The 69800-nt window shown below is 45.0% G+C and overlaps 4 protein-coding genes across 6 annotated transcripts in view; 2 read left to right on the top strand and 2 right to left on the bottom strand.

Annotated features, from left to right (window-relative positions):
• Positions 1-9385: 9385 nt before the first annotated feature.
• LOC136044308 (ras-like protein family member 11A-like) lies at positions 9386-18599 on the bottom strand. Its single transcript, XM_065729553.1, has 4 exons — positions 18298-18599; positions 16889-16945; positions 14435-14517; positions 9386-10732 (listed from the first exon to the last, which is right to left on the bottom strand). The coding sequence occupies exons 1-4, from the start codon at positions 18440-18442 to the stop codon at positions 10265-10267; spliced, it is 753 nt and encodes a 250-aa protein (XP_065585625.1). The 5' UTR covers positions 18443-18599; the 3' UTR covers positions 9386-10264.
• A 5707-nt stretch (positions 18600-24306) lies between these two features.
• On the top strand, positions 24307-50907 carry LOC136044333 (ubiquitin carboxyl-terminal hydrolase 12-like). 2 transcript variants are annotated; one of them, XM_065729602.1, is made up of 9 exons: positions 24307-24451; positions 34238-34318; positions 38593-38806; positions 39810-40036; positions 41067-41143; positions 42004-42087; positions 42737-42934; positions 44846-44924; positions 49679-50907. In XM_065729602.1, exons 1-9 carry the CDS (start codon positions 24404-24406, stop codon positions 49778-49780), a joined length of 1110 nt encoding a protein of 369 aa, XP_065585674.1. In that variant the 5' UTR covers positions 24307-24403; the 3' UTR covers positions 49781-50907. The 2 variants fall into 2 exon arrangements, with proteins under 2 accessions (XP_065585674.1, XP_065585675.1); XM_065729603.1 differs by having other exon boundaries at positions 24367-24451; positions 38733-38806.
• A 6356-nt stretch (positions 50908-57263) lies between these two features.
• Positions 57264-59059, top strand: LOC136044460 (G-protein coupled receptor 12-like). Its single transcript, XM_065729787.1, has 2 exons — positions 57264-57544; positions 57916-59059. Exon 2 carries the CDS (start codon positions 57918-57920, stop codon positions 58968-58970), a length of 1053 nt encoding a protein of 350 aa, XP_065585859.1. The 5' UTR covers positions 57264-57544; positions 57916-57917; the 3' UTR covers positions 58971-59059.
• Positions 59060-67602: 8543 nt separating this feature from the next.
• The window catches only part of LOC136044328 (actin-binding protein WASF3-like), an 11110-nt gene continuing 8912 nt past the window's right edge, over positions 67603-69800 (bottom strand). For both annotated transcript variants that reach the window (XM_065729590.1, XM_065729591.1), the window contains exon 9: positions 67603-69500. In XM_065729590.1, the coding sequence (XP_065585662.1) occupies positions 69343-69500 (158 nt within the window). In that variant the 3' untranslated portion in view covers positions 67603-69342. The remainder of the gene's footprint in view (positions 69501-69800) is intronic.

Genomic DNA, 69800 nt, shown 5'->3' on the forward strand with positions numbered 1-69800 from the left:
TCAGGTGCTCAGAGCCCTGTCCAGCCTGACCTTGACTGTCTCCAGGACACCACCACCTCTCTGGGCAACCTGTGCCAGTGCCTCACTGCCCTTATTGTAAAAAAACTTCTTCCTTGTATCCAATCTAAAACTCTACTTTTTTCAGTTTAGTTTTTTTTTTTTTTTTAGTTTTTAGTTTGAAATCATTTCCTCTTGTCCTATCACAGCAGACTCTGCTAAAGAGTTTGTCCCCTTCTTTCTCAGATACTGAAAATCCACTCTCAGGTCTCCAGGAGCCTTCCCTTCTCCAGGCTGCACAGCCCCAGCTCTCAGTCTGTCCTCATAGGGCCATATTCCATCCCTCAGATCATTTTTGTGTCCCTCCTCTGGACGCACTCCATCAGCTCCATGTCTCTCCTGTACTGAGGGACTCCACATGTGGATGCAGCACTCCAGGTGAAATCTCACAGCACAGAGCAAGGGGCAGGATCCCCTCCCTCACTCTGCTGGCTGCACTTCTGTTGGTGCAGCCTAGGATACAGTTGACTCTCTGGACTGTGAGGGCATGTTGCTGGTTCATGGCACACATAATCTATTTGCTGTGATATTGTACCTGTTTTATGCTGGGAGTCCCCTACACCACCAGACTGCCTCTGTGCCATAGAAGTCTGATGCTGCCCAGTAGGATAATTGATACCAAGGACATCAATCACTGTTGCCAGGAGCTTTTGCGTGAGGAAGAATCTCACTGGGCTATTCCTGGAAAATATGCACAAGGACTTTAAAGCAAATCAGAGGGACACCAAACATTCAGAGCTTTTATTTCAGTGTTTACCCAGCTCTCAACAATTTTTCTAAGGGACTTAATGGAGATAACAAGTAGGCACAAAGACTACTTCTGCAAACTCTCCCTGTGGTTGCAGAGGTAACCTGGGCTTTGTCTGCAGATGTGAAACTGCCCTTCTAGCCTTGAGAACATTTTCTTGCTGTGGGCGATTTTCAGGCTGGACTGGATCCTTAACTCATAAAAACCAGCAGCTTAATTTCTGTTGCTCTGCTGGGCTCCGTGGTGCTAAGGCAATTTACACCACTTGCAAATGTGGCTGAGGCACGTAAAAAAAAAATCCAGCTGCTTGATGCGGAGCCTGCACAGAGCATTTGCAACAGGAAACCTTGTGTCAATGCCAGCCCAGTCCCATGGAGAGTATCCACAAGGTGAAGAGGAGGCAGGCGGCCAAGCCTGACCTTGTTCTCATTCAGTTCCCTGTGAGACATCAATCTGGGTTTCTCCTTCTGGGATTTTCTTTCCTTAGGAACAGTTGTTCATTCCTAGGTTTACTCAGAAGCTGCAGAGCTCTTGTAGCTTTTTGTTCACGATTAGAGAGCAAAGTTTAATCCCCACTTCCTGCTCTATTAATAATGAACTATCAGCTCTTCTCCACGCAATATTATGTTTTGAACAGCATGACACCTGTCTTACACACGAGAGTTTCAATCAATACATCTCAAAAAACCTTGTGAAGGAAAGGAATATTGTTTTAATAGCATGGGAGCCAATGTATGGGGGTGGGACAAACTGAACAGCACCCAGCAGTGTTCTTGGTCCCTTAGGTTGCAGTGCAACTCGCATCAGCAGGAAAACTGCCCTGCAGACAGGGGGTTTGGGGAATGGGGCTGGAGGAATGCTCAGCATCCCACCAAGGAGACCCCAAAGTAAATAATGGGGCTATAAAGAGTCTTACATTTGGATCTGTGAATTCAGTTTGAAGACTGAATTGGATGCTGGAATTTGACTGGGCTGATGGAGGGAATTTTTCCCTGAATCTTTATCCCAAAAGCACTACAACCCACATGTGCCCAATAGCAATGGGTGGGTACGTCAGCCACCTGACTGGTACCTATCAGAAAAGCACACTTACTGCTTCTCTGGGTGTAACATTCAGTCAAAATCTAATGTCAGTAGCTCTGTTACTGAAATGTTTCTAAATCCTGATGACAAACTGGCCTGAGGATTTCCTGCCATGAAAGGAGTTTGTTTTTCTCATGCTGCTTAGGGGTGAGTGATGTTGAGCAAGAGGACTTGTCAGATGATTCCCTTCAGACATTTGCTATCATTTGGTGGGAAGATGGAGAATTTAATATTCTCAGCAGCAGGCACATCTCCCAAATCTCTCTGTGTTTTGGTCTCTGTTTGCATAGGGGGCAGCTCCCATTTTTGTCGTGCAGGAGGATGGCTCTGGGTGTAACCTGCAGGGTTTGATGCAGCCCTGTGATGGCAGGTCTGGGAGCCAGGAGCTGCAGGAGGCAGAGGATGGCCATGACATGTCACAGCAGCTCTAGAAAACCATGCAGTGTCCCCACACCAGCACCCCACATGTGGAAGCCCCACTCAGATATAAGAGCAGCAAGAAATGGGACGGCATGGGGGTAACATGGAGTAAGAGCAGGGAGGTCACAGCTGCTGTGTTTGGCTGAAAGGGAAGAGGGCAGAAAGGTGACTGCTGAAGTGTTTGTGTAATGGTTTGTTTTCTTTCTTTCTTTTTTTTTCTTTTTTCCTTAGGCCTTGAATCAGTGATAAGCTATTTAAGCTAATTGGTAAGAAATTAAATCAGTAAGAATTCCCCACATAGAAACTGTTTTGCCTGCAACAGAGGAGGTGGAAACCGCAGGGAAAATAGTCCAATGTGAAATGCACTGGTCTGTAGGAATGGTTTTTGACAGAGGGAGGGACAGCCATGAGCTGCTGACTGCCTTGTGCTCGTAGGGGTGCGCAGGTGATGCACAGATGGCTGGCATGCCATCTGAGATCTGGCTGCTCTGCTCCATTTAGGGTAGTCTGAAATTTGGCAAGTTTTTAAATCTAAGTTTGCTGCCTTGGATGAAGCCCTTTGGTGTACAGACCAGATCTGGTCACATAGGAAAAGACCGCCATCGGCAGGAAATGTAAGTACAGCAGGCATTGCCCCGGAGGGGAGCCACCTCCGGGCGCAGGAAGGGCCGAAGCTGCAGTTTGTGTCTGGGCAGAGATACTGTGAGAAACTCAAGGCGTATTTTGCAATGTAGCGTGGGAACTGTGCCCAGAGCAGAAGCACGCACACATGGGAGAAGCAGAGGCAGCCGGAGCAGGAAGTCCCTGACGTCCCACACTTTGCCTATGGCTGCACCACTGCCTGTCCAGCTTGGCTGATTCTACTCGAGAGCCCACCCCGCTCATTGCTGGGTGTGTGTGCTTCCCTGGCTCCCCACACCATGCACCCCTTTTTCTCTTTCTGTCTCCCCCACACTTTGACCTCCCACCATGACACTGCCAGAGCGAGGAAACATTTTGAGCTGAAACATTCATTCTGCATTACGTGATTCCAGATTAAAGGCAGGAAACGTTTAACCCTTCATCAGCCCTCCGCTCTCATCCTGATTCAAAGCTCATTGCAAACTGTGTAGATGCTGGTAGATGCTGAGTACTGCTGCTTTTTGGACATGTGCCTGCCTGGCCTGTGTCTCTCATTGGCTGCTGTGGGATTAGGGCTGCAGGGTACCTGGGCTTTGCGTGGTCCTTATCCTCAGCCCTATCTGTGGTTCTTGGTTCTTCCAGCATTGAAACACATTCACTGTGTGGGGGAGATGTGCACTGTCAAGTGTATAAAGGAAGAAACCTTTGGCTCCATTTCCTTTGGCTCATTCCCTAGTGTGAGTTTCACAAGTGCAAATGGATAAAATTAAGTATATGAAAATAGATAAAAAATGAATAATCTTAATGATTATAACTCAGGATTTAGAAACAAAACTTCTTGCTTTCCTCAAAGCAGCCCAATAAATAGTGCTAGCAGAATGGAGCTTGCATATAGAATGTATCACCTCACAGTTCTGACACAAATATGTATTGGGGTTTTAAAAGCTGCTCCTTTGGCAGATGATGGCTCTCCTGAGAGCCAGTTACTGAGCTCCAGCACAGACTGTTGAACACTGGTCAGATATATGGAGTTCAGTCTTAGCTCTTCGACAGCTACAAGGTGGTCTTGGTAGTTAAAGGGAGAGAAGAGTGGCAGCTCAAACCCTCTGTTCACTGCTGGAGCTGTCCCAGGCCTACACTCAGACCAGCAATACTGCTGTAGTCCTTTAGAAGTGACTTTGACACAGGCCCTAAGTAACCATGGGGGGCTGGAATGTGATGGAGACATGGGATTTTCAACACTACTCTGAAATGATGTGGATAGGAAATGGCTAACAGCTCTCCAAGGCCTGGGTCCTGGTTCTCTGTTTCAGCTGAGCACCTCAAGATGTGTAGTTCACAGAGACATTTTGGTTCCTTCTCAGAGATCCAGTGGATTCCTAGTGAACCTTTTCTGTAGGAAGGTTAGGAAGTCTCTCAGTAAAGCTGACCTCCTTCATTGTTCCCAAGCCAAGGGAGTAGAGTTTGGGTTGTTTAACCAGAACTGCTGTTGCTGCTTTCTTTATGTTCAGATCTACCACCAGCTCATTACTTTTCTCTGTGCTTAAGGAAAAGTCTCCCTCGCAGTTGCAGGAAATCTCAGGAGTGTAGTTTAGAGATTTTATGCCTCCCTCTCATTTCCACATCCCACTGCTCTTTACTGACAGTCACAGAATGTCTGAAGTGTGTGACAGTATACCTTGTTCTGCTAGTTAAATAACTATGAGTCTTGCTCATTTGAAATGATAAACACATTTGCCTATGGAGTATGATCTCCAGTCCCCAACAACTGTAAAACAGCTCAGACATCCTTGGTCTTCATCAAAAATAGGGAGTTGAGATAATGGGCTGTTGCACTTCAGAATGATACTCCAAAGACATTGCTCTTTTTTATCATCAGGAAAATACTGAGTTTTGAAGTGAAATACAGTGCAGAGCACAGTGTGAAAAGTGGAGGCTCCTACAAGCAAGTGGAAACCTGGATCCCCATCAAGAAATGACAGAATTCAACTCTCTGCAAGAGTTCGAAGGCTGCATCTGTAAAATCCCAACCCCCACTTATCTGCTGGGTTTTTTAACCAACAGAGGAAGTAGTTTGTCTTCCAGTTCAGCAAACACAGCTAACAGCTTTTCAAAATGACCAGTTACTCTTTGCTATCACTCTGCATTTCTGCCTGGAAGGAACAAGAAAAACATTGTCCTTAGGAACAGTCTCCACAATCATCCATAATAACAGCACAAGACATACATACTTTCAGCCATCACATTTAGAAAATGTGCAGCTTTCCCCTTGACCTGCAGGGGAGACAGTAAGTGTCTGCATGATGAGATCCAGAGGCTGAGTCTTGAAACCCATTTGGATAAAATGGAAAATCTAAAAAACGTATCTTCTAAGGAATAGAGGATTGGTATGCCAGCTCCTGAATGGATCAGATCTCAGGGTTCACAGAGCCTATCATCTCATCTATTCACTTCATATCTGGCATTTTTTCCTCTCTAGGAATCAAACTGCAACACTGCTGTTTGGGATAAACCTGGTCCATTTTGTGATGGATAGAATTATTGTCACCAAAGGAAGCTGACAGGTTGAAGCTGACAGGCGAAAAGAGACTCAAAGTTGGTTTGACGAGTCTCCCTCCCTGCTCCTGCTTATTCCACAGTCTTCAATAATGGGCAAAAATCCGACAGAGCAGAAAGTCACCAGCTGTTCTGAGCTTGTCTGCAGCTCACACAGCTGCCTAGAGAACAGAACCTGCTTGATTAAACTGGAGAGATTTCAGAGAAGATCAGCAAAACTTTACATGGATTAAACAGTTTTAAGTAAGCAGTGACTAAGCAACACAGATGAGCTTACAGGGGAGGAAGATACTGGGCGAAGTGAGAGCATCTGGGGAGAAATGGCATGAATTCAAAGGTTTGTCTAAATGCAGAGTTCTTCTGACTTGATTTAAGTGTGATTTAAAATGATTTAGGTAAATAAGTTCAAAAGGCTAAGCAGACACTCTTGTTTTGATATAAACCATGTCTGGAGTTAAAATATTTGGAAATATATCATACACTAAACACCAGAATTATTCTTTTAAGCCTAAGGAAGAGCAATTGCAGAGGTATTCCTTGCCAAACTAAACCAGCACAGAGGCGCAAATGGAGAGGGATAAGTAAGGGAGAGCCAGGGGGAGGAGGGTGAGAAAAGTATCCAAGGAGGAGTCCTGCTTTGTCTCCAGAGGTGATCGATGGGACAGCATTTTCTAGGTTCATTGTCTCTGCTTTTGAGGTTTTTAGAATGGGTCTAGAGATCTTTTAAATTTAATTGCATGCCCTTCCTGTGCTAGTCCCAAAAGAGACATCAGCTCATAAGAGGTCTTGGAAAATGCATGAACAACTTGAGAGCAGCAAATATGTCATAATGTCCTGGCACCGCGGGGTGACGCGCTGCCTCTGCAAACTTCAGGGTGATTTGACCCAAAGCCTTCCAGCTTGGCACAGGGAAATCCCATCATCACAATGAGCTGGCAGTCTTCCAGCTTTCTTTTTGAAACCATTGGACAATAGTTCTCTGGTACAACATTTCTTTCTGTGCCACGGGAAGGTGCTCCTTCACCTGGACACCTGACACAAAGCCTGTGCAAAGAGGGCACCCGGGATACCAACACTTCTGTCTGAGCTGTTTCTTGAAATTGAGATCTGAAGTTTCCGTTTTCCTCCTACTTTTCAAATGTAAAACTGGGATCAGACGAGCAGAGGAATCTGAACTCAGATGCCAGGATTTAAGCTATCTCTACTGAAAATGCAGACAATTGATGTGTAAACATCCTTCCTCAGAACACAGTAACTCTGGTGCAGAGATTCTGTGCCAATGATCAGGCAATTCAAAAGGGGGCTGGCTTTCCTTTTAAACTATCATTTAAGTTATCATTTACTAATATCAGTAAATATGAAGATATTCAGACTCACAGGCCAGTCTCATTGCTGCTGCAATGCTCAGGATGTCAGACATGCTTTGCTCAGTGTGTTCCTAGCACAGCTTGTCATTCAAGTGACTTTTTCCAACTTTTAGTTACAGTCTCATGTAGGACTACTCCCTGTGCTTTGTGCACCCCTGAGGGAGGCACTCTGACCTGGTAGCTGTTGGGAAGTGTTGGGAAGGGATGTTACAAAGGACTCCAGTTTTGAGCTCAGCAGAAGCGCCTCGGCGCAGCTGGGTAACCTTGGGGCAGATCACTCAAGTGCTTTGTGCCCAAGTGAGCCCAGCTGTAAGGCGTCTTGGAAACCAGATGGTGCACAAGATTTCAATTGCTCAGGAAAATGAAGAAGGATATAGGAAGGGAAAACAAACAAACAAACAAAAAAGTGAATTCTGTAGTACATTGCTTCCAACAGAGTTGATTTGGATTGAAGCAGAATAACTGAGAAGAGAATTCACCTTGATAACCAGTATCTTTCCAAACCCCACTCCCTGCTCCCAGTCAAAGCCACAAACCCCACCATCTCCCCTCATTGTTTTTTCCTGTTCTCCCTTGACTTTATATCAAGTGCCTTCTCTCTTGAGGCTCCATTTTAAAGCTCCAGTAGAATACCTGTTTTCTTTGTCAGCCCAAAGAGGCTGAGGATACGGCTCTATGCAGCTAATCTTTGATATTTTATGTGATCAGTTTTAGGCACTGAATTCTGTATTGTTCTCTTTTCCCTGCTTTTCAGGCTCCTGCTCTCCTTCCTCAGCCTTGCTGAGCATCAGTGGCACAGTGATGTGCTCTGGTGCCTCAGTACTGTGCTGCCAATAAAAATGCTGAGCTCTATCATCCCCTGTAGATGGTATGTACTGGCTTAAAACCATTATCAAAGCTGCTACCAGGTTTGTATTGCCAGTTAATGAACGAAGGAAATGCTATTTCAGTTTCTGTGTCAGAATAAATGCTAGCCACATGTTAGTATTTAGGAGAAGACTTAAGTATTTCAATATTTTTTGGCCTCAGCTAAAACATGGATGTTTTTTTTCCCCCACCACTGCCATGGGAATGTAGGAATATATATGTAGGAGTACAATTGTAGGAGTACTTGCATGTATTTCCAAAGTGGGGTATTAGGAAAAAAACATTTTTAGTCTGATATAAAGAAAGAATATTTAAAGATGTGGGATGTACATTTTATATACTACTCAGGGAAGGCCTTGTCTGATTTTATTAGTCACTACTGAAGAGAAAACATTGACAGTTTAGAAATGTGTTGAATTTTCTTCCCAAATAAGAAAGGATTAGAATGGAAAGAGCAAGTTACAAGCAAATTTAATAAGATAGAGGACCTAATTCCCTTAGGCTTCTGTGAAAACAGATTTCAGCAAGCTGTCTTCAGTAAATTTAGCCCTAACTATACAGTAAAATATGTAGTTTAGAAATATGCTTTTCAAAACTGGTGATCACTATTCTGGTGTAAATAATGTTCAGCTCACTTGTCTCTCACAATCTCTTGGCTCATTTTCATGTTAAAGTTTTGCTATTTGATCTATGCTGTTAGTAATTTGGAAGACTGAAATCTTGTGCTAACAAATGCCCTACCAAAATGCCAAAAGGACAGTGGCACAGCTCGAATATCAAGCTGTTAATAAACCATAAACTAAAGTACAAATCCTTTAATATTGTTTGAATCCTGTTTGGTTGATCCAACTTTCTGTTTCACTCTCTACTACCACTTGAAACTCATAAAAAAAACCAACCAAGGTGCAGTTGCTTTGTGTGAATAGAAGAGTTATAAATTAATCAGAACATCTGAGAATGCCAGCTGTGGAGAACAATAAATAAAACTGAAAGTGAGCTGTAGATAAAGCAAATCCAAACAATGAAGAAAATAATGAGTGGAGTTGTCCAGCACTGGGGCAGATAAAACCTAAGACAGAATTTCAAGCCCTGAGCTGTGTGGATACTCATCAGACTCAATTTACATTTTTACTGTTCTTGAGTAGAGCGTTGAGTTAGCTCAGCACTGGTGCAGCCAGGAGTGTTTTCGCACAACCATCAAATTAGGATTTCCCCTCTTGTGTTCCTCAGCGCAAATCATTGAGCTTTACTTCACTGCACAGTCCTGTGACTTGCTTGGATGGTGTGTTTAAAGATAAGGTCATTGCATCACAACTTTTGAATGGTCCATCCCAGTTTCTTTCCACTCCCATTAGGAACAGAATGATGGGTGCTTCGTACCGTTGTTATTGCGAGCATAAAATTGGCCAGCTCACAGGATGCAGCTTCAAACCCCCTTGCACGCGCTGAGAACCACTGCAAGTGAGATGCTGCCAGTGAAGTCTCTATTGACAGACTGGTGATTGGATTCATTACAAGGTAATGAATAAAACTTGGTTTTAAGGCAAATAAGAAAATGGTGAATTCCTGAAGCCAGGTATTTTAGATGTCATAGAACCTTTTCTGCTGAAAAATAATAATAATAAAAAAATGTAATGAATCAAATATACTTGTGTAAAGGCCTTGCTTCTTTAAAAGATCATCTTGAGCATGAAATCTAACTTATTTTAAAAAAAAGGTTAAACCATTTCAGATCCCATCCTTGCTCTTGGTTAATACATCCCATTTGCTCTCTGCAGGTTTTATAGTCACACTGCTCTATTTATTCCTCACTGCCATGTAGAAAACCTACACAAAAATGACAAGGAGACCATTGAGAAACTGACTACAAAATGCTGCTAAAAGTTGTGCCCACATGATGATTTTCAGAAATTGTATGTGTTTAAAGAAAATGAATCTGAAAAAATCTGTGATATTTTTGAGAATCTCTCTGTAGACACCATAGAAACTTGCAAATCTCTTCCCATGTTGCTAAGAACACTTTCTAAACTGCAGTTTTTGAATTACTACCCTTGTTAAATTATTACTTTTCACTATTTATCTTTAGCGTTCACTTTTATTTTCCAGTCTTGTGACTAAGCAAATCTGCTAAGTTTTGCATGCTCAGTATAGAAATATGTCACTCTCCTGGTGTCTTGCTGCAACTTATTGCCTACACTTGAGGATAGAGATGTCCCCAAGAGAAGCCACTCCTCTTACCAGTAGAATTTATTTATTTTATTAATGAAATCTACATTTTAAGCCTAAGCTATTTGACCATGTTCCTTTTGGAAAAAAAAGAGTTTGGGACAGTCTGATCCTTAAATCATTTTCTATATTCTTGCCCCAGAGAATGTTCTGTGAGTTCCTCTGATGAACGGAAATGGGATTTTTAAGGAAAATATATAGACAAAATGAAGGAACCTCTCACACAACCCAAATGCTGTATTTTGGAGGTCCCCTTTAACACCAGTTTATTTGCTTGCCTTTTGTCCAAGGGTGTGGAAAACGATTCTTGTCAGCTACATCAAAGCGTAGTGGCAGATTTCCCTTTGGAAGTCAGAGCCTGTTTCAAACGTCTCTTTAAGTCCTGCATATTTGGAGACTTGGGTCGGACAAGGTGGAGGCCTCTTCGTTTCTCTCCGTTGCAGCTGCCAATCATCCTGCTCACCTCCTGGCAAAGCTGCTGGAAGGCTTCGTGCACGCCCTCGCAGTTCTCCCTCGCTGAGACTTCGTAGTAAGTACCTCCCAGTTCACTGGCCAGCTGGAGTCCTTCTTTGGAGGACACCTGCCTGGCTCGCAGGAGGTCTCCTTTGTTTGCCATCAGAAGCAGGGGGATGTTAGCATTGGGGTGAATCTTGCGGATGTGCTGGTACAGGGGCCGGATGACGCGGTAGCTCTCGTATTCTGTGATGGAGTAAACGAAAACGAAGCCATCTGCCCAGTAGATCGAGCGGTTTATCTGCTCCTGGCAGCAGATGCTGTCGGTGTCATCCTGCCGTCAAAACCAAGAGGTGTGAGATTAGAAAACTGAGAATAGGGAGCAGATGGAGCAGTCATACAGCAGCACTGGCTGCTCGGAGCTGTGTTTAAGTGTGCGGCTGTTGCTCAGCACACAGGCAGAAATCTGTGTTTGCTGGGGATGGACTGGGGACAGGAGGAAGTTCCACTCTGTGTCAGTAGCACGATACAGATAAGCAGCACGAAAGTGGAGAGGGATCAATGCCAGTGGGTTGAAAATAAGAGAACAACCTAGCGCTGATATTGAGGAGTTCACTCTGTATTCTCAATCTAGTGAATCCTTACGACAGTGACGGTAACCTGGCCTTTCGGTTTGGATATAATGGTGATGGGCATGGTAAGCATTAAAAAGTCTCAGCAGGCTATTCACACTGCTGCAAGTGAATGGCTATTCCCCAAGGTGCTTTTTACTGCTCTTTCCGATTCTGTATTCTGTGTCTCTGTGGGCGGGTGTTCTCACTAACTCCATTAAGTGAAGCCTGACAGGTTTTACTGCCATACAGTTCTTCAAATAGTCAGAAGCAAAGTTACTTTGAAAAAGCAATTTGTTGCAAATAACCAATTACTGGAACTGAAAATGAGGTGAAATCTCATTGCTCATTTGTGCAGCTGCAGTGGGTTTATATTAGTGCATTGCTGGTCACACGTTTGTTCTGTCCAACACAGCTTCTACTCAAACAGCCACAATAGTCACCAGTGTGGAGAATATAAAACAGAATACAATACCACAATACCACAGAGCTTGAAAAGAGATCAGCTTACTTTTCAAGATGAGGCTATTTTCAGCTAACCCCCTCTTCTTTGTTATCCCTGCTGGCATATTTCCCAACTAGACAGGGAGATCAGTGCTGCAGTTATTATCAGTATGCTCAGTTTGATAAGAACGGACATTCCTGTCAATAATCCAGGCATTCTGGAACCTTGCATTTTCTTCCATACCCAACAAGGAGCTAAAACATATTCAGCCCTTGTTGAAGTTATAGGGGATTAGAGGTTCCTCTGTGTTCTTTAGTGGGAGTTCAACATCACAAATAGAGCCCAATTATTTTGTTATTATTATTGCTAAATTCTATTCAACACATCTTCATCAACTTCAGTAAGACTTAGGAAAGGCATTTTAAGTCAACATAATTAGCACGATAAAGAATTCAGTTGGTTGGCTGGGGAGGACAGATCCAGAGTAACAGGTCAGATCTTATCTTCCTAAACTAACACAGGCAACATTTCAGATACTTCAACATCATTCATAAATTGTTATGTTTGTAGTACATGTATGAGTTCATTCCAGAGGCACAGAACACCTGGAAAAGCATTCAGAGGTTTTGTGGCAGAAAACTAGTTTGTCATAGGAAAGAATAAAAAATATACGTGGTAGAAATTTTGTCATTGTTCAATATCAGTCATGGAAATTTCATGTATTAAAACGTATGCTCCAATATCTGTCTGTCTACACAGCACATATCTGCCATTCACATACGTTTTAACAGGATTTGTGTGCGCTCAGCAACCTCCCAAACCATGTTGCTTTTATTTAGACATCTAAATATGAATTAGAAAGCCTAAGTTCAGGAAGCAAAGGAGGATAAGAACGAGCAAAACTGATTCGTGCTTTATGGCACATGGGGCAACTGGAAGAACTACAGTCAAGACTCTTCTGTGGGAAGGAGGAAGCAGAATTTCTGAAGGCTCAGATTATAAATTAGGCTTACAGCTTTCAGCAGCAGTTCCTCAAACTAACTGCCCTTTTCATATTTCACTGTGGCCAATACAGGCACTGGCTCATCACACTTAGTAATTCTTTGCTCTTGCCAGCTCACAGTAATACAAACCTAATTCTTTAATGTATTTTACTAGCAGTGAAATTGCTTAGTAGATGCTCTTATCTCTCTCCTCTCCATCTGAGAAAACAAAACAAAACAGAACAAACCCAACCAGACCTGCATACAGAAGGAAGAGGGAGAAACATAGCAGCCCTGCATCAAAGGCAAATGAGAGCAAACTCAAGCCAGGACTGGGCAGACTGTGGGAAGAAGGGCAATTTGCACTGCTGGTGTCTGGGCTGTGTCCAATCTGTAGATAATTAGCCACCCTTCACGTCCTGCTTGCCTCTTTTCACCAGCAAACTCCTTTTATGGGGGGAAAAGAACTAATTGCTCTGGCAAGCTTGAAAATGTTTTTGGAGGTGTACATTTGAAGGGAACCCTAATGAGCAGAAACTCTCAGTTACTCCAGCTAGGCCCACCCAGTAGTGAGATGGATGGATAATCCCCACTGGAATGCTTTATTCGGGAAAATCAAAGGCTAATGGGCCACTTTTTAAATGGAAATCTCTGCTCCAGAGTGAATTTTGAAACACAGTGATTTGCCATGTGTAGGCCAAGCAGCAATGAATCACTTGACAAAACCAGTTATCTCTTTGCTTCTGTTTCTCTCTTAAACGGGAACATTTCTGGTGTGGGTGCAGTCCTGAGGGATTCCACATGTCTTCCTCCTGAAATGCCTGCACACCTCACACAGCAATCTTTCTTAAGGATCTTACCAACAAGTCCAACCTATTCTCACTCTTAGCGAGTTCTGGTCAGGCACAATCCTTTTAAACGCTGTCAGATACATTATTTGTTGCCAGCAGAGATCCAGAGATAAGTGTCTGTGGGAACTGTTGGAACGGGGCAGACCTTTGATTGGGACAAAGAAAATGAAATTCTTTCCTAACTAAGTTAAAACAGTTTCTGACTTGGAAACCTCAGCTGTTGGCATTACTACATTTTGCAGAGCTTTGGTTACAGTCTCTAAATTCTCTGGCAGAGTTTTAATTAAAATAGGAAAATCAGAAAATAAACATGTATCTGGTGTGAAAGAGGAAGTTAAACTGCTTCATTCCCTCCTTTCTTCAAGGGATAGAGCAGGGAGGGGATTCCCTTTGCTAAGTTTGTTGAGCATTCCCTGTTGTGTCGAACCACCACCAGGTTCTCTTCGCAATGTCTTCTCTGTGCAAACAGGCATGGGGTCTTTGTACTCTGAAGTCCAACTGGAATAGTTGGGTGACTTCCAGAATGGCTTTTCAGAAGGTTAGATTTGGTGGCAACAAGACAGTGCCTAATTTTACCATGAAATCTCAGCTTTTCTATAGGAATTATTACTGTCCTGAGATTTTCACCTTTCTTGTAAAAACAAATTTAATTCCATTCCTGTTCATCTGACATCATTTTCATCATCTTGTTCTGCAAGTAAAACAGCTCTTCAGGAAGAGACATCTTAATTCTGGATTCTGTTTGGCTCCAGGTCAAGTACTAAATCTAGAATATCTCAAATACCAATTGAAAGAGAGGAGTATGTAAATGCCAGGAGCTGAGAAATAAGAAATGACTAAAATTAAAGAACAGGCAAAGAAAAAATTGAAAAGCACTCTAGCTGAAATGGCCACTTCTGTGAGACCTGTCCCCTCCGGAAGACACAGATTTGTTTTAATTCTGACTTACTCTTAAAGGAACCTGATTTAACCTCTTCAGGGGCTCGTTTTGGTGGGGCTCAAGGTACCCCTGTTAGTCTTCAGTTGATTTTGAGCCCAGGTATATTTCTTCTGGAAAGCTGAATTATTTACAGATTAAAGTGCTGGCAACAAACAAGAGACAGTAACTGTGTTGTAAAGTACTGATGCACCAAGCAGATGTTTTACCTCCAGTGAAACAAAGGGAGTATCCTGCACCTGTAGGGAGATCTGTTCCCCATCTATGGTGAACTTTCTTGAATACAAAGCACCTGGTGGAAAAGTAAGATCATTAGAGACAGGGACTATGACAACAAAGAAATAGTACATCAGGGAAAAATGGAAGTGCCGAAAGCCAGGATTTGAGGCTTACAAATCATAGCTGTGTATAGAAAGGTTAGTGGTTGAATGTTTCCACTGTATCTCTAGGGTGGTATATGGGAAAGTCAGCACTTATTATCGAGTTAAATATTCAGTTAAAGTGGGTGCATGAATGCCAATCAGGTTTCCAGTCATACTGTTAACTGTTTAAAATGTGGGCAGCACATATTTTTAATCTCAAGCCAAGCTATCTGGGTGTTTACTGTAAACGAACTGCTTCCTATTGCATTTTTCTGGATTTATTGTTTTACTTACCATAAGAAAGGAAAGTATTCTAGGTTTGGGTGCAGAACAGGTGACTATTTACAGTAAACCCAGATGCTCTTTGGGATTTATATGACCTTAGCAGTCAGAGCTTGGTTGAAATCCCCAGAGACTGGACAATTTAAACTGGAGATCTGATTAATCTGAATGACTGATTCAAGGCCATGTCCTGGCTCAAAGAGCCTAGGGCTGACCCAGCTCTTCAGAGAGCATCCCTGTTCTGCGCTTGAGTTTTATTTTGTTACCGGAGTACAGATTAAGTGACAAAGAAATCTTTTCATCCTACAAACAATCCATGGTTGTGATAAGGACAACTTCAGACGTGGATGCCATCATCATTTTTCTTTAGAACTTAGTCCAAGTCTCATGGATGTACAAGAAATGCTATATCCACAGCTGTTGTGTATGACCTTTCAGTGCTCAGCTACAATTGTCATCGCTACATCTTAAAACAATGCACTTCATCTCAAACCTAGAGAAATCCCATCTACTGCAGAGTAAGTACTGCAGGCCAGCAGGGTGACCAGTTAGTGACAGTAATGCCATCACTTTGAAAATTGTCTGTGTAAGATTTGGTTCGGGGAAACAAGTACTTTTATCCCAGCTGTAAATATTCTGAGCTCATAGAAGTATTTACAATATAAGGAAATGCAATATAGCAAATTTTCTGCATCTGGATCCAACATCCAACATTATCATATTGTATTTTAATTCTGGCTCTGTGAGGTAATATAACCCTCCTGGGGAGCTTTTTTTTTTTTTTTTGAAAACACATCAGCTTTTAAGTTACTGGTTTATGGGAAGGAACTGCACCCCTGAAGCACGACCAGACAACATATTATCCTTACTCTGTAATACGCTGCAGAAAAAAAAGACCTGGTGCTTCCAGACACTGGCTGTGCTCTGTCTTATGCTCAGCTGAAGGAAAAGCATGCTTGAATGGTCACAAATACACTACCACCTGTTTCCTATTTCTGGAGTATTTGTTTCTTCTGCAGCATGGCTGTTGGGCTGGTAGCTTAATGAGAAAAGCATGTGGTTCTCGGCAGTGATCCATTGCAAAGCTCAGAAGTCTAACTTGATGTACAGTCTCCCAAAGAAGAGATGAAGGAAAAGAAAGAGAAATAGCGCAGGCAACCATCGAGGTTGCTTGGGGTCAGTGAGAGGGGGCTGTAAGGAGGAGCTTTCAGACTTTGTTTCATCAGACATACAGAGATCAAACGTGTCTTGTTCTGACATCTCCATTCCTAGCTCATTATTCTAAATTCAGCATGTGTCTCCAATTCAGTATGTGTCACTGCTTTGAATCCCCTCCTTTTTCACCCCCCCAAATGTTAGATAGCCTACATGTGGGATGTGCTGGTAGGTATGAGCACAGTGATCCTTTCTACAATCCTGGCTGAAAGAGTCAGTGGTTACATCCAACAAAGTCTGTGGATTAAACAGTTCATGTGAACACCTATTCTGAGGTGTCAGAACAGAACAAGAAAGTAGAAGGAAACAAGAAAGAAGGAAGAGATTGCATGGCCCCTTTGCTTAACTTATGGAAAGAAGACTTCAATTTGAAATTCTCCATTGCCACAAGAACCACCAAAAGAAAAGGAATACACTGGGAAAAAAAAGTTCTGAATTGCCTTTTGTGTGTTTGGAATTCCTCTGGCTTCCCAGGGGCTGCAGAGAGCAGCATTGGCTTTCTGCGGTTCGGTCAATATGCAAGTTGTTCCTGGAGCCTGCACTTTAGTACAGGTATATCCCCAAGCAAGCCTTTTACTCTAATCCTTTCCCATCATGTTGGAGAAAAAAAAAAAAAAAAGGCTAACAGGAACATGAATAATGAGGCTTTGATTTATTGCTTTCATAGCTTGAGGCTATTAACTGAAAATATGCACCTCATGGGCATCTAACACTGCTCGGCTTTCCTGTAATGTGCACCAGTCACAAAAGAGAGTGGATTCCTTTTCAAGCTATCTGCAGCACTGCAGTAGAAAACAGACTCACCAGCATTGGCTTCGTAGTCTCCAATAAATCTCTTAGTGAGAAAGCGCACAACCAGAGCTGTAAAACAATGGAAAAAATATGGGCCTTTAACGGGAACCAAAGTCAGAACACATGTAATATCTCAGAGTTAGTATAATATGAAACCAGCTTAATCTTGCTATTGCTCACTTATTAATCCTTCTCTCTGCACTCACAGAAAAAGACTGGGGCCAAACTGTGATAGCTAATGCAGTGTTTTTAGCAATTTGTATTGTGAATTAGCCCTCACGTTCAGCGAGGCTGAGCAGTGCAGGCTGTGGAGGACTGTTTGTTGTGATGGCAGATGCAACAATCTGACCTTTGCTTTGAAATAATTTAGGAGAAGAGTGACATGCCAAACCCTTACAGTGCTAAAACAAATCCAAATACCAACTTTAAGACCTCTGTATCAGAAATGTGGATGAGGGATCAAATGATTCATCCCAGCCTTAAAAATCCTCCTCATGAAACCCATTAGTGATATCTAATTACATCCAGCAAACAAACTGCATGTGCCATAACACACAGGTCACGCTCCAGCACTCTGGGCCTTCATGTTCATCTTAACCCGTGGTGCTTTCATGCACTACTGGATTAGAACATTTTCCTTCTTCATGATCTCTTGATAACATTTAAAGCTCCTTTATGGCCACAGTGACTTATATTCCTCTAGTGCTTTCATCTCAGCAGATTCCTATACATTTTCAAAACTGCTGCGTTTTATCCTGCAAGCAACTGTCTTGTAGATTTATTTCATTTAAAATAATATATATCTTTTACAGTAAGTACTGAGTTGCCTCCTTGGTACCTTTAAGTGAAATTGATTGTACCCTTCAACAAAGTACCTAAAAATAATAGAGAAGTATAGCTGCTTCAAATCCAAAACAACTAAACACTTTCCTGAGTGCTGTGGAACCCCAGGTGTAGTAAAATGGATCGTGAACCATCTATTCCAAAGCAATAATGCTCACTTTATCCTCCTTTCCTCTTCTCTCCTTTGCAGAATAATGCAGGCAGGCACATCCTGTACACTGTTATTTGTCCACAGAGCAGTGAGCATTTACAGCAGGAGAATAGAAATCGCTAGCCCCATTTTTGGGGGTGTGGACATGAAGATGTGGTTAAATGATTCACACAGGATCATGGAGATTCATTTGTGAGTACAGAACTCCCCACACTGTGCCCTGTCCTCACGTTGCCTGTTCACAGCCCCGCAGCAAACCTGCCTCGCATATGAGTCAGAACAAGCCAACAACAAAAACAACAACAAAGCAATTTAAAATGTTTCAGCTGCAGAGGTTATGAGAATTTCCGCAGCCATGGCTGCGAGCTGCAAAGCCACAGGTAGCACAGCAGCAAGCAAACGGTGTGAGCAACGCCTGCGGGCTTACCTGTCTTGCCAACGCTGCTGCCACCCAGCACCACCAGCTTGATGATTTTGTTGGGCACGCAGTCTAATACCGGATACTCTGGTATGGGAAGCAAGAGAAAGTTAGTAGAATACTGTGACATGGTATCCTGAGAGATGAGACGCATGCCAGAAATGAGAGCTGATCAACTCCAGTAGGAGTTGGGAGAGAAGGGAAACAGCTTCTCTGCGTCTGTTCTTGGCTGCGTGTCCCTGGGAAGAGAAGCCTTCTCATTGCATTTAAGTCGCTTTCCCGAGGAATGTTAGAGCAACCGGCCTCCTCTTCCGATGTCTCTGCTCAGACAGCGACTTTGGAAAGCAAAAGGAAACTTTTTGATCAACCCCCGTGAAAACTGACTCCTCCACTCGGCAGCCAATCACAAGTGAAGCCATGACATTCCTCCGGCCGGGCACCAGCGTGTGCCTCCGTCCACCCACCACGCTTTTGCTCCCCGCTTTATCTCCCGGCTGCCTGTTTGACATGCTTCCCCTTGGCTCCTCGCTAAAACAAGGTTCTCCTGGTTTTCAGTCGTCGCAGCCGCGTTTGCAGCGAGGTGCAGTCACCCTAGCATCCTGCTCTCATTCCGCTTCGAATAATCCCGTTCTGCCTGCCTAGTTTCTCTGCATTTTCAATTGCTTCCAACTCCACGCTCTGTTGTTCTCCCTGGCCTATTGTGCCCTGCAGGAGGGCCCCTTCGGAGTGCTGGAGCTGATGGGACGCACCTCTTCAGGAAAATAAACACGTTTTTTCCCTGCAGAATTCAGGCAGCACCGGGTTCATCAGCTTAGGTTGGAGGGGATCTTAAAGATCATCCAGTTCCAACCACTGCCATATGGGCTGGTTGCCCCTCACCTGATCAGGCTGCCCCGGGTTATTCTCATTTACTAGTTCACATAAGTATCCTCCAACATACATTTCATGTGTGTGACAGTAGCAACAGCTCATTGGAACGTGGGTCAGCACCATGTAAGGGCATTGCTGCAGCTCTAAGCATGGAAAAGTGAATTTGGGGCTGACAGTAGCTATGGGAAGGCTGAGGAAGGACTCAGAATCCATCAGCAGGGATCACCAGACAGAGGGAGTAAAGAAGGAATGACTTCTATAGGAAAACCCAGCGTAGTGTTGAGACAGCTGGCAGCTGGAAGGTCTGTAGGGATGACAGCATGTAACCATACACGAGCTACAATCAACTCTCAGTTATCAAAGATAGCGGGGAGGGAAGGGAAAGCGAAGAACAGTGGAGAGGGAATGAGCCAGATAAAGAAAAACTGCAAATAATATAAAACAGATGTAAGTTAAACTACGGAAAAGATAGTCTGAGCATTCGTCTCTGCAAAACTGGTCAAAAGAGGTCTGCAAAGGGCTTCAGACAGCGAAGGGAAGAGGCGAGCCTGGTGCCTGCAGCATACTGCTGAGACGTGCACTCTGTCACGCTGTGTGGGAAACAGATCCTGACGGAAAGTGGCACAGCAGCTCATCTTCCCACAGGCCCCAGAGACCCAAGCGGGTGGATTTCTCCTGCCCTCTGTGTGCTCCTACCAGGCAGAGGGTAGACATGATTCCTTATGGAGAAGCTGCAGCCACCGAAAGAGCTTTCTGTGCCCACATGCTTTCATGCAGCTGTTTTCAATCACAGTAGAGCTCTCCCAGCAGGTTTCAGAAGCCATGACTGTGAGCAGTAGGAAGGGAAAGTGAGCCAGTTTTCTAGTTTGACACTCCTTCTCAAAACACTGGGTGCCAGCTATTCAAATGACCTCCACTTCCATGCCAGCCCCATGGAGGACCTAAGCATGTTGCATGTGAAGTGGTGCAGAGATAAATCCAGCTTTGGTACACAGCAACCCAGCAAAATAAACGCAGGATGAAGAAGATTCAGGAATGTGTCACTTTTCCAGGGCTCAGTTTCCCCTCTAAAAACTTCTTCTGAAGCAATATTTGTGCTTGGTTGTGTAAGCACCAACGGTCATTACTTTGACCATCATGACAGTCATCTGAGGAGGAGTGGAACCAAAGGCCTAGAAAGCGCTGCAGCTCATGGTGCTGGGAGGGAGCCACCAGCTCACATGTCTTCTGGGACATGGATCCTGTGTGAATTGTGTAAGTGAGATTCCAAATTCTTGGAAACACCCAAACACTGAAAAATCTTCTCCAGGAAATATCAGCAGAAGTTTTGTAAGAATAGGCAAAATGAGATGAAAATGCTTAAAGGCTCATGGTCAATATGCAAGGCACTTTGAACTGTGTCATTGAGATGGACACATTATAAATTTAGGGATTAACTAGCAACATACCGTCTTTAAGCATGATGTTGGAACCCTTGTTAGCATTTCCTATTAAAAGCATATGCGAGTGAGTAATATAAAAGTATTCATCACTACAGCTCTCCTATAAAAACAAATGGCAGTAATCTATCAGTGTCTAGGTGGCCAGAAGAGTTTCAGTGCAGGGAAGAGGGCCAGATAAGTTAAGGAGTACCATGTAGAACATTCTATACTAGCAAAGGCATTCTTAGAACAATACAGATCTGCTGACTTACTCCAAAAGAGGAGATGCTGTTGACAGAAACAGAAGTAAATGTCCTTAGGGATAAGCAAATATTTTGTCAGTGCTGAGAAGCTCCAGAAGGTTCTCAAGAACTGAGTGCACAGAAAGCTGTCAGGGGAACTTTAGTCTAGATAAGTATAAAGCAATGCATCTAGAGAAGAATGACACAAACTATGCTTAAACGATGCTGAACTTGGATGCAGCAATCATAAATCAGGAAGGAGACCCTGGAGTCACCGCCAGCAGCTCTCTGAGATCAACAGCTCAGTGTGCAAAGGCAGCAGAAAACGTTGGAGGGGAATGGAGAACAAGACACGGGGTGGCTTTGTGCTGCTTACAGAAGAGCTCTGAGCACCCCCAGTTCCACCCTGCAGCACTCTGCATCTCACCAACACAACGGGGTGTGAGAAGGGGCAGAGCTGGGCAGCTGGAGTGGTTATGGGCATGGAGCAGCTGCTAGGAGGAGACACTGGAAAAGCTGAGTGCAGGTGGTGGGGGTGACACGCTAGAGGAGCCATGTGGGGGCAGGAATGAAATAAAGCCCAGTGGTGGGGGAAGTGTTGAACTGCTTCTTTTGGCAGCTGTGGTGGTTTCTGGTTGCCTACAACAAATGTGAAAGCAGTTTTAGAGTGCATCTTGGAAGCAGACCAATCGATTTCTAGTTCCTTCGCTCATACAGTTCAGTCTCATTTTCTCATACACAGCCCAGGCTTCTTATGCATCTAACTAAGGCCTGCTGCCACTGTGTGCAAGATGTGCAGGAATCTCTGTCCAGATTTTATAGTTGTTTGTTTTTTAAAAATGAGAATAAAAAAGCACCATATTCTCCAAAAATGTTGTAAATATATTCCCAAGCTCCTTTTTTAAACAACAACAAAGGTAACATTTAGGCTCTGATCCTGAAGAACAAACCAAGTAAGATATATAATAATAGTCAGAGGTTTTGAATCTGATCTTGATCTGAATTGGATTGTCAGAGCAGTCTTTTCCTTGAGTGAAACCATGCAGAGGATTCACACTATTTGAGATTGTATAACCCTTGGCATGTAGAATAAGAATTGTTTTTAAAAGAGATTTTAATTGTTTGTGTACAATGGACTTATATTTAGCTAAAAAAGCACATGTTTTTTATTCAAATTCTCTTGGAAAAACAATAGCTTAAATTAAACAGAGAATGTTTGCAAAACTCAGAGCAACTTTGAAAACATTTGGATGATTCCAGAGGTTTCACTGACCACTGGCTGGGCTGCTCCACACAAAGATAAGCGCCTTCGCGTGTTGTGCAGAGATCATGATGTTTCCACACAAAATTGTAAAGATTTATTGATTGGTCTATGTTGCTTTTGGCTATGATTTTTATAAGATTTTCTGGTTCCAATATTATTGGCACTTGGACATATTTTCAGGGATGAAGTATTCTAAAAATAAAGATATTTGTCATTTAACATGTGCCTTTCATATGAGGACATCAAATTGCTTTCAAAACTGGATATAATTATTCCTCATACACTTTATAAAGGGAGAAACAGATGAGCAGAGCTGGAGTGGCCTTACTAAGACCACTACACATTGAGAAAAAAGTGATTGCTATCACTCATTCCCCTTCTGCCTAGCACTGGCAAAAGTGATCTTTCCTCTAAAAGTCTGTTTGCAGAGGTTACATTCACCCCCAGTGTCTCTCTGTTGTTTTTGTACAGTATTTTGACGTTATGGCAACACTGCTGGAGAAACAGGCTCTTTTCTGAACAGAAATGCTAAGTGTGGTGCTGGGGAAATGCCACTTCTGCAGATGCTGTGATAAATCTCACTGCTGGTGGCTCATGCATGCATCCCCCACTCCTCAGCGTATTCTAAAGAAGCACAGATTGATCTTTGCAGCTTTGTCTGATTGCCTTTGTTCTTTGTGGTAAACTGGAGCCCCAAAGGCCAGCTCTCACCCTGCAGTGCTTGGGCACTAAACAAAAGCAGCATTTTTACCACCACCTTTCTCCCAGTAACCCTTTCCAGCTCCTGCTATCTGGAAGGGCAGCTGCAAAGCACCGCTGTGGAAGGTAGGATTGGAACAGTGCTGAATGTGATGCACAGGAGGAGCTAGCCCTTCTCTACATGCTTGGGACTGCACCTTGTTCAGACATTAAAAATTAGGCCACGTGGTTCAGCAGTGCCCTCAGAAAGATGTCATCTGGGGACAAGACTGTCATTTTAGCACCATATTTGTACCCAGCACAAAGCTGTTCTGATCCTGAGGCCAGAGGGGAAGGAAGTGCTCTCAGATTCTGTTGCAACATCCATGATAAATCACAGTTGATTCTATTTTGGGACATCAGGGAGTCGATCATTTAAATATATTGTTAAATGTGGTTAAACACTGTACAGATTCCTCTATTTCTGTACTTCCTGTCTCCAATTTTGTTGCAATGTGTTCATGGAAACCCTGTAAGTGAGATGTGTCACTTTTCACTTTTAGTGTATTTTTAAGGATTTTTTTAGGTTGTGGAATACTCTCCCTTGGGATCCTAGCAGATGACGTGGGAAGAACAGTGTGTATAAGAGAACATTGCTGCAGGCGAGCAACTCAAATAGAATGGAAACATCTTGGCCTCATAAAAAAGTGTGCTTTGGAAACTGAACCACCCCTTCCACTCTGATCTTCCCACAAGGTCAGGGCTGAAGCGAGGAGCACCACGTGGAAACAGTCCTGCTCATGGGGTGCTTCTCATGCAACAAAGCTGAGGGCTCCCCTCATCACAAGCACTGCTGGACAGCACTCAGTTCATAGGGAACCTGAAATATTAGTCAGGTTCCTTCCAGGTTCAACACAGAGAATTCTGAACGTCATTGGGACCACAAACACTTCCTCCCATCTGTGGGATGTTTTCCTCTGATACGTGTTTGCTTTTGGTACACGATGTGTGAGTATTGTGCAGCTGGGCAGTGCTATTTTTTCCCGCTGGGTGTACAACAGACACTGTTATCACAGTGCTGGGCTCTGAAAGGATCCGTTCAGTGTTTGTGCTGCGGAGGACACGTGGTGCAGAGCGCAGGGCGACTGCTTGCTGCAGAAACAATGCCTGACTCCTTCATCACACTGGACAGCTCTGTAAAACCCACACTTCGAATCACAGAAACACCAAGGTTGGAAAAGAGCTCCAAGATCATCTAGCTCAATTGTCTGCCTACCACTGATACTGCCCACTAACCAAGTTCCAGAGTACCACATCCCCGCGGTTCTTGCACACTTCCAGGCACGGTGACCCCGCCTCCCCCCGTGGGTGCCAGCATCACTCTTTCGGCAAAGAAACGTTTCCTAATTCCCAGCCGGAACCAGAATCTCCACAGCTCGGCCTTCCAGTGCGTCGGAACGAAAGGACGCGCAGTGCGCGGCGCAGCCCGGCCCTCTTTGAGCAGCGCACCGGCGGCGCCCGGCCCCATTTGGCGGCTGCGCCACCCCGGCCCGGCTGGCACTGTCAGTCGGGCGGCTGCGTCCCAACATGGCGGCGGCAGCGCTGCGGCCGGCGGAGGGGTACGGGGCCGCGCCGGGCGGATGGACGTACTGATGACGGTCCGGAGACTCGCTTCCATCTGTACCATGGTGAGCGGCGCGGCGGGGCCGGCCGGCGGCCTGCGGGGGCTGCGGCGGAGATGGAGCCCGAGGCCGGGCGCGCTGAGGGGCGAGGAGGCCCGAATATCGGGCAGGTGGGCGGCTGCGCTGAGTAGCTGAGGGGAGCGGGTGTGAGCTCTCTTCCTGGCTGAGTTCGCAGTGTTTCTTGCGATAAGCAGTCCAACTTCAGGTTATTATGCTGGTTAATGCGAGAGACGTATCGTTCTGCTCGTACGCACGTAGCGGGGTATCGTCTGTATTGGTGATGAAAACCCAGCGAGAGGGAGACTCGTAATTGCGTGATTATGCAGAATTTTTAACGAGGTATCTTTGCTGCCTAAGCAGAGGCCAGCGAGGGGTTCGTCTGGCAGCAGGCACGGCTGAGTCATAGCACGGAGCCACCTCTTGTTGGTGATACACCGCCCAAATGCATCACCGTCAGTGTGGGGAGCCCAGTCCGGGGGAGGTTAATCACTATGGGTAGGGGTGAATGGCCCAACTTTAGCACGGGACCGGGCTGAGGGCACACAGCTGTAAGGTCTTTGGGTTTTGCAGTCCCATGTCTCTGTTATTCCATGCAGACTTCAGTTTAATATCTTATGTGATAACGGCAGCAAACCAGGTCCTGGGCTGCAGTGTTACAAAGACTCTGGTGCAGCACTTTGCAAAGAGTGACCTCAGAGCTGTGTAAAGGCCATAGGGCTTCTCTCTAGTGGAAAAGACCACTAAAATGACCAAGTCCAGCTATCAACCTCGTGCCCACTAACCATGTCCCTCAGTGCCACATCTCTGTGGTTCTTGAACATCGCTGGGGGCAGTGATGCTGGCCCACAGCTCTGAGTAACTTGAGATGAAAGTGAACTGGCCACAGTGGTGCTGTGGCCCAATGGCTGGAGAGGCACAGTGATACTTCACACTGGTGAAATTAAGGGCATGGGAGGTAGCTGGATCATGGCTTCATGTGGAGCTCTGTACCCCAGAGGCAGGCATTGACTCAGTCCCATGCAGTATTTGGGATGCATTCCTGGGATCAGCCGACTGAGCCTTAGGTTAATATGATGATCGTAAGGCAGTGCATTTCCTATGAGTGCAGAGTTAAACCTGGATATAATCATTTAAGAGTTTATATTTGTTTTTAGGGACTTTGACTGTATGTATTCAGTTTTGTACCTCAACTCTCATTTTGGTTGGGATGCTAGATGAAAGCGAAGCAGCACTTGTAGCCTATCAAGCTCCATTTTAAAGTACTGTTTTTTCTTCTAAATAAGATGTTTAGCAGTACGTGTTTCCTTACTGTTTCTGTTTTGCCTGCAGAAGTTACTATTTCATTTCTCTACAGAAAGCCATGAGCAGAGCTACTGGCACTACGTACTCTTCTTCCTCCTGTAGAGAAATCTGCTTCCAACTTTGGTAGAACCATTTCATCAAATGTTGCCTGTGTTTCCAGTATGAGTGTTGTAGGTGCATGTACAGCTTGGATGAACTTGCTGACCATCTCACTGTACTTTTTCTTCAGCTAGCACGTGAAATGTGAGGTTCTGGGTGCTGCATTTTAAAAGCAAATCTCTTTACTTCCATATACTTAAGTTAATGTCCAGTAAGAAATGCTGTTTGCCTTGTTGTGATGTGAATATAAAAACTCAAAGCTGTCTTTATGAAACCACTTAATAACTTAACAGTCCCCCTGGGAAACTGCTTTCTTCAGGATTATGCTAATATGTACTGTTTGCACAGTACTTTACATGTGTTTAATAAAAGACACAGCTTTTTCCAACAGTCCCACTCCTTGCCTTTGCCTCATTCTGGGTCAATGTGTGGCTTTAGGACATTCCCAGATCCCTCTGTTCTACAATCTCTCTTTAAAACTTAAATTGAATGTCTGAACTCATTACTGGACAGTAACATAGTTACAGCTTTTAATTAGGTCCCCCTCCCTAAGATAACTCCAGGTTTTTGTAGTGTGGATCACCTCTCCTGTGCCTCCTGGTTGATGCATTTACTGCGTTTGAGCACAGTCCCTCTTTCAGCACTTGCATAACTTTTGTGTGGCAACTCTGGCATTGCAAAGATTGGAAAGCCATGGGAAAACATGTTAATTTGAGTATGGCTCATTGCTTGGTTAGGATGTGGGCACTGTGTGGCACAACACATCTGTGGCCAGGAGCTACCAATTGGAGCTCTGCTTCTCTGCTCTGTCCTTGTGGCTCAGTTTTGTTTCCCAGCACTAGTCTTTAGTATGGACACTAGGAATTTTTGTTGTTTTTTTGCAAGTGATTGCAAGGCAAACTGGGAGAAAGCACTGTTGAGGTTTTTTTTTGTTTACCTCCTCACCTTTTGCTCCATGGGAGATGCATAGCTCTTGTTTCAGAAGTATATTTAAACCAGTGTATTTGCAGCCTTGTGGCATATGCACAGTTACGGACTGATGCAAATCCTCTCCTGAGTAAGAGGAAGGAGAGCTGACTTCCCATGGTCTGACTGTGTCACCTGATCTGGTATGCTGCTGTGCCCCGGGGGCTGTGACAGTCAGCACACAGCTGGGCTTTTGACTCAGGGATCAGGTTGTTTTATTGTACTGACAAAACCTTTTCTTATTTTTTTTATCTGGTTAAGCAAGCCAGAACAGTAGCATGAGTCAAAGCATGAGGCATGGAGCTGATCTGTTCCTTGTTACTGCAGGCTTTTCACAAAACTAGCAGTTAAACTGTTAATGAAAGTATTGATGTTTCCTGGTAAGCTAATGAGGGATGCTTCCCCTCAATTTGTGTCTAATTGTTTGCTAAACCAGTAAAACATGCCTGATGAAGAGCTCAAACCCTGTTTACAAATTGATGGGAGTCCTATTCTGCTCCTCTGAATCAGGACAGCATGGTTATGATTATTAACTTCAGTGTTAGAGAAGAGACGAGGGAATCATTTTAAGTTATGCGTTTCCATTTGCCATCTGAATAACTTACATTATTCAACCCAAGCAGGGCTTTCATGTCACTGCTGTACAATCCTTGCTTACGGCAGTTTCACCTATAGTTTTAGAAGTCTGTTTTAGCTTTATCAGAGAAAAAGCATTTTACAGCAGGTATCACTGAAGAAGTGGAAAGAAGGGAGGATAAAAGCAGAGCTAGCAAAGCTGATTCCAGCAGTGCTTCTTTATTGACTTGTTAAACAAATGCTCGTATTTGCCCTTAGTGCTCAGCTTGAGAATAACCTGCTTTATTCTGAGGAAGAGGGGAAGAGATGTGCAGGGCAGTTAATAGGTCGCTTCATGCAAGGTTTTTTTGCCAGTGCTCTAGTTTAAGCTGTGTACCTCAGGTAGTCATGGCTGCAGTCTCTGGATCCTGGACTCACAGGGGTGTGCCAGGTGGGCACACAGCCTGCAGCTAACAGCCAGCACATGTGGGTCATGTGCTGGTTTCCTTTTGGTGACCTGCAGGGTGATGTGCAGCAATCCTGAACTACCACATGGATGAGTCTTTCTGCTGCCTGGTTGCCTGTTTTGACCTCAGATTGTTTATAAACTTAAAAGATTCCATGGCTTCGCTGTCCTTGAGAAAATAAGAGAATGTAACTCTTGCATCGTTGAGTATTAAGGAAGCTGTGGGCAGAGTATGGTTCCTTGAATCCAGTTATTATAGCCGGGGACGTGTACTGCAGGAGCTGCTAGGACTTTAAATATTAAGTGTGACCACCTTGGAAAAGATACTAAAACAGCAGTGCCAGTAGTTCAAGAAGCCAGCTGAGGAGATTCCTAGACTTGTAGCTGAAGCAAGGGGCTGTGCTGTAGGTCATCATGTTTTGGTTCTTGGGTTGCACTTTATCTTTTGAGCACTTTTGCTAGAAGTCTCTCCTCACAGGCTCTCGCACCCTGTGGTGCATGCATACACATTCAGATGGCATCTGAAAGCATGTGCACACCAATGGGCCCTGGGTCTGGGCCTATTTGGGCCCTACCTCTGTGCCTCTTTAATCTGTGCAGCCTTCTGTCAGCACCCACAACCTATCTTTTTATGGTCTGCTCTTACTTATTTTACTGAATCACCTGAGTGGAGCCTTATGGAGCTCTTTGCAGGTGGGTGTATGGCTGTGAGCACTGAGGTGAGCTTGGACACAGTGGCTGAGGGGGAAGTGGATTGCTTGCAGTGCCACATTACAAAGATCGAAGCTCTAAGCTGTTGCTTCTGTACTTCCTACCCTCAATCCAGCATCCTTTCCTTATTCTCTTTTAGCTGGTGCCTGCTTTAGCTGTTTAAATGTAATGAGCATGAAATTACAGAATTTCACAAGTGTGTGACTTGCTGTACCTTGGTGAGTGAGGCACGGATCCTGTGGACCTTGCAAGACCAGCTCCTGATCCTATAAACATATATGTAAGACAGCTCACAGAGCTCTCTAATTTATTTGAAAACACCTTAATTAGAACTGTACGTAAGGTTTGGAACGCTTGGTATTTGCAGGTCTCTTTTGAAACAGTATTTTGTAATTTCACAGTGTTCTCCACAGCCCTGTACCAGCACGCCCGGTAAGCTTTGCCCCCTTCCTGCCCCCTGCAGAGCCTTTGCTGTATGCACCGTGTGCACGTTTTTCAGAGTGGAGTTTGGTGAAGTGATGCTTACAAATGCTCCTTTCAAGATTAGCAGTTTGTTTGCCACATAATTAAGGGACCTCACTAAGACTTGTGTGCTGTCGTGTGGTTCTGGATGCTGAAATCTCCCCCTTTCCTGTTTTGCCTTTGTTGAAGAGAAATGCCTTTTGCAGGCAGGTGTGTGCTTTGCACGCAGTGGGAATCAGTGGGTTCCAGTCCAAAGGCCGAGCAAGTCTGGTGCAGAGCCCGAGCTGGTACATCACAGCAGGCTGCTCCACCAGCTGGGCCACGCAGCTGTGGGAGTTTAGATGTATCCTATGTTGCAGTGCCTTAATTACTTCATCCGAGCCAAATGATACTAATTGCAGTGCGAGAAGGATGAAAGGTTTGTATAAGAAGCATATAATGTTGGAATTAATATTCTGCACTGAGCTGAAAAAAAGTAAGAAATTTATATTAGAAGAAAGGGTGTATCTTCTATAGATTGTATGGAGCTGTGCACGGAGAGTGTTTTAAATCAGGTGATTTTCTCTGGCTCATTGAAAGTGATTAGTCTTATGGATATGCACAAGAGATTCACTTTATGGCTTTTTTTCCCTTTGTTTTATAGCTTCTTTTGCCCAAGCAGCCAGTACAGCAATGACCTGATTATTTTTGACAGGAGCTGAATAACGGCAAGGACACTGGCCCAGCACTGTGCTAATTTTGATGCTTTTCTTACCAAAGCTGTGGCAGTGGATGCTTCGTGCTCAGGAGATGTGCCAGCATGCCTGGCAGGATAGCACAGCTCTGCTTTGTCACCTGTACGTTACCTTCTGAGCTGCAGGAAGAAGGTACTTACAGGTGGAAGCATGAACCTTGGTAGTTCAGAATCAGATTTTTGACCTGTAATGTAGCTTGTTCTTCACTAATAGTCCTTGTATTTGCAGCTGGGTATGCAGAGGATTTGACTGAATTTTAGCTTAAAAAAAAATATATAATCATGGTACTGAAGAGGATAAAGCTGTAAGTTGAGGCACAAGTCGTGTGGGTGCTGGGCACGTGGATTTCCTCCTCATGCTGACCACAGCTAGTGTTCTGCCCTGAACTGCTGTATTTAATGATTCCCAGCTGTTGGGTGATGGCTTTGGAAGAGCTCCGAAGCTCCAGGCCTCCTTTCCAGCTCTGCCTAACACAGTTTGTGTCTATGGCAGCACAGGGATACAGGAGTCCATCAGGGTTCTTTCCTGTGCATAATGTGTCCGACTGGAAATAAAGGTTTCTCTGCTGATGAAAAGCACTTGACAGCTTCAAGTTGGAGGACTTGGTAGGTCTGCCCTCTTTTGAGGGGATGTTCAGTTAAAACCAGAGCTATGCTGTAGGATCTCTTCATTTCTGATAACTTGCATAGCCAGCTGTTTCAGGTTAAGTGGTTTTGAAGCTGCTGTTTCTATATCTGTTTTTGCTTTACCAAGTTCAGCAAAACCTTAGACAGCTTTTTCATGTTCTTTGGGTAAGCATGAGTTTCACTCAATCCTATCTTCTCTGAATCTCCTGAACATCTAATGCTGATGTGATGTCTTCACTGAGCTGGTATGAAAACTGAAGCAGAACTTGAATGTTAACAATTCCCCACACTGTGATGTTAAAACCTGGTTGATGGGATCTTTTTAAAGGATGTTCTTTGTCTTCTCCTGGATTTCAGCAAACAGGGTTCTTGGAAAGCTCCCCATTTATTTATTTATTTATTTATTAAGATCCAATATCCACAAAATAGAAGTACTGCAGATACAAGAGATAATGTTTTATTGTCTTTGTGCTATTGGGATTTTCTTGGCCATTGTTAGCAGTACTTGCTGTTCTGAACTCCAAAAATGGCTCCAGGGACCAGGCAGATTTCCCTTCTGCTGTTAGACAGATAGTGCCAGCACTGTGCAAGCCCACTGGGCTCAGCTTGCTCTGGATTCAGTCAGTTCTGCTGGAGGTGATGCAAATAGAATAGGGGACATAAGAAGCAAAGTGCAGCTGACCTTTGGGACAACATTTAAATAAATAGTAATTTCTAGAAAATTACAAGTCTTGATTTCACACTGCTGAAACTTCAGCTGTCACTTCCTCTGCCAGTATGGAAATGTTAACTTCCCAGGTCTCTGAGAGTCTGATTACTTCAGTAAAACAGCGTTGTCACTTTTGTTAAGCTAGAGGGATGCTCTTCCTGTAGGATAGTTATCTGCTGTCTAAACTTGTGTTTTCTTTTCCCCTTACAGAGCTAGTGTGTACCTTACAGCTTTATCATCCCTTCCTGAGCCAGAATAGCAGAACAGTTCCTTCCTCCAGAGAGTGTTTGGATGGCCCTCCTGCATGTCTGAGCATGTAAATCAGGGGGTTTTGTAGGATGCAGTTACTTGCTTTATGTTAGCAGTGAGAAGTCAATTCTAATCTCGTACATTAAACTTAACATATAGCTGTATTCTGTTGTGCATTATTTGCTTAGCTTTTATATGCCAAGGCAATTTGATTGTGATCTGTTAGGGATTTCTTTCTTGACATTTTTATTGCTCCCACAATGTCTATCATAGCTTTGCAAAACAGTATTGATTTGTCTATGGTTTAAATGCTCTAAAGGCTGTAAGATGCAGAACAGTTTCTCTGCGGCTGCCAGAAGAATTTCATCTCTCGATTCTTCAAATAACAAAATATGAAGTCTCATGCTTTGGGTGCTTACCCTTGTTTAGATTTTGTTTCTATATGAGAAATAGGTCTTTTATATTTCAAAAATTATGAAGCATGTATTGTTTCTTATGAGCAGGAATCTGTGTGATCTGTAGCACAAGTATTATCCAGATGGAATAATATTTTAGCAAGGGTGGGAAAATGTTTATAACACCTTTTGGTCTGAAAACAAAGGTTTCATGGCATGAAAGGCATGTATGTTTCCTAGACCCTCTTCAGTATGTTATATTATTTAACCTTTGAATTGACATCTTCAGAATTCTTCGTGATTACTTTATCATTTTGTGATTCCCCATGCAGTCTCATTTTGGTTTGTGTGGTTTTGGTCTGTAATGTAAAATGCTCCTTAACGAGAGATATCAGAAACATTGCAACTCAATGCTTGGTTACCTTAGATTCTGTGGCTGACTAACTGAGATATTTAATTGCTAACGGTAGATAGCAAGTCTGAAATTTGTTTTTACAAGTAGTTTGTTTTGTGGAGGGAGAAAGAGGTAGCTGGGAGCAGGGAGTGGGTAGAGGGAGACAAATAGACAAATGAGAGGAATTGCTTGATCTGGCATTGATGCCTCAAAATGTTTCTGTGTAATTGCTGCTTGTAAATCTATCGGCACCTGTCTTTTTGTGTTGTTTTTGTTGTTTGTTTGGTTTTTTGCTTTATTTGTTTTTTGTTTTGGTATATGTAGTTCCCTGTAAATCTGATGCAGGAGATCTGACTACAGGGTTTCCATTCCTCCTCTTAAAGTAAATTGCTTCTTAGTTTCTTAAATTTTTTTTTAACTTCTTAGTGTTATCTCTGATACAGAGTGTCAGTGTTGCCTTTAATTATCTCTGGTCTCTGCTTGCCTGATGCTTGTATTAATAGCAGAATGCTAGTTGAATTGATTGAAATACCAGTTAAAAAATGTTACTGACTTCAGCGATTGAATATTACTTTCCTGAGAAGTCCTACAGGTTAAACACAAACAACGTGCATGTGCAGTAGGATCTCTGTTCACAGCTTGCAGAAAGTTATGGTGGGTGTTCAGAGCAGAGGTCAAGAATCAAATGTGCTTGCATTTCTCCACTGAGTAATGGTAACTCCTTAGACAGCTGTACAATGCAGCATGAAGCAGTGGAGGACTATTGGAAGATATTCAAGGAACACTGTAGAACTGCATGGAGTGGTATGAGGGAAGGCACCAAATCCCAAGTGGGAGCTCAGCTGTATAGTATTGGTGGACTGAAAACATGGGGAAATGAGGTGAGATGTATTCACTACTGAATCTGAAGTGGACAATTTAAAATTGAAACTAGAATGTTGGCATGCTTTAGTTCCTGTTCTATTCAGTAAATAAGACTATATGGGTATGCCATGGTGTTTTTTGGTACTATATATCATAATAAGTTCTATCCTCATTATATTGATGGCAACTCAAGGATATATCCAGAAATGTCCTATAAAGCTCCAGCTTCCTTAATTGAAAGTGAGCAAAGCCAAAGTGCTGCTAAGTGAGCAGGCTCTGAGGAATGTCTCAAAATTCTTCCTTCCATTCTTTTCTCCTAATTGTGCTTCACCTGTCTGTCCGCAGTGCTTTCCACAAAAAATACTCAGAAAATGGTAGTATTTCTAGTGTAAATTGTAAGGTTCATTTCAAAAAGAATTTTTAATAGAAATGCAAATACCCAACAGCGTGCTTAGCTTCAAAAACTGCACCGACATTGAAAGATGTAGTGAATTTCTTTCAGGTGCTCAAAGTGCACTGAGTTACATACGGCAAAGGGAAGTTGGTGGAAAGTAGCTGTCTGAGTTTTTCACATACCCCAAACGTGACATGCCGTAGGTAGGGTGACAGCAGAAGTCTCAGCCACCACATGGCACCTGGTGGCTGCAGAGATTACATAGCCATGATTTACTACATACAGCTTCACAGTTGATATTACTACAGTGGAAATTACGTTTTATGCAGATATTTTCCCCCATAGATTCATTGAGGGAATTCTCCTTGTTTTGTCATGAAGGTGCAGTCCACATCACCAGAAGAGAGAGGTTTTTTTTTTTTTTCATGAGATTTGTAGCCTGCATGTTTCCTGTCCTCTAGGTAGAGAAGTTCTGTGCCTGTGTGTTACAAGTTTCTTCTAACAAGTTTCTTAATTTCTATTTCTCACTTGACTAAATGTAAATTGAAAATCTTGAATGAGAACAATTTCCCTGTGGTTAATTTCCAATTGAAATCAAACACAAGAATCCCTTCAGTTAGATAAGATAGTGCCCCACTGCAGTCCTGCCTGGTGAAGTATAATTTCTAAGTGGAAGTATGGTGCCTTTTATAAGAAATAAAAGACATTATGTTGATTTTGTTTTCAAGAACATGGGAAACACAAGATGTTATTTCTTAATGGAAGAAGCTCATTGCCCTAGCTTCATTGCTGCTGTGGTGATAGTGTGATTTCTGTTGGGTTTGGGGGGATTTTTTCCCTCCTCTAACATACTTATTTCTTTGCAGGGCGCCAATGCCTCAGCTTTGGAGAAAGAGATTGGTCCTGAACAGTTCCCTGTGAATGAGCATTACTTTGGCTTGGTCAATGTAAGTCTATGTTCTGTGTTTTTAAATGCTTTTTTCTATTTTTTTTTTTTAATTCATTTTGTAATCTTAAATTTAAAAGGATTCTGTTAGACATAAGGGAAGCCTCTGCACGGGCACCACATCTTGCAGTGTGATGCTGTGCATTGTTGTTAACTAAGGTATACATTTTGCCTTAATAAATAATATTTCTGTGTTTATAAATATGGATTGGTAAGAGAATCCTTCCTACTTGGCTGCGTTTCTAACTAAAAGACTTCAATATGTAGCTGGAAAGGATTTTGAATAGCAAAGCCTGCACACTGTTTATATTCTCTTCACCTGGAGGAGAGCTGCAATTTTACAGTGCTACACACTGTAGCTCCACGTGGGATCCTTGAGGTTTTTAAATGAAAATGTTGCTTTCCTAAAACATACTGCTGGTGTGGAATGTGTGGAAACTGTTTTGAGGATGTAGTCAGAAGATGAATGATAATAACCTGACCAATAATGTTAGTAAATGTAGCAGTGCTCTTTTTTTTTTTCCTTTTTTATTTTATTTTATTTTTTTTAATTTTGGCAGCCTTGTGTAACAAGTCCTTCTAACAAGCTGTTTTTGTACCTGTCAGCTGTCACACATCTGACTTGGTTAGGATCTGTCCGTAAATTAACTATGGAGATAATTGGTGTTGGTCTTCCTGGTACTTCCAGAGGAGAAAGGCAGCCGTTGTGCCTGCATGTCCTGTACTATGAGTATAGAAAATTAATAGAAAGCTGTTCTGTGACATCATACTTATGATGTGAAAACAGTGTTGACAGTTCTCACTAGAAACACAGGCATGCTCGTGCTTACTGCTCATGTAGGTACATCTCATTGAAAGCTGAAAGATGATCTGAATTCAGACACACCAAGTAAGGTTATGAAGTGTAATTTGTTGCAGCTCATCAGAAACTCATTTATTTGACTTCTGCGTGGGCCTCTAGCAGTTTGTTCTCAGACAACAAGCCATCTAAGCACACCGAATTATGCTCCTTAAGTATGGTGTTAATGGCCATTCCAAAGCTTCTGAGGTTTGCACCATAGTGAGAAAAATGGAAGGCATCTCCAATTGTAACATAAATAGCAGAGTGATGAATAGTGTGAGGAGGGAAAACAGCATTCTAAAAATAACCAGAGTTATTATACCCACATTCATTCTCTGTTCACAAGGACAAAATATGACTAATACTGTTGTGCTTTATTTCTTGCAGCCAGTTTCTTGGGGATCATCGTTTTTATGCTGTTGTTTTGGAGAGCTTTTTCCTATGCTATTTATAGTTCTTTTATGGCTTGAAATTAATTGCAGCACTTTAATGAGTGCAGTTTCATAACATCAACATCAGTACTAGTAAATATGCAGTTGCATTGCAAATAGAATCAGATGTTAAATTTATAGACAGTCAAGGCTTAAAGAAGAAAACTCAACTAAGGTTTCTCTTTGGATCAGTGAACAGATCCAGCTTGCCTGCGGTCAGGCAGATGCTACCACCACTGCAGTGTGTATGAGGAAAGGGTCAGACTGCTGCTTCTGACTCTGACAGCCCACTGAGATGCATTTTGTTCAGTGATGAACTGGAGCGAGTGCAGGAGGGGTAGAACAATCTCAGTTTTCATTTTAAAAAGCTTATTGTCTTAAAATGAGCGTTCATTTATTTTTTTTACATTGAAGGTGTAAAATTATGAATGTTCATACAATGCTAGGTAATGTAGACTCTAAATACAGTCAATTTTAAGAAAAAAGCCCGAAGTATGACAAAAAGATTTAAACTACTTTTGTATCTGCTTTTCCTTTGTATTTTATGTCATGTTAATTTTTTTTTCATGCAAACTGTGATTGATCTGTGCACATAACTGACTCTAGGAGTGGAAACATTCAGTAGCTCATTGAGAATTGCCATGCCAACATGGTTTTTGACTTTCTATGGAAGACAAATGGTTACAGCCCTCTTTTCTTTTAAGCACAATCGTGGAATGGTCGGACTACATTGTTCTTCTAAACACAGACCTATTTAAGTTAAAATTGTAACACCGCAGCATAACTCTGTTTATTTTTGGTAAGCTGTATCTAATACAGAAAAGAACAGATCAATAATTGTGTTCAGAAGTTTTCCAGTACTCTAAGTTGCTCAGAGGTGGAAGAATTTTGTTCTAACACTTCAGATGTCAGAATTTCTGAAATGAAATGCACCACGTGGTCTTTTTGGGAAGTACTAAGTATTCAGTGAAATGTCTAAAACACAAACATGCAAAATGGTTGGATATTCAGATTGGATAATAGGAAGAATTTCTACTCAGAAAGTGGTGTTGTGCTGGCACAGGCTGCCAGGAAGGTGGGGAGGTCGCTCCCTGGAGGTGATCAAGGAAAAGGTCAACGTGGTACTGAGGGGACGTGGTTAGTGGGCACATGGGATGGGCTGTGGTTGCACTTGGTGATCTTAAATCTTTTCCTACCTTAATGATTCTATGTGGAAAAGTGCTTCCACACTGTGTTGTTATGTAAAAGTGGTGGCAAACAAAGCAGGCTGAAATAGTATTTGCAAGGAGGTTTTTAAAACCTAAACCATGCTGTTCAGAGTTTTTCACCACGTAGCTTTGACTACTGCAACACGTTAGCACCTTACTGTCAGGACTTTTTAAAGCTGCTTGGATGGAATTTTAACTCTGTAACTCTTCCATGGAGTTAAATCTAATAATTTCTCTCTTTGTGGGCAGCAGCAAGGCAATATGTATAACAAGTTAACTTAATGTGCTTTGACAGTCCTGAAATTTCAGCAGCTATGCACTTTGTGACTGGCCATCAGTCCAACCCCCTGCAGTGAGCAGAGGCACCCACAGCTCCATCAGGTGCTCAGAGCCCCATCCAGCCTGACCTTGGGATGGGACATCACCACCTCTCTGGGCAACCTGTGCTAATACCTCACCATCCTCACTGTTTTGAATGACTTTGTCCTTATATGCAGTCTAAATATCTCTTCTCTTAATTTGAAACCATTTCCCATTGTCCTATCACAGCACACCCTGCTAAAGGGTCTGTCCCCTTCTTTCCTGTAGCTTCCCTTTAGATACTGAAAGGAGGTACTGAATTAGGTTCTATCCTAACTGATGTTTGTTCAGATTGTATATTTGTTTTTCCTTATGTCAATGAGAGTTTTAACTGCTGTTCTGTGCTGTTTGCATGTGTTATAAATTAATGTTAGTGTACGTATGATGGTGGAACCTTGTAAGTGGGATGAATTAAAGCTGTTAATTTTCTTTTTCAATCAGCAAGCTTGTAATCATTTAGGTACATTAATTACACCAAGCGCTGGTGGATACTAGCTGCCATATTTGTTCTGAAGTTGACTTTGTATGCTCATTTTGTTTATCCAAATACTTTCCTCTTGAGTTGCAGAATCTCCCTGCCAGAATATCTGGGGACTGGCAAACATAAAATATTTGCTTCACTTTTCTGAAGAGACAGCACTGTAAAATATAGTTGCATAATAAATTGCAAAGGAACAACTCAAAAAATGCTGTATCTCTTCTAGATGATATGCTACTATCTCGGTGGTTGGAGCATTTCTCCTTGTTAAGCTGTGTGGAATGCTGCCTCTGGAAGTTGTTATTGCTGTCCTCTTTTCTCTAAAGTGACACTGCCTTCAGATACGGCAGATGTAAACCAGCTGCTCTCTAGATTTGCCTGCATCATGTACTTTTCATAATAGTTTACAATGAACAGGAACTACTTAACATATACCTTGCTAACTACCTCTGAAAACTAATCTCTGTATGTGACACAGGCAAATAGAAAATAGGAATGTATGCATTGAGCTCTTGTTACTGTTGTGCAGTTCAGGTGCAGCAATGCTGTCTCATCCTTTCTCTGTTTGCTTTGTCCCTCTGTTCTCTTATATGATTGGTACCCCTTCACATCAGTGCCAGAGGAATCTCTCCTATCTACGGCTCGATAGCATGCTGTCCCTACAAGTGTTAATTTTGCAATGAGCCCACAATTGGCTTTTTTTTCAGTGTCTTTCTTCTATTAAAAAAATCTGTGCCTAGTATCACTGTGATTGTTTCTTCTCCATTTTACTGCAACTTCCAGTTATAACAAAAGGATGAGTCTTTCAGATGGCGTCTACTAGTGTTTCCCCAATAAGTGACCTCTGACAGACAACTTTTCCATTTTCAGTATGTGACATTCCTCTTGAGCAACTGTTTTATTACCTTTAAACAGACCTAATATGAAAATGTTTTCCTTTTGTTCTGTTTTAACCAGTTCGGCAATACCTGCTACTGCAACTCAGTCTTGCAGGCACTTTATTTTTGTCGTCCATTTCGGGAAAAAGTTCTGGCATACAAAGTGCAGCCTCGAAAGAAGGAAAGCCTCCTGACATGCCTCTCTGATCTCTTCAACAGTATTGCTACCCAAAAGAAGAAGGTGGGAGTCATCCCACCCAAGAAATTTATTTCCCGATTGAGGAAAGAAAATGGTAAATGAATAAATGAAGCCTTTATGTAGATTTCAGCATTGAATAGATAAGCATATAAAAACGTAAACACAGTTTCTTTTTTTAAGTGAGCCCTAACTGTCAGGTCCTAGCAGATTTCTGGAAGGCTCTTGAACTCCAGTTTGTGATATGAATTTCACCACCTCTCTAACACAGGAAGAGAGATTATATCAGAATTAGCTCTGTCATAAAGGGATTAACCTAGATATCTTTGTGTCTGTACTTGTGTAGACCAAGTGCAGAGGGTGTACGCAGGTCCTGGTGCTCCAGTTTTATACCCAATGGTGTCTGTAGAGGCCTGCCACAAGTCAGTGGTTGCTAGAATTTATCACAGCTGAACACACCTCTCAGTCTGTAGGAGCTCCCAACCTGCTTGCTTATGTTTGTGGTAGGATATATTTGTTATGGGGAGAGCTACTGATCGTTTCTCAGTTCCAGTTGGTGAGGGAAAGTTCTGTATGCTCTTTTATCATCTCTGCTTGAAAAGATAAAATTGTAAAGGATTTTTGTCCCTTAATGCTTGACTTAATGAACTAATAGCCCAAGGCAGCCCATCAATATTTCCTTATTTTATTCCTCATAGGGAAGCAAAACAGCACTGGCAAACAAACAGACTTCTATCAGTTTTAAGAAACACCCAAACAAAGTTTCTTTCATGTTATTTTTCAGCTTTCTATCAGTTTCTTGCAACCTGAGGAATAGGTGAGGGTAACCTAACATCCATTGCTAGGATAATAAAGTACTTCAAAGTTCCTTAAGAACTTTTGGAAGTGTGTGTCATGGTTTTGTGATTTTTGTTGTGTTGTTGATATTCCACATCATGTGGTGTCCACAAAACCATGACAGTGTGACCTAAAATAAATAGTGGGTTGATATAGTAAGGTAGAGAAGGATAGAGGGTACACATTGATTTCTAAAAGCATAGCTGTTTGATAGTAGGAAGTATCTGTATTGTTTTTATTCTCCTTGTTCTCTTCCTTTTCAGAATTGTTTGATAATTACATGCAGCAGGATGCACATGAGTTCCTAAACTACCTACTTAACACTATTGCTGACTTGCTACAAGAAGAGAAAAAGCAGGAGAAGCAAAATGGCAAACTCCAGAACGGCAGCATTGAGAGTGAGGAAGGAGACAAGACTGATCTGACATGGGTCCATGAAATCTTCCAAGGAACACTAACCAATGAAACCAGATGTCTTAACTGTGAGGCTGTACGTTTAAAACAAAACAACATCTCTTACATTTTTCACAAGTTCTGGATCATTTTCCCTAATACTAAGCACGCTTTTTCATTTATTAGGATAGATGAAATTGCACTCTCTCTATTAAAATATGGAACATAGCCTATTTTATGACTATCACCTCTATGTTCAAACCAATACTCGTTAAGGTATGTTTCTCAGAAAAAGTGTAGTGTTTTTTCTATTCTTCCTCCCTGTTTCCATGAAGGCAGTCTGTACCTGGCTGATATGAGCTGCCTTTTTGTCTTCATGTTATTTCTTGTGTTGGTGATTGATAGTTTTATGTTGTGTTTTTACATGAAAATTGCTCACTGTTCATTTAACTCTGGGTTCAACTGAGTGTAGTGGTTATGCTTTGTGGTGCTAGTCCATAGCCATTCTATTTGAGAGTAAAAGAAGTGCCAGGAAGTCTAGAATCAGAAGAACCTCACCACCTTCAGAGCAGGAATTTGTACTTAGCAATGTGTTGTATTTGATGTTGTATTTCAAAACAATGAAAACTCAAATGGGGAGAGAAAAAAAAAGAAGAGAAGCAATTACATCAGAAATGACTATTGGCATTTTAAATCTCAAATTATGTCTAGGTAATGAATAGAAGGTCTGAATGGCATAAATAGGATTTTGTCCTGAATTTTGAAGTGAAATTTGCATGTCCTGTGTTGTGTCATAATAGCAGATGGAAGGATGGTTTTCCTAACCACTAACCCTTCTTGGGATTTAATTGAAAATCCAGCTGACTGTTTCTGCATTTCCTATAAGTATTTACTGTTATACTTCAAATTGCTGAAGAAAGCTTTATCTCAGTACAAAGTGTACAGTTAAAGCTTCTCCAGCTCTTCAGTTTTAAGTGACTTCAAGAAAGAGCCTGAGTTTGTGTATGTATATATTTTCTCAAATTAGAGTAGTCTGTTTGCATTGAGGACGTGGCATCATTCCAGAAACGGTTAAAAGAAGTCTACAAGATCCTGAGCTGTTATTAAATACTTCTCTTTTTTTCAAGGTTAGTAGCAAAGATGAGGACTTTCTGGATCTATCGGTTGATGTGGAACAAAATACATCAATTACACACTGTCTAAGGTAAATGAAAACTGTGAATGGAAAAAAGTTATCTGCTCTTGGTCAGAAAGGAGAGCACAGTGTAATTGCTGTGATGTACAACAGCTGAAGGCTTTCAGCTTGTGGTATTGCATCTTCATCATTGGAGCTGCTGGTTTCTTAGTGGCCTTAGCAGTAAAGGAGTATACTGATGTCTAGTGGTGTGTTAAACCAGGTTTCACTTTCTTTTATGGGGATTTTAATATGTTACATTATATAGTCAGGTTTTACAAAACTAAACGTGGTATGTTTGGATTCATAGTATGTTTTCATTTATTTTAATATTGTTAATGTATTTTAGTTGCCTGGTTCTACTGTTTGTGGTCAGGGGTACTTTTTGCTGATAGAAATTTGCTCCATGTAGTTGACTGCCAAATCCATGGCTTATCAGCTGCTAGGATACAGCAAGTTGTGTATAGCAGCTGGCTTTTTATTAGCTGATAAGGGGTGTATAATTACCAGGAGCTGAAAGATAACCTGCTTTCACTAGTCAGTGACCATAGGCTTGGACATTTAATGTCTGCCACCAAATAAAACACGGAGTGGGTATCTCTGTGACCTTACTGCTGTTTGTAACCTCATAATCTCATGTGACTCCTGCCTGGAAAGTTAATACCTGGGAGCATCCTTTCTAGATCTTGCCAGCTAAGCATTGGTACTACAATCAAATTCTGGGACAAATACACCTCAGCTGTGTTTGGGAGATATGACCGATGCGAATAAGAGGAGTTTTGATTTTTGTTTGTGCTTTGTTTTTTCTGTATTGTTAGTAGTAACTTTTAACTGATTACTCTGACTGAATATCCCTGCCTGTCTGATTTTTCTTCCACTTTTATTTTCAGAGGGTTTAGTAATACTGAAACTCTATGCAGTGAATATAAGTATTACTGTGAGCAGTGCCGCAGTAAACAGGAAGCACAGAAGAGGTAAGATTAAAATATTCATGTTCATGTAAATGTTCTTTTTAAATGGGCAGCTGCTAGAAGATGCACCCTGTGAAACAGATAATAAGAAAATATAAGACTGTTTAGCTATGGTTGGTGGGGAACGGAAAAAGGAAAAATGGAGAGACCTGGTAACTTTGTGGCAACCTTATCAGAGAAATGAAGAGATTAATTCTGTGTTCCTCCCAGAAGAGCTTATATCTGGTGTTTCCAGACATTTGTGTTTTCCCCAGTTAGCATTAATCAGCTCAAAGCCACTGAAAGCTATCCAGTCTGCCTCCACTATGAATACTGTGTGCAGAAATCTTTTCTCACTTCATACTTGGTAGCAGCCAGAGCACCCAGATGGATTTATTCCATCCATTTCTTCTCACTGATATGTTGAAAAAATGATATTTTCAGCACCGACAGTTGTCCTGCATTCAGATGGCAGTTGTGTAGTTAAGCTTTTGGAGGAAATGTTGCCTGTTCTCACCAGAACATATAAAAAAGGAGCGTGTTTAAAATCTTCATCAACATTTTAGGTGTATTTTATGAGTCTTTTTGTTACTGAAACTCGTTTAGAATAAAGCTTTATTTTAGGTGATCTGCTAATACCTTGTTCTTTATTTAACTTATTTCTGTGGTTCAGAATGAGAGTAAAAAAGCTGCCCATGATTCTAGCTCTGCACTTAAAAAGGTTCAAATACATGGACCAGCTGCATCGATACACCAAACTCTCGTACCGTGTCGTCTTTCCCTTGGAGCTCCGGCTTTTTAACACATCAGGAGATGCTACAAATCCTGACAGAATGTATGACCTTGTGGCTGTAGTTGTTCACTGTGGCAGGTATGTCACTTTGGTGCCTTCTGGGCTTCAAATGTATTGTCTTGACATATAAACTGAGTCTGTCATCCAGGCACCATTTTGTAACGGTATTGAACCATGTGAAGATAATTGTCTGAAAGTATGGATATATTTGTTAAGGATGATTTGTAGGTCATCTTTTTTCTATTTTTTTTTTTTTTACTGTTTTAAATTTTGCTTTCAGAACATGTGCTGTAATCTTGTTTATTTATCAGCTCTTAGTTCTGCTGGCAATTCAGACAAACCATTTCTGTGAGCTTCAGCAAGAACCCACTAGCTTTCCAGGGAAGCTAAAGTGAAATAACAGCTACTGGAGAACACTTACTAACATAGCATTAATTTGCAGCTCCCAAGTTGCTATTCCCAGGGCTGGAAGGTTTGGGTTTTTTTAGAAGCTGGTGCCACCACGTGGAATCAACTGCATACTGCTGATTTGTTTTTTAAACCATTACATTTTTATTGTCGTGGTGTTCTCCTCCTTACTTTTAAAATAATTTAAAAAGTAACCGCTTCTAGGAAAAAAAATAAAAATCATAGAAGTGAATAAATAGAATCAAAGAATCATAGAATTGTTCATGTTGTAAAAGACCTTCAAGATCATCAAGTCCAACCACAACCAAACCATATAAACTATTACCTCCTGAAAGTGTAAGCTCTAAAGTAATGAGTTACTGTAGTATACAAATGTTTAAAATGTCTGTGAGGAGTAAAACAATATAGATTTAGTATAACTAAGCTACACTTCTAGACGATTTATGTTATGGTAGAATTGTGCTTATGTTTTCTTTTATTATTTTTTAATATTAAAAGATCTCTTTCTCATATCCTGTAGAGTTTTAATGTCTATGTTTATGACTACTGGTACTAATAGCCATTTATTTATATTGCTAAAATACATTTAGATGGCTGAAGTGAATTTGCTTTATGTCATCCTCTTGTCTTACACTGGACTTTTAAGATTTTCCATAACTCTTGAAGTTTTAATTCTCTCTAGGACTTTACTGAAGGCATGAGATAGAATGTATTTTTGAAATATCGGAATTTTAACAACTTGTTTTAAATACTTGGCCTTCATGATTTTGCTTTTCATATAAACAAAGATTATTTCTGTAACAAGTGTTGTGCTTTAAATCAACCATTTTGGAAAGACTAGAGATGTACCTTCTTTTGGCTAAAGCCAAAGCTGCTTTATGTAGATCCTAAGCAAAACATAAAGCTGGAAGAAAAAAGTATTTTTGTCCACTGTGTCCCTGAATTGTTCTCTCAGAATTTGAGTTCAGATTGATAGCAGATTCTTAGCCCAAGCTGCCATGTTTTTAGAACAGTCTGCCTTTACTCTGTAGATGCTTCTCCCTTTGATTTAGGTCATTTTGTTGCCCCATCCCTTCAAGGTAAGCATGCAGGCTGTAGGCAATAGAATTGGACTGGGTGGGAAGCTGCCCTGGAAAGCTCTGAATAGCAGTTGCAGAAAGCCCATCGTTGGTCAGCCACAGGCTAAGCCCCACTAAGAAACCAAGAAAATCTGTGTAAATTAAGCATTTCAGACAAAGGCTTATCGACTTTTTTTTTTGAGTGGTCAGAATTCACAGTGGTGGTGAATGTGATGAAGCAGTGATCTAAATAACTGCCTTTTGGTTTTCTTTAAACGTATCAATGGCTATCTGAAATATTCACAAAGTTCTGTATTTCAAATATGCTTTTATTTGGCAAGCAGCAAAGATGGAATTTTTAATTCAAACATCTTGGCAAAATCTAGGGATTAGAGAGTTATGGGCAGTATTAGACAACCTGAAAAGCTGGGAAGTCCAATTCTGCCAGGAATAGCTAGGATCATGTGGGAAAACAGGAAAAGTAGTGCTTGATCCTTCTCTTCCTTTTTTCTTTTTCTGGCAGTGGTCCAAATCGTGGCCATTATATCACCATTGTGAAGAGCCATGGCTTTTGGTTGCTGTTTGATGATGACATTGTAGAGGTGGGTATGCTTTTACGTAGTGAAAGCAAGTGCAGACAGCATCACTCTTCAGCTTTGTGAAGGGCCTGTTTTTATGTCTGGGATTATCTTTCAGACCTGTGAAATGATTTCTGCAAGACCAGTGCACAGAGTAAATCTGGACCTTTCAAAAGTAAACTTTAGTGGTCTTGAACTTCAGTGCTCATATCTTGGCCCGCTTTCTGGCTTCCTATTTGTTACTAATTTGTTTTCTGATAGTTGCATTTAATTGCTGCATATAAGTACTTACTACCACTTTTTTTTTTTTCAGTAGACTTCCCCCCCCCCCCCCCCCCCCCGACAAACATGAGTGTAGAAAGAGTGTAAAAAGATTTTTGGGAGACTGAAGTAAGGTCTGAGCTGTTTGGACTACTGGTGATAATGTTTAAAGTCTGATCAAGCAAATTTTTCCTTGTTTTTTTTTATTAACATATCTGTTAAATATTCACATCCATATGTTTCACCTAATATTAATTAAATATTGAATAGTAGTACCACCGTAGTACTGCTTTGTGTAAAGACAGAAGTGAACTGTTTGCTTCTAAGATCTCACGCTCAAGGCTGAGGCGTGATGTTAGGACTTTGAACAGATTCAGCAAGGTCCTTGTTTGTGTCGAAGTGATGATAATGTAGTGAATTCCCCACTTGTACTTTTCTTTAAGTACCTTTGAGTATCAGGGATGACTTACTTCCTGGTGATTTGTAAAGCTTCTATGACTGTGAATAGTTGTCTTTCTCCTATTAGTATATTCTGTGGGTCATTTTATTATGTCGTGGCAGAAGTATGTAACTGTCAGCTCCTTTGGAAAATAATGTTCACTTTATTATTTTTAAATGCAAATATTCACTGTCTTTTTCATCCAGGAGGTAAACTTGACATTTTAAAAGCGATGTAAAATAAATACCTAGTTATTTTATGTTTGTTTCCTATTAGTCACATCTATGTTGTATTTTAGCTTTTAGGTCATATCAGAATTTCTGTTATCAACAAACATCACTGGTGTGCCAAAGAGAGCTTTTAAGTGTATGCTGTCTGTTACTAGATAAGTTTGAGGAGCTGTCACAGGCTGGAATGTACTTCTCTGTCCTGGAAAGATTTCTTTTTGTGTTCTTCATGGTTGATTTTTCATTATGTTGATTAGGATTAGGAACGTGGCCCTGTAGCCCTCCACCTGTACCAGCTGCAGAGCTGGGAGTTTGATTCCTGTTCCTGCTGGAAGGCTGTCCCTGGCTGCTGTTTGCAGGTGCTGCTTGTTTTCTGTGAAGTTGAGGATTTGCTTTTTGTTCCCACAGAGGGCATGAATAATTGTGCATGAGTTTCACATGCAGGCTGTCGGAGCTCATTGAACCTTTCCAACGAGCAGTGCTGCTCCTTGACCTGCTTTGAACAGTGTAGCGCAGGCATTCCTTCCTACTGGGTTTGTCCCCCTTCACTGCCCATCGTGGCTGCTCCTGCCTTCTTAAAAGTGCAGTAAAAGGTGAAGCTTTCCTTTCAGCTCCCTCTGTGTACGAAGCACCACCTTTTTCTTTTTATAGAAGCCTTCAATAGAGGACACCTGAATTTCTGTAGACTTATCAACCAAGAAGAATGAGGTGGTGCAGACTGATGCTACTGGCTTCTGGAAGAATTAACTGCAGTTTTGCTCATCTGTTCTTGCTGTCCCCAATTAGTCATCAGCTCTTGAGAATTAGTTCCTTACCAGGGCTGTAGGCTATTCACTGAAAAAGCCAAGTAAAGCTGGAACTACTTTTGTAGGTTCCATCTGCTGCCTAAACAGATTTAAACATGTGCTCCAAGCTTGACCAAGTGCTGTTTTCAAGCTGCTTGTGACTGTCCTTACTCTGGGACCATAGGAAATGCATTATTCTGTATGACATTACAGAGGTTGCCTTCAAAAATGGAGTGGCAAAGTGGCCCTAGCACTCGAAACCCCAAAACATGAATCCTGAAGGGGTTTCTGTTCTCAGAGCTCACTACAGGAGCCTCCTACTCTTCAGAGACTCTCAAAACATGAGAGCAGATTTTTTTTAAGCTTTAGAGACTTAACATTTTTAGTGAGAAGTGGCTACGTAACAAGACAGGTATTAGTCAGCTGGCACCAGAAGATGTTGAAGCCAACGTCCTTTGTACCTGTGTACACATATTGCAGCTGTTAGAGAAGACAGCAGAGAGCCTTTTCCCCTTTAATATGATTTAGATTTGTTGCATTTTTGATAAGTGATAGGAATTAATAGCTCTGAAGTATCATTTGGAAGTAGTTTGTTCTTATTACCCACTAAATGTCACAAGCGGTGAAGTCACATTTATTTATCTGTTTGGGTTTGGTTGGAAGGCCAATTCAATTCAATTGGAGATAGATGAGAATCACAGATACTACAGCACATGTGGAAAGAAAGGTATGAAATCCAGGAGACAAGTCAGCCCAAATGGAATGCTGCTCCAAGCAACATGAATCGAGGAGCCTGAGTAAATGATCTCTGACTAGTTTGGTACATTGTCATTAGAGCAACTAAGTGTTACATCACAGTGATGATTTTTATTTGAAACAGAGGGAAAAGCATCCATTCATGAGTTCTCCAAATTCAGAAAAGGGCAAGAATGATTGTACATCTAAATACTTGTTCAGAGGCTTGCATGATTCAGTTCAATGCTGTGAATTGTATGCAAGGAAGATTTGGTTTGAGGAGCTAAAATAGGTGTCTGGAAATTAGCAAAGGCTATTTAAGTTAATGGGGAAAAAGATATCTTAAAGCCAGGTGAGGCTAGAGTCCCAAAAGTAGTTGTGAAACCATCAGCCAGTTGTTGCTGTAAAGCTCCAGCTGGATAAAACCTTGCTGTCCCCAACGTACATGGCCAACTAAGGATGGGAAGAATAAAGTCTATATAATCCTCTTTAATTTCCACTGCTCTCTGTCAATAGTGGAATTATATATATATAAAAATAAAGTAGATTTTGTCGTGACTAGACTAAAAATATCCATAGGATGAATTAGTCTATGTCAGTTGTTGGAGTTGCATTCAGAAGGAGTAGTAGTAGAACTAGATTTCATTGCACGACTAGCTAGTTGGGACTTAAAGCATGTTTAAGTTGTATGAATATATCACAGGGACTAAACAAATTTTCTTTTCTTTTTTTTTAAACTAAAATGTATCTAGCAGTTTGAAAGTAGGTATTATGCTAATAAATGGTATGAAATTGTGGAAGTCCTAAGCAGGATGTCAGCTTCTCTGAAGTCCTCAAACAGAGTAGAGAGATAATAACATCCTTTTTTTTTTTTTTTCACAACAATTATTTTTGTTTAACAGAACTATTCAAGGGAGAATTTTCTGCTGCTCAGTCTTTCAGTTGATGTATCCTCTGGAAACTTACTGTGTTTTTCTCATGTGCAATGCTTCAGAAAAACTGGAAAAAGGATGGCCTAAGCTCGTGGGTTGTTTGGCAGTGCCATGTAAAGAAACCAATGCTTTTCTGTTTGCTGGTGATGCAAAAGTCTGTTCAGTGAGCAGCAGTGTAGCATGCTGCCAGATGGGTTCTGGAGCTGGTGAGGCTCCTTGGTGCACTCGTGGCCTGGTCCCTGTCTCTTACAGAGTAAGTGCAGGTTGGTCTCTCTGCTGCCTTTCATGATCAAAGCAGACACGTTCAACCCAGAGGCACTCTTGATTTGTGTATGCTTCTCTGCTTTCCCAATTTTAGTCCTTGAGGAATAAGCTGGTTTCCTTGTTTGTTGGTTGGTTTTATTTTATTTCTTTAAATATTTAGACCGTTCTCCCCTTACCTCCTACAAGTTCCATCTCCTGCAGCCTCTCATCTTTGCATATGAAGTCCTAGAGGTGTCTTAAAGCACTAAAACACAATGGAGTGCTGAGCAACCCTTATTGTTGGGAGTGTTTTATTTCAGTCCTTCAGTCTGTGCACTCATTCTCCACTGTCTGCAGAACCAAGTCCAGTAATGTAAAGCCAGTCATTCTCAGAAGCTGGTTCAAGACAGTAGAAATTGCATCTTTAAAATATCACCCCAGAACTTTAAAGTGTTTCACAACTGTATTTAAATGCAGGCCATTGAATTCTATGAACATGGCAAATCAGTTCTTTCTTTTAAAGCATAAGACTTGTAATAACATTGCAGCAGGCTTTGTAACAGCAAACCCTAGGAAAGAAAAGCTCTCCTAAGACCTGAGTGTTATAAGCAGGACATGATCCACAGATTTCATGGTGTAGTCAAGCAGCAGCACTTGCAGGACTTCTGCATTTAAGAGTCACAAGACACTCTGCTAAAGCAATTGCAGATTTTGAAGTCTGCTGAAGAGAGGCCTTATGTACTCCCAGCTGCACAATGACTTTCTTTGCTGATCAGTGAGTTTTTTTTTTTCCTTTGCATCACAGGCCTATGGTGAGGAAGGTTAACTCCAGCCTAAAAGAAAAGGCAAATAAAAATGTTGTGTAACCTCTAAGAATTTGGTTTTGTTGTTCCCTTTTTTTGTAGTCCAACTTAAGAGTGTACCACTTCACAGGGGTTTCTTATGTTGATTTCCTTCTTATCAGTCACTGATAAGCTAATAAGTGGAGAGAATGTTGTGTTGCATTTATTTTGTTGTATTCAATGGTACTGCATTATCGTTGTATTAATGCCTTGTGGCATCACCCCAAAGAACTGGAAAATAATGCTTTGTTTGTGAAGGGAATACTTAAAGTGGTGTTTTCCTGAGACTAACTTCACCTCTATTTGATTTTCAGAAGATTGATGCTCAGGCCATTGAAGAGTTCTACGGGCTGACATCAGACATTTCCAAAAACTCAGAATCTGGATATATCCTCTTCTACCAGTCGAGAGACTAAGACAAAAGATGTGTGTATAAATAAAAGGGATCAAGATATGTCAAGATGGAACACATTTGTGACAGCAGAAGCAGTTCCTCATTGTTGCTGTAGGACCAGGACAGATCCAGCAGGGTGGGCAGAGCTTTCTCCCTGCTGTTTCTCAGAGGATTAGTGCTGGCTGTCGTAACAAGAGCTTTTGCTCCAGTTTTTTTTCTGGGTTTTTTTTTATGTGCTATCTTCCAAAATCTGTGTTACCTCTACTTGAAACCTGGCTGCTTATTTGTTCATGGACTGAAGAAGAGTTTTAAAAGTAGCATTGTAGAATTTTTACCATTTAACATTGGCCCAAGGCTATACCTTGGTTTCTGTCATCATCATTTTTCTGTATTTTAGCAGAATGATTTCAATATTCAGTGTCAGCTGAAGGCATATTTTAGGATATGCACAGCAGCTGGTTGCTGGATATTTTTGGTGACTCAGACTTGAGAAACAGAACAAAGCTAAGACATATTGGAAATGTCAAGTCTGTAATTTAAAAAAAAAAAAAAGAAAAAAATAGCAAACAGACAAACTGACTGCAGCAGTGTAAATTCCCCACTATGCATTATCTTGGTTTTAGGTAACACTAACAGCACTGCTTTTTTTTTTTTATTTTTATTTTTACTGCTCTGATTCTTCCTTGGAAGGTATGGGACATTATCCACATTCAGCCCAATGTTCTTTTTTGTTTCTAGCAGACGTTTTGACTCAGATCCACTCTGCTGCAGATTTAGGGGAGCAGAGAACCAGTTATATTTTGAAGAATGTGTTCAACCAGTTGCTGTAGAAAGCTTGGAGTTAAAGCATTTCTTGGAATTACTGCATAAACCAAAAGTGCCCTCTTTTTGAAACAGGGATCTGTTCAATGTTTCATTCAGTGCGTAGTAAACTGATGCAGCTAGCATTTTGAATCTAATACACTGAAACAGTGCTAATTGGGAAGGGTTAACCGAGGGACTAAGCTAATCCAGTTGTTCTTGGTCTTCAAGACATTGAACGTGTAAGAACAAACCAACCAACCCAGATGTTACCTTGCTAAGTGCTCCTCATCATCTGTTGGTATGGTTTGCACCAAGCTGGGAATCATAACCCCCCATTTCCCCTCCCCCCCAAATAAAGCTTCTGATTGTCTTACCTCTATAGGCCTTGCTTAACAGGGGAAATGGTTAGTCTTCTGAAGACTGAAATTAAATAATTATCCGTTACGTGTATATGTATTATAATCTCAAGGATAACTAGAAAGAGAAGACTTACAGGAGTTGGTGAGAAATATCTGAAAATGATGTGTAACTTTATTTTTCAAAGGTCCTGTTTCTGTGCCAAAGCTTGTTGCAGCTGGCTCTAAACCACCAGTGGAAATTAATGTTTTCCTCATCTTGTTAGATAACACGGGGCGCCCTGTGGTGCTCCCAGCAGCGCCGCTCGCAGTGTGCTGGTATTGTTGTCCCTGGGGACGTTAACTTATGCAATGTGTGGCTTGTACAGAATCTGAGATATTTACCAAAATCTTGTCCTCAGGAAGACAGCATCTCTCAGACACCTTCTTGTGTTGGCTGCATGTGTGTGTTTCCCCTTACCATGACCAGAAACATCACGTTAATTGTTAGTTTCCCTTCCAAATGCAAATTGCTCATAACCATTGTATTCCAACTGAGTTCAGGTTCCATTCTCCTGGCACATCTCCTCCTTCAGAGGATAAGTGTGGACATTCTGTGAATTATTTTTTACGATACAGAGTACGTATTCAATAACAGCAAACCTCCTTGTCATCTTGTCCTGTTGTGTGAAAATTGTTCCTGGCTAAGAGTCTTCTCCCCTTCCTCTCACACGAGCTGTGAGTCCTCTCCTGGTGGCACTACCAGAAGCCTGTCACCAGTAAGTCTTGCAAAAAAGAGTAAAACGAAACAAACAAACTGAGCACTGAGTTTAAAGTATCTAAACAGTAAATACAAAGATTGGTGTAGTACACTAGACATGTATTTTGTATATCTGGTGGTACGTTTTTACAAATACCTGAATGAGAGATAATATTGAAAGATATATACTATAGATTAAAAGCTCTTAAAAGTGCACTTTTGCTACAGATTTATAAGGAAACTAAAAGGAATTAAATTGGAAGAGAATGGTGTGATGTTGCTTCTGTATAATAAATGACCCCACCTGTCTCCAATAAAGGTCATGTATGATCAAACTCACTTGACACAAATGCTTTTCCTTGAATTGCAACCCAAGGCAGAAACAAAAGTAATTGCTTAGTCACTCTCTCCTTAGCTTCTCTCTCTGCTGGCAGGCTGGCTGATCCTTGCTGCTGTGTTTTCATGCATGAAACCTGTGTGGAAGCACTTTCAAGTAAGAGGAATAATTCAGCACTGTAGATTACAACTGGTGTGCTGGTAAACCAAAGGGAGGTTACCCAGGGCCTCCTCCCCATAGCCATCCTGCTACTGCTATTTCCTACTGTGTTTCTCATCACCTGTAACTGCTCTGCCATTGCCTTTCCCCGTGATTCCCCTTTTCCTTCTCCCTCCTCCATCCTTTGCTGTTGGACTCCATAAGACTTTGTTCCAGATCAGTCAGATAGTATTTGCAGCAGAGACATTTTCAAAGCAAAAATAGTACTGTATGCTCAGAGCTGCTCAGGTTCATCGCAGGACAGGTCTTCCTGTGTCATTCACTTCTATGTGGGGGAAGCTTGATTAAAGGCTGCTCCTCTGAGTAGGAATTGGTGAGACTAAGAGCTCAATAGAAGCAGGTAAGATTTGGAAGTGACAGCTGCTCCGTAAAAGCACATTTCACATTCCAAATTCTGACTGCTCCTTGTCCTGCTGGGTCGCACGTTAGACATAAATGAACAGGACTGTCTTTTTACTCTAGTGAACGTGAGCTTGGCTTCTGGGGACTTGAGAAAGAGCATTCCCCAGAATTAGTTTTATTCAAGGGTAACCAGACAAAATCAGAAGACCTGAGAGCAATGTGAGTTCAGCTCTGAGTAGCAAAGGCAGGATGGATAGTAAGGGATGGGCAGTGGGGGGCTGGTTCTTGCCGGTCACCAATGAACAGCTCGGGTTTGCCCTGTTGCTTCAGGCCTCCTCCAGAACATCTCCTTGGAGCACAGGCAGAGCCTTTCTGTGGCTGTTGCCCACCTCTGCTGAGCAGCAGCAGCAGAACAAAGCACTCCTGGCACTGCTGTTCTGCTTCCAGGTCAGCAGATCCAGCTGTGTGCTTGGGGAGAGGTTCTGCCCTAAAGACTTCAGAAGCAGAGGTTGTTTGTGAATTGGTGCTTGTGCTTGGCATGTTCTAGTTACCAGCAGGAGCTTTTAAAGTCACCATGCCAGCTCTGTTTAGGATATGTTTAAAACAAATCGCATTTGATTGGTACAAGAAAGAAAATAGACTAACAAAGGCCCCAAGACAAATAAAACCTTCCCATTGTAGTCCTCGGCATTCATCAAAAGGAATCAATTCCCTGAAACATAATTAATTTGCAATATGTAAAGTCCTGCTAGCATTTGCTGCTGTTGCTCTCATTAACCTTCCTGCCTCCCTCCCCCTGGTGCCATCAGGCCTCCTGCAGCCAGCCTGTGTTGCTTGTCCTTAACGCAGCCGAATCACAGAATCGTTTGGGTTGAAAGAGACCTTTAAAGGCCATTGCTCCCACTCCCTACAATGAACAGGGACAGGTGAACTCGATCAGGTGGCTCAGGGTCCAGCCCAGAAGGAGGTTAGGTGCCCGCCCACAAGCGATAAATCAGAGTGCAAAACATTAAAAATGAAGCGATGTTAGGGGGATAACACTTCAATCCTCTTGTATTTTTCTGAAGACAACGCTTGCTTTGCAAAGGGAGACAGTTCATCCTTTCTGGCACCTGGCTGTTGGTTTTCACCCAATTCACCTTTGTGTGTTTGGAGGGGATGTGTTTGAGGTCTGTCACATCTGGGAACTGCTTGATCCCACTTGGCCCGTGTCCCCTTTTGTATGAAGATTTGTCAAGGCCTTAAAATAGCAGATCCCAACAGGTACTACTCCAGATTCGTTGGCCCAAATTAATTGAGGGCAGAGTCTGTCGAGGCCACACCTCCAAGAAGTGTCTTCTATACCTGGATCCAGCTGTTGGCAGCAGGGACACTCAGTCCCCGCTGGTTTTCCTTAGGGACTCCCAAGGCTTCAAGGCCTGCAGGGGAAGGATGAGCTTTGGAGCTTCAGCCTGCAGCCAGCACACACCTCGTGGTGCTCCTGAGCACAGGAGCGTGGCCAGGATGAGAGCAAGGTCACACAGCTGGAGCCATTGCTTCTCTCTGATCCAAAGGCAAGTAGTGAGCAGTCTTCTGTAGGAGCTGAGTAACTTTATCAGTAATTAAGTGTCCTAATTACTATGCTATTAGTGCATTTGTTTCCTTCAGCACAAAGCTGCCTGCATGTGCTACAAGAAGGCGAGGAGCCAGCAGCTCTGGAAAGCAGAGGGCAGGGGCTGTGTTGTGATGAGCATCCTACAACCTGAGAACACGGGATGGGATGGGACGGGACGGGATGGGATGGGATGCCACCCCTGGAAGTTCTGCACTTGGAGACAGTTGTGCCAGAGCAGCTCAGAGCAGAGAGCTGTGCTCTTGCAATTAAAATCCCAAGGTGAAATGTGCCATTGCCCAAATGCTGCTCTGCCACCCTGCTCCTCCAGGCCCTGCAGCTTACAGCCTCGCACCACTGAACCCTCAGCACCTCCCCAGCAAAGCTGCGGGGGTGGCAGGAAGGTGTTATTCTTGGCAACACTCCCCACCCCCCTTCTCTTTTTGATGTTAAACTGTTCATTTTCAGATTTTGAGTCACAATATTTCTCCAAGCAAAAAGAGTACGAGTTTGGAAAAAATCCAGCTTAGTCCTTCAAACTTCTTTGTGGTCGCTCCAGTTTGCAGCGGAAGCTCTGAGCTCTGCTGGAGCACAGTGACAACGGTCCCTGGGGTGCACCCAGGGTGCAGTGGGGTGGGTCCACAGAGCACGTGTGTGGGCAGAGGGGGGAAGGTGTTGTGAGAAGTGAGCAGGGGGAGCAGAGCAGAAATGTTCTCAAATAGCCATCCCTATGGTGTGGTTATGTGGAGTTCATGGAGTTGCTAAGGTTGGAAATGACCTCTAAAGTCATTGAGTCCAACCATTGAGCCCTGCCCATGTGCTTGCTAACCACAACCCTCAGTGCCACATCTCCACATTTCTCGGACACCTCCAGGGCTGAACGGCTTCTCATGGATGGAATAAAAGGGAATATAAACATAATCTAGAATTGTTTGAATGTTCCTGATGCCATATGCAGCAGGAAGCAGAGCTCTGCATCACTCTCAGCTTGGGGTTTCCCATTTTGCCCCCAGTAGGTGTGGCCAGGTGCTGGATCTGGGCTGGACGCTGTCCCTCTGCATCCCAAATGTGCTCCGAGCAGTTGAGCAGCGCTGATAGAGGAAGAGTGAATTCCTGCGAGAGCTGCAAACTGCGTTACCTTCTTTTTTCCCTGACTAAAAATATCTTCCTACAAAGCATCAAAGCTCCTCGAAATAGCCCATCTCCAGCAGCAGGATCCGACTTCAGGCTCCTGGCAGCAGCGTGTTCCCCTTAAAGGGCAGCAGATAGAGCGAGGCAGCTATGGGAGCTGCTGGGAGGGGTGGGCCTGGAGGACCCCACTGTGCTCAAAGGTGCCCTGCCCTGGGGGGGGTTCAGCAGTGCCTGGTGCCCCCACTCTGAGCATCCTCATGGGGAGGGTTGCGGGTACCCAAGCTCCTCCTGCTCTCTGGTGCTGCACAGCGCATCCTGAAAGCTCTCCTTTCTCTTCATGGGGGAGCAAAATAATTTGCTTCCCCCTCCCCTTTCCCCAACCGCGTTTAATCATTCACAGGTTAGTCATATTCCTAAGAAAAGAAAGCGCAGCGTGACGGTGAGCGACAGCTCCTGGAGAACTGCCGCTAATTATAGCCTGGCCCTGAAAAGATACTGCGTGTGGGGGAGGGGGGGATAGGGATGGGTCACGTGTGGTTGGGATCCCCACGTCCCGCGCTGGTGAACAGAGTCCTTCTGCCCGCAGGGGACCCCCTAAGCCATATTTTGCCCTCTCTAAAACTCAGAAAACCTCCCTCATTGCTCTGCCACGTACACTTATTGGGTTGGTGCTAATTGCTGGTTATCACCATTCCTTCCCCTGATGGTTTGCCTCTCCCCCTGCGCGGTCCCAGTGCTCCCTAGTGCTCAGCGCACCGTGGTGAAGGTGCAGCAGTTGCTGATGGGATGGCACGGCACAAGAGGAGGAGGAAAATCGTGCAAAAGCCCATTTTTTCCTAGATAAGCAGTCTCGGCCCTTGCCACATGGCTGTCCTTGTGTGTGTACCGCGGGCAGAGCGCTCTGGGGGCTGCAAGCGGCCGCCCAGCACCGTCCCAAAGGCAGCGGAGTTTTCCCATCTTTTGGGCACTGGCAGCACTGTAGGGTGAGGAGTCTTCTACAGGGCGTCCACTCGATGGGGACCCGTCTGCTGCAGGGGACAGCAAGCGCCCGCAGGACACAAAGGCTGCACGGATGGGATCGCAGCAGCGCCGTCAGACGGACCGTGCCCCGCTCTGGTGGGGGAGCGGCCCGCGGAGCCGGGACAGGGACAGCAGCATCCTCCCTCGGGAGCACAGCTGGGGCAAGCGCAGGATGCGTCCCCAGAAAGGACCGTGTATGTGACTTGTCCCCAGGTAGGACCACAAGGGACGTGCCCCCAGGTAGGACCGCACACGCGATGTAAGCCAAAGTAAGGCCATGCGTGTGACGTGGCCCCAAGGAGGCTTCGGGATGGCTCAGGACATGAAGGACACCGCGGAGCTGGCGCGGCCCACGGACCCACCCGCACGGGGTGGTCCCGGCGGGTGAGAGCGCGGGAGGAGCGTCAGAGGGACCAGGAGGCCGCGTCCGAGCACTGCGGGGATTGGGCTGAGATTCATGCCCACTGCGGAGGTTACCCGGGGCCCCCACCCGGCCCTCCCCACCTGACCCGCACCGCGTGACCCCCGCGGGGTCCCCCAGCCCCGTCCGCGCCCCGCACCCCGCAGAGCCGGGCCGGGCTGCAGCTGAGGTTGCGGGACGGGGGCGTTACGAAACCGGCACGGGTTGTGAGTGTGTGTGAGTGTGTGTGAGTGTGTGTGTGTGTGGGGGGGGGGGGGCGTGGAGAAGCCTCCGAGACGCCCCCGCGTGCGGGAGAGCAGCGTCCGCGCTCGGGAGATCCGCGTCCCTTTGTGAATGACGGAGCCGGAACAACCGCGGTGCCTTTGGGATTTCTGTCCCTGCGGGGGGGGCCCGGACCGCACCGCGCCGGCTCAGCCCCCCCCCCGCCCCCCACCCGCACTCCAGCGGCACAAACGGCGGCGGCGGCCCCGACCTTGGGCAGGGGGAGAGGGCCGGGGTGTGTGTGTGTTTGGGGGGGGGGCGGGTGCGGAGCCCCCGCGCCGCGTGCTCTGCGGAGCAGCCCGGCCTCGTTGTTATTCCGAGCACAGCGGCTCTGATTCACAGCGCTGGATCATGAATATAAGTGAAGACTTTGACGTCAGAGTTGAGATTTATCAGCAGATCCAATGGGGCAGGAATATTAAGTGCCGGTGGATGCCAGCGAGCCGCCACCGCCGCTATTGGCGACGTTCACCGAGGAATGAGGCGTAGCACCGCGGGCTGCGGGCACCGGGAGGGGAAAAGCTGAAAACGGGGGCGAGCGGCCGCTCCCCGGGCACGGAGAGAGGTACGGGCGGGTGATGGGGGGGGGGGGACACGGACGGGGGGCAGCGGGCATCGCCCTGCGGCAGTACGCGGGGAGAGGAGAAAGTTGGGGCGGCCGTAGCCGGCATTGCCACGCCGCATCTCCGCGGGGGCGACCAAAAATAACGACCCGAGGGTTGCGGGGAGCGGGACGGGGGAAAGGGGGGGTGAGCAGGGTCGGCTTCGTGCTCGAAACGGGCGGCTGAAGGTGGCCGTGCCGCGTGGGGAGCGAGGGGGGGGGGGCTGCGGGGCGGCGGGTGCGGGGCTGCGGGGAAATGGGGGGGGGGAGGGATCAGCGCGGCGTCCCGTCCCGCACCGCTCGCTCAGCGCTCCCCTCTCTCGCTCTCTCCCCAGCGATGCTGCACGGCCCCGCCGCCATGGGAGAGCCCTGGCAGCCGCAGTCCCAGCAGCAGCGGCTCCCGGCGCTCGGCAACGCCTCGGCCCCCAGCGCCCGGCCCTCGGCGGCGGCGGAGGACGGGGGGGGCCCCGCGGGCACGGCGGCCCCGGGCGGGGGGGGCCCGGCGGCGGCGGTCAGCCCTTGGGACATCGCTCTGTGCGCCACGGGGACGGCGGTGGCCGGCGAGAACGCGCTGGTGCTGGCGGTGCTGTTCTACACGCCCAGCCTGCGGGCGCCCAGCTTCGTGCTGATCGGCAGCCTGGCGCTGGCCGACCTCCTGGCCGGGCTGGGGCTGGTGGGCAACTTCGCCGTGCGCTACCTGCTGCGGCCGCCCAGCGAGGCGGCGGAGCTGGGGGCGGCGGGGCTGCTGCTGGCCGCCTTCTCCGCGTCGGTGTGCAGCCTGCTGGCCATCACGGTGGACCGCTACCTGTCGCTGTACAACGCGCTGACGTACCACAGCGAGCGCACGCTGGGCTTCACGTGCGGCGCGGTGCTGCTGATGTGGCTGCTGTGCCTGGGCGTGGGGCTGCTGCCGCCGCTGGGCTGGCACTGCCTGCGGGACCAGAGCGCCTGCAGCGTGCTGCGGCCCGTCACCAAGGACAACGCGGCCGTGCTGGCCGTCACCTTCCTGCTGCTCTTCGCCCTCATGATGCAGCTCTACCTGCAGATCTGCAAGATCGCCTTCCGGCACGCGCAGCAGATCGCCGTGCAGCACCAGTTCATCGCCACGGCGCAGGCCACCTCCACCCGCAAAGGGCTCTCCACGCTGTCCCTCATCCTCGGCACCTTCGCTCTCTGCTGGATCCCCTTCGCCATCTACTCGCTGGTGGCCGACTCCAGCTACCCCGCCGTGTACACGTACTCCCTGGCGCTGCCCGCCGCCTGCAACTCCCTCATCAACCCCATCATCTACGCCTTCCGCAACCCCGACATCCAGAAGTCGCTGTGGTTGGCGTGCTGCGGCTGCGGCCCCGCGCTCTCCTCCCGCCCGCGGACATCCAGCGACGTGTGAGCGCCTCCTCCTCTTCTCCTCCTCCTCCTCCTCGTCCTCCTCTCCGCGCTCCTCTCCCCTCTGCCGTCCGCGTTTCCCATCGGGGAGGACCCCCCACCCCTCCCCCCCGCCCTGCAGGTGCCAACGGGCAAAGGGGGAAAAAAGGGGGGTTAAAAAGTAGAAAAAAAAATAAGGGGGTGAGGGGCCTGGGGGGGGGAGGAGAAAGAGAGAGAAAGGAATGCCGATGGTTTCCTTAGAAATGTTATTTTCGTACACATTTTATTTTTTATTTAAAAACACAAAACACCAAAAAAAAAAAAAAGAAAAAGAAAAAAGAAAAAGGAAAACAAGGGAAAGGACGGGAGCTCGGCACGCTGCGAATGTCCCATCCCGGGTGTAAGGGGGCACGGCGAGGGGGGGGGGGCTGACTCCGCGCGCAGCGTCTCGGGGCGGGGGCCCACGGTCAGGTGATGCTCTGCTATGCAATAAGGGGGGCGACCCCGGTGAAGCACAGGGAGCCGGGGGAGCGGGGCAGATAGGGCGGGGTGGGACGAAGGCACTTTAGGGGACGGCCGTTCATTTCATAGGGATGACGGCTGGAGAATCATCCACTCCTTTCCCCCCCACCCCCCCGCGGTAGGATGCGGGGAGGGGCTGCCCTTCCTCTGTACACGGGAGGTATCGCATCCCGAAGGGATCCGGGCTCGTGGAGTCCCCGCAGGGCGGACTGCACCGCCCCCGTACAGCTCCGGCCGCTCCCGACGGCGCTGCGGTTCCCGCACGGCAATGCCGCATCGCGCACCGCTCCGCTGAGAGCCCCGGGGCTGCGCGTGGGGCTCCGCCTCGGAGCCACGCGCGAGAAAAGCTGCGGGTGTGCGGAGTGGGGAAAGCTGCGGGCGTGCGGAGCGCGGACGCTTGAGCTCGTTTTCTGCCTTCTGAAAGTGGCCGATCTCTGTTCTTCATTTCTTTTCAAAACCTCGGGCAGTGGGCAGTCGGTACAACGCTGAATCGACGTACGCAGGGAAGTAAATATATATATTTATATAGAGGTATATAAAAGTAATGCGTACATGTGGACACCTTTCCCTGCTCACTGTCTCCTCCCCCAGCCGCTGTGACGGCAGCCAGGTCCCTGCAGTGTCACACCTCCCCGCACAGTCAGGTTCAGCCATTTTTGAAGCGTTGTGAGCACTTTTGGGATGTTTTTATACAACCGGACCCAGAGGGCGGTGTTGGGGTCTCTGGGCCATCCACTGCTTGTTTCAGATGTTGAATGAAATGTAGCCCTGACTTGTTGGCTCCGGGTACACCTCAGTGTGACAGAAATGGCATTTTCTTGGATTTCCTGCATGTGTCATTGGTGTCAGGGTATGGTGAGCAGAAGGCAGCAAGCTGTGCAGCAGGGGACTGGCTGCTGCTTTCAGTGTGCTGGCTCTGAACATAGTGCTCCCCCAGCCGTGCCACAAGTCCCCAGAAATGCTGATGGCCATGGAAGCTCAGTGCAATTCTTGTGCTTTTCAGAGGAGTTATCATGGTCTTTGCAGAGCACAAGGGCTTCAGCTGGCAGAGGTCAGTCCCTCAGACCCCCATCCCCGCCTCGTGCTGCCATTGCACCTCAGCAAATATTTGCAAAGAGCTTCTGCTGGATCATGCAGGGCTAGAGCCCCACTCACAATGTTCCTGGGCTCTGTGGGACTTGGTTGAGACTGACAGCAGCAGAAGCAAGCAGAAACATCGGTCCTTTCCAATAGGAGATTGATGAGAATTAGCTGGCAGGTTGGGTCTCTTTTTGGCCAGGTTAACTCGGTGGCCAGCAGAAGTTCTTAAGGGTTTTGGTCCTTGTGCAGCAGCCACAATTTGTTCATTGTGAACTTTGCGTAATAAGAAATCATTCCTGTTCTCAGTAGGTGACAAAGTACCTCTTTCTTGCAGAAACATCAGATGCAGGGGTGCTGGAGGGGCACTGATCTTGATAATCATTTGTATTGATGTGTACTGACCAGCACTGGGTGTTCACGTAATTGTTAACAACTAATCACATTACTTAAATTTACCAGGAATAATTGTTCAATGCACATGGGATTTCCTTGCAACTCTTCTCTTTCATGCTCGACCCTTTTTTGGGGTGTGGTGATCATGCTCACAGCTCCATCTACACCACTTGTACCATTTCTGTTAAAAGTGCCATTGGTTTTTGAAGCATCACCCAAGAACTGCCCTTCTCCTGTCCTTGCCACCCCCAGAATGGAGCTTTCCCATCCCCGCTGGGAGCCTTTGCAATGCTGAGTATTGCAGAGATAAAGCAGGTTCCAGTGGAGACAACCCACACCAGAATTCTGCCCTTGCCTTCGAGGGATGTCAACAAACTGAGTCCAGCACTGAGCCCACCAATGGGTTTGCCCATTGGCCAACCTATCAGTGTAGGGTACAATGACTGTGGTATGGAAAATGGTCTTGAGATGAACAGGAAAATGTTGTCATGAAACAGGACAGAGCGCCGTGGAGGCTGAGGACAATGGTAGTTGCCTTTATAAGTTCTGCTTGATGTCAAGCTTAACTGTGTCCAAACCAAGGTTGCTCCTTCCCTCTCACTCCCTCACTCATCATACCTGCTTCCCCAGGAACGAGGACATTCCAGAGCAATCAGGACAGCTGATCATTCTGATGTAATTGTTCTCATTAGCCTTTTAGCTTGACCAAGAAAGGCGATCCCAAAGGAAAATGTCCAGTTACCATTTGGTCATGGTAAAACCAAGCCCCTACGATGCACTTTATGAGCGAGTGAAAACAAATCAATGCTGTTATTGCACTGTATCTCTATTGTGTATAATATTATACATTCATCTGTAAGAGTAATTTATTTTTATTACTGTAAATAAAACTGTTTATGTGGTTTGTCAAGAGGCTATCCAAAAATGGAGGGTAAAATTAAAATGTTTGAAGACCTGGGCTCCTGCCCCAGGCATGTGCCACGCTGGTGTCTCTGTCGTCATTCAGCTGAACTGAGCCCTGTAGAGGCCCACGCTTTCCCCAACAGGGGCAATGTGGGGCAAACTAGGAGGGTTAGTGGCAAACTAGGTGCCTCTGGGTCACGTATTCCTCTGGAGCCTTGAGCAAAGCCTCCAGGATGGCAGCTTCTCCCGCAGAAGGCACTTCCCTGCCTCCTAATTACCCAGCGGGTCAGGGATTACATCGCCATGGGAATTAATTGATCTTTGAGAGCTACTTTCTTTAAAATAAGGGTTACAATGCTATCAGCTTTGTGCTGCTCCTTCTGCCCCCTGCTCTAATAGAAATCGACGCATCACGGGGCTGCCAACGGCGAGGGTGAGCTCACAAAAAGACAAAATGAGATAAACTCGAACCTCTTAAAATCTTTATTTGACTCTATTTTTTATTAGCACATGCATAAAGTGTCAACAGTTGGGGATTATGTCGGACGACGTTTTTCACAGATCAGTCACAAGCAGTGCTCTGGCTCTTGGCGGGCTCCCTCCTTCCCCCATCCCTCCCACTGCTGGGCAGAGCCCACGGCACTGGGATACATATGGTCACACGTAGCAACTGGGGATGTAGATAGGTACAAGCAGCAATATCTACTCACCTACTGACTAAGTGCACGTGGTTAAAAGACCCCGTTAGACAGCGAACACCTTTCTTCTTTAAAGTTAACTATACAATAATGGAAATCAGGTTATACCCTGCACTGTGTGACCCTGTTGTGGGAGAGGTGCCCGTCCACTGTCGGCTGCCTCCACCAAGTGGAAAATTGAAGGGGATGTGGGTAAGAAGTCTGCTAGTAGTAAAACCCGAGCCTTTTGCAGGAGCCACTGCTCCTTCCCCAAAGACACCCTGCCCTGAGCCTCTTCAGCAGGTTGGGAGGAGGAGGAGAAAGAAGAGAAGGAGGAGTGGGAGGAGGAAGAAGAAGAAGAGGAAGAGAATAACTCCATCAGTATACAACCTGAAAAAAACCCATTGGCATAAGCATGTCCTGCAGCCAAGCAGGGATGGGGTTTTGCCCTCCCTGCAGCCCCACTGTGCCCTTCTGGGGACTGTCCCCTGCCAAAGGTGCAATGTTCGTGCACCTGTGAGCCTGCCAGAGCAGGTTACCCTTAGGTTGGCCAAGATCAGAGTGAAAACTGCTCCATGGTTACCCTGGGCTAAAACCCCACATGCAGGGAAGGAGGAATCCTGGTGGATAGTTTGTGGCTTGGGCAGGTCCAGGTTCTCACCTGGGAGAGGGGACGCTGAGCATTAGAAACACTTACAAACGCTTAGAAATGCTCCCTTTGGCTGTGGATGGGCACTCTGATCACTGGGTGTCCATCACTGCTGCTCCAACCCCTGGGTGCTCCTTGGACACACACAGGAGACCCCCAGAGAAGGCACTTGTGTCAGTGATAACACCACAGCAGCTGCCCAAAGCCATGCAGGAGATATTCTGCTTCACCCCCTGGCAAATCCGCAGAGTGAAGGAAAATGGGGAGCCACCAGCCCCAAAACACTCCTAACCCCACAGTTCAGAGGAAAAGGTTTCATTTCAGTATGACTTTTCCTTCCTTTGTCCTAATCTGCTCCAACCTGAGATGAAAGGCACCACAAAGACAGGCCCTGTTAGTGGGAAACTGGACAGAGCTGGATGTAGACCCGAAACTCCTCAGTACAAACCAACTTTGGTGGTGGCTCCACGATCAACGCTCATGCTGGGATGAGATTGGGGGACCAGCAGTAGCACCTCTCCCCCAACCTCAGAGCACCCCTAATGAAGCCAAGATCCTCCCAGCATACATCACAGTGACTTCACTGGGCTTTAAGTGCACCTCACTTCTATCTCAAGAGTGTTACAGTTATTTTTTCTATGACAAGTGGCTTTTTGTCAGGTAACTGCTCCTAGCGGAGGCATCAGACATTATCAAACACTGACCGTGGGTGAAATCAGTGGGATCTGAAGCACCTGAGCTGAGATGGGGCCTTTAGGGATAAAAGCACTCCCTACCATAGTAGAGGTCCCCCTCCTTGCTGAGCTGTGTCTTGGTGGGCTGCCTGTTTTGCTTCTATGAGTTTCATATAAATTAGTATTTAGCAGTGGTCTTGGTGACAGCTGATGGGTGGAAGCTGATGGACAACACTGGTCTGATTTTTTTTTTTATGGCAGTCATGTAAGCCTTTTCTTTGCTTTGTTTTTATGAGGTTTAAGTTTGTTTATTTTTAGGTTATTTTGTTGCTCTGTAGTGGGTTTTACCTATCTAAGGGTGGTGGGAGCATGACCGAGCTAAGATGACAGAATATTTTCTTTCTATTCAGTTTCCTCTGACTTTGAAATGCTGTCTACGTGCTCAGTGATGGAGTTGCCATCATGCTGGAGGTCCCTGAGACCACCCCAGTACCTTGTCACCCCAGGAGAGGAGCACAGGGGAAGGCTTGCTTCACCAACACGTGGGTTCACAGCCCCAAGCACAATGCCAACAACAGATTTAAGCATGTTCACGCTAAATGCAAAAGACTATAGAGGGACCTCTGGGTGCTGTTCCTGTGAGAAGATATCTGATAGAGAGGTGGAGAGGGGAAGGTGGAATAACCTACAATCATGTAGCATTATGGAGCAGTCAGTGGCCTCAGGACCCTGTATCAACATGGACAGAGACTCAGAGGCTGATACTTGTTTGCATGAGTAAGTCTAGGAAAGTTGGGGTTTTTAAAAGGTTGTGTTCATACAGACACCAAAAAGAAAAGAAAAGGGGGGAGGGGTTAGGGTTAGGGTCTAAATGTCTGAAGGAGGGCATCTATGAACTTGGGAGCAACGCATGAATCGCGTGGGCAGCTCTAAGTGCCAACATGTAGCTGTGACAGTGCTGCGTGTGTTCCCTACCACAGTCATCCCAGAGGGACACAGCCCCATGTGGGACAGAGGCCTGGGAATGGCCACCCATGTGAGGACAAGATCAGCATGTCTCACTGCTCCCATGCTTTGCTCAGGCACTTCTGTGTGGGGATGGTGAGGGACAGAGAGCCCTGCCAGCAGCAGGGGGATGCAGTTGTGGTGCTGGTTGTGGGGTCACCTGAGGAAGGGATAGAGGTCCTCAAGGTGCTGCTGCCCAGTTGGGAGGGTAAATTTGTGGGTATGTTGAGTGAGTGTTCATTTGTGGCTTCTAAAGTGCAGTGCAGGTCATGTGAACTTTACTGTAAACTGTAAGCTCCTTAGGACAGAGCCCTTGCCTTTTTATTTTTTTATTTTCTGTAAAGTGATGTGTCCAGCCTAGAAACCCTTACCCCTAACTAACAACTACTACTACAGGAAAACAGGAGTGGTGAGGACACTCTGTGCTCCCCATGCCAGCATGATGGGATTAGATGGGGAGAGCTTCCCATGGCCCTCTGTGCTCCATCCTCAGGGCCATGGTGTGGTGCTCTGGGGAAGCATCCTCCAAACAAGGACCTCCAGTGCTGCAACTTGTCTCCCTCTGTGTGGGGCTTCCCTTGGACAGGAGAGGTCTTGATTCAAGTTCTGTTCCAAGGGGGGGGGGATCTCTCAAGCTCATGAAAGGGAAATACATGCATCTTGAGAAGGAAATAACAGATGACAAATTAGCAAGGAGGGAATTTGAAGCATCTTTTATGGAGGGAGCTTCTTGGAGAAGCTGCACTCAGTCTTATGCTTCCCACCAGAACAGAGCCTTCCTGGGATGAAACGATTGTAAGTACAGGAGCCTTCTCAGGGTGATGTTCACTCCTCCCTAGGTCTCTGCCTAGGGTGGAGAACTGAAAGCCACCCAATGCCTTTTTATTCCTTCAGGACACCGATCCTCTAAAAGCTGCCATCATCAGTGGCCAGGTCCCAGGTTTCTCCAAGACTGAGAAGCTGGGGTGCAAGGCCAGGATGTGAACACTGCCTGACATCCTTAACCTTTGCAAGACATCAGTCAGACCAGCCTGCATAGCCCATGGGCACCGCTCTCCTGATGTCCCTTTCCAGGTTAACTGGAGATACCCAAGGGGTTCCTGATGGACCTCAGGCACTAGATGCAACAAGAGCGTTGCATCTCTGAACAGAGGCAAACCAGCTCAGTTTTTCTTTGGATGACTCAAGCTTAATTCATTCATACGCATGCAGAATATGCTTCCCCCTGCTGGCAATAGTTTGTTTATTATTTTTAATCTATGCCCATAAATTGGTAAGGAGGAGAAGACAGATAAAATAGCAAGGGGAACCTCCGGAGACTGGTTAGGCTCATTAAGTGTTTGGCACTCTGTGATTATCTGTTGGTAATGAAATGCCATTGTTATGTTTTAACACAGAACACAATACCTTAATGTACAGGGGAATCTCCCCTACCCACTTTTGGTATGCTTGAGAGACAGGAGGAATTCAATCATTTGCGACCTGGATTGTATTTTTAATGGCTGCCAAGCTCGATAAAATATTTAAGTATTCACTTTTATATCAGCCCATGTGGGGATTTGAGCATTTCAGGTTGTATAATGCAGGGTGGCCTACTTTTGGAGTATACAGAAATAGGCACATATGTACAAAATACTGAGTGTGCAGCATATGGGTCAGCCAGCCAGCATTAATTAGTCCAGCACAACCAACTCCTGCAGTGCTAGCCTGGGCCAGACCCACCAAAGAGCTCGTGCTGGATTTCAGAGGTGACCAGGTCAAAAAACCAGGCGTACGCCTAGAATAAAGGTGGTTATTCTCAGAGGTGGCTGAGACCCTCAAGCAAAGGCATTGAGGATGTAGCTCTGCCAGCAGAGCTGGCCTTGAGGGGTGGCTGCCATATGAGACTAGGGCTCTTGGTATCACCAGGTGCTGCCCATCTGCCTTGTGATGCTGCCAGGAAAGGGCTGGGTAGAGAAACAGGCACTGCAGTCAAGCCAGAAATAGGTGTCTGCAGCCTGTGCTGACCATACAGGTTACTTGTTTACCGACTGCACAAGAAACCTGAGCAGGGAGCTCTAACACAGCACCTCACTGGGAGGCTGCCTGTGGATCAGCCCATCTGTCCTGTCAGGACAGCTCCGGTGCAGCCAAGGCAGGCTCTGCCTTTAAGAGCTGGGTCGTGGTGTCTTCTAGCAATGGGTGATGCTGGGGGGCTTGTGGTCCTGCTGCCTTGCTTGGGAGTTGGCGATGTGGGAGGGACTGGAATCCCTTGGGTGGGCATCACTAGCGAGGACAGCACGGGGACATGAAGGTGTAAGGAAATGGGGGTGCAATGGCATCTACCCTGATAGCAGCACGGGCTGATGGCTGCCCACCTGAAGTCACTGTGGGGTCACATGAGGTGATGGGAATGTGAGGCTGCTCCCACTATGGGGGCTGCCACCGACCCAAAGGTGAGCCAGCCCTGTGTGTTCCTGAGCCCCATCTCCATGTGCTGGTAGGGTGCCCTGACTCTACCCCAGCACCGTACAGCCCCATGAACCTCCTGGCAGGAATGGCAGCCTCTCACATGAAGCCATTACTCTTTCTAAATTACAAAATAACCAATTTCTTTTTCGTACAAACAGTATCACAAGTGCATCTACGTTCATGTTCCACAATAAGTACTGACAGGTGACTGCTTAAATGTTACTCTGAGATTTTTGGGTTTTTTTTACAAGATTTTCTTCTTGCTTGGTGTCACATCCCAGCTGTGGTATGTGGTATATGGAGGTGGCTCCCCACCTGGGTGGGAGCACCAGGATGGGGCCAAAAGCACAATGATTTTCTGTGTAGCTCCTTCAATAGTGTTAAGTCAAGGAGAGCTTCTTTGAAGGAGGGGGAGGGGGGTGAACACTGGGCTGGGACCCACAGCAGGGCAAAGAAGGGTGCAGAATTATCACCAGCACTGACAGATTTCGCTTCCCACCTGAAATCCTTCCCCAGCCATCCTTATCTCCTCCTGAACCCATCTAAACCCTGCTCAGCACTGTGTTGATGCTCATGGGGCGGTGGTGGGAGGAGAGGGTGTGCTCCAGTTCCACTAGAAAGAGTCAGTGGGATGCAGAGAAATGGGATATGTCATGTCCAAGGGACAGAGGCTATTTTATGTCATACAGCACCAGCAAGAGCTCATGATAACACTTCTTAGCAGATAGGCTGGTGCCTGCGGTCATCATGTCCCACCATCAAGTGTTTCTCTTCAGGGAGAAATAAACATGTGCTCAGGGCATCCTTTGAGATCATCAGTTCTCAGAGTGGATTTAAGCCCCTGTGAGCCTTTGGGGTCACAGCCAGCCCTCCCACCAGCTTTATAACTCTCTTTGCTTCCTGGAACTGAGGGTACTCCCTGTGCAGCTGTAGGCACTGCTGCCCACCAGGCTGCTGGAGGAGGTGAGCACAAAGTCTGACTTCTCAGAAGAGATGTCATGAGTGGGTCTCAGGTTTTTCCCCCATTTGGGGCTCACAGTGTATGGGAACACAAGAGAGGGCCATGTGGCCATGTCGGATGGGCCCATACACTTCTGGTTAGAATCCTCTTGCAGCTCTACAGAACTGTACATCTGACTGGGGTGTTTTCAGTATTTCACACCCATTTTCTCTGTCCTCCCGCGAATCCTCCTTTAATAGCTGCGTGAAAAGGCTGCTATGAATCATGCTCTATTTCGATGAGCAAACTGGTATTTTTGGCACAGTGGTGAGGGCCCCGTTCCTGTGCTCCCCACCCGCACCGTGCTTCAGGGACAAGGGACAGGGCAGCACCAGGACAGTGACCTGGGACAGGGTTGATCTCAGCTGTTCCAGTGGGGTTTGTGGGGATACAAAGTGCAAATAGAGAGAGCGAACCCAAACCTCACCCTCAGTTTCAGTGGTTTGGGTTTACCTAAGAGGACCATTTTTTTCTAACTATTTTTTCTCCAAATAATACCATGATGGTTCATCGCTAAGGCCAAGGATATCAGGGCTTTGGGACACTGCTCCCCACCCCTTGCCCTCAGGACACGTTGTACTACATACACCAGTTCCCTGCCAGCTGCATGAGCCTTACCTTCATGCTTTCCACCCAGAAATCTGTCCCAAGGATGGGAATGGGTTCAAAGGTCAAAAAACACTTTGATTTCCTCCCAGAGCTCCCAGAGCTCCCCATTACACCTTTAACATCTAGGTGCAAAAGCTCTCCTGCCTCCTGGATTTGTTTCTCCACCAAAGCCAGCCTCTGGTTGTGGAGCACTCCCATTCACCCAGCCAGAGCATATTCAGCATCGTTAAGCGGGGAGGTGCTGCTAACTCCTGCCCTCACTGCCTCTAAGGTGCCTCCTACCCGTGCACAGCCTCCAGCGCTGCCCGAATGGTTTTCAACATGGTGTGAAAGCAAAGCTCCTGAATTAGCGGGGCTGATCGCGGTTGTCGGCATCCAGGTTTGGGGGAAGCGCCGTACGCACCTGGTGCAGGGGAAGCCCCCGACACGGCCCCTCAGTCCGACCACTCGTTGTCATCCAGCTCGGAGTCGTCGTCTGACTCGCTGTACTCCACCGCGATCCGGCGGGACAGGATGGTCGCCACGTCATTGCCCACGGGCTCTTTTTTGGCCTCTTGCTCCCACTGCTCCTGGACTTTCCGCAGTTGAATGCCTGTGTTAGGAAAGGTGGGAAAGCATCAGGGGCGGTGATACATACCGGCTGCCATCCCCAGTTAAATGCATGTTGGAATGGGGTGGCTGCACCTGATTATAAAGATACAACCTTCTTCCTTGGTACCCACTCAGCTTGAAGAGATTGAAGCTTATTGGAGGCCAACTCTTGCACTCATCCTCAACATTTGCATGAAGCAGGAAAGGTAAATGCAGCCTGGCAGGAGGCCGGGTGCCCAGGAGTGCTGTCATGGTGCCCATGGCACTTCCATCCACAGACTGCCACCTCCCCAGCAGTGAC

The sequence above is a fragment of the Cyrtonyx montezumae genome, unplaced genomic scaffold, assembly GCF_038088225.1.
Source record: "Cyrtonyx montezumae isolate F1298 unplaced genomic scaffold, pur_monq_1.0 scaffold_11, whole genome shotgun sequence".
Lineage (NCBI taxonomy): Eukaryota > Metazoa > Chordata > Aves > Galliformes > Odontophoridae > Cyrtonyx > Cyrtonyx montezumae.

What these genes read in the sequence shown, in the direction of transcription:
- LOC136044308 (XM_065729553.1), bottom strand. Translation starts at nt 18,442, where the DNA reads ATGCGTCTCATCTCTCAGGATACCATGTCACAGTATTCTACTAACTTT. An exon ending in CAGCAGCGTTGGCAAGACAG is followed by an intron (nt 16,946 to 18,297) that starts GTAAGCCCGCAG and finishes ATTGTTTTACAG; the next exon opens with CTCTGGTTGTGCGCTTTCTC. An exon ending in CTCCCTTTGTTTCACTGGAG is followed by an intron (nt 10,733 to 14,434) that starts GTAAAACATCTG and finishes TTTTGACGGCAG; the next exon opens with GATGACACCGACAGCATCTG.
- LOC136044333 (XM_065729602.1), top strand. Translation starts at nt 24,404, where the DNA reads ATGGACGTACTGATGACGGTCCGGAGACTCGCTTCCATCTGTACCATG. An exon ending in TCAATTACACACTGTCTAAG is followed by an intron (nt 41,144 to 42,003) that starts GTAAATGAAAAC and finishes TTTTATTTTCAG; the next exon opens with AGGGTTTAGTAATACTGAAA. An exon ending in GTAGTTGTTCACTGTGGCAG is followed by an intron (nt 42,935 to 44,845) that starts GTATGTCACTTT and finishes TTTTTCTGGCAG; the next exon opens with TGGTCCAAATCGTGGCCATT.
- LOC136044460 (XM_065729787.1), top strand. Translation starts at nt 57,918, where the DNA reads ATGCTGCACGGCCCCGCCGCCATGGGAGAGCCCTGGCAGCCGCAGTCC.